The sequence below is a fragment of the Anomaloglossus baeobatrachus genome, chromosome 5, assembly GCF_048569485.1.
Source record: "Anomaloglossus baeobatrachus isolate aAnoBae1 chromosome 5, aAnoBae1.hap1, whole genome shotgun sequence".
Taxonomy (NCBI): domain Eukaryota; kingdom Metazoa; phylum Chordata; class Amphibia; order Anura; family Aromobatidae; genus Anomaloglossus; species Anomaloglossus baeobatrachus.
Genome location: NC_134357.1, coordinates 593695977 through 593767639, shown reverse-complemented (window position 1 = coordinate 593767639; position 71663 = coordinate 593695977). Strand labels below are relative to the sequence as shown.

At 48.0% G+C, this 71663-nt stretch overlaps 2 protein-coding genes across 2 annotated transcripts in view; one reads left to right on the top strand and one right to left on the bottom strand.

Annotated features, from left to right (window-relative positions):
- Positions 1–1752, top strand: part of LOC142312521 (myosin-4) — a 13139-nt gene extending 11387 nt beyond the window's left edge. The window contains exons 34-41 of the mRNA XM_075351488.1: positions 1–80; positions 164–367; positions 455–580; positions 707–877; positions 972–1076; positions 1159–1254; positions 1338–1469; positions 1614–1752. The exon at positions 1–80 is cut by the window's left edge and continues 229 nt beyond it. Of these exons, the coding sequence (XP_075207603.1) occupies positions 1–80; positions 164–367; positions 455–580; positions 707–877; positions 972–1076; positions 1159–1254; positions 1338–1469; positions 1614–1628 (929 nt within the window). The 3' untranslated portion in view covers positions 1629–1752. The remainder of the gene's footprint in view (positions 81–163; positions 368–454; positions 581–706; positions 878–971; positions 1077–1158; positions 1255–1337; positions 1470–1613) is intronic.
- Positions 1753–30903: 29151 nt separating this feature from the next.
- Positions 30904–58163, bottom strand: LOC142310491 (myosin heavy chain, skeletal muscle, adult-like). Its single transcript, XM_075348014.1, has 39 exons — positions 57951–58163; positions 57725–57868; positions 54951–55107; positions 54627–54654; positions 54235–54352; positions 51460–51552; positions 51232–51295; positions 49085–49183; positions 48895–48998; positions 47534–47672; positions 47046–47164; positions 46715–46864; positions 46458–46628; positions 46074–46377; positions 45923–45990; positions 45753–45840; positions 45440–45557; positions 45110–45233; positions 41556–41692; positions 40044–40299; positions 39710–39952; positions 39442–39618; positions 39198–39343; positions 38926–39016; positions 37411–37800; positions 37151–37277; positions 36861–36979; positions 36589–36785; positions 36296–36479; positions 36028–36193; positions 35810–35934; positions 35256–35564; positions 34929–35132; positions 34504–34629; positions 33406–33576; positions 32102–32206; positions 31701–31796; positions 31319–31450; positions 30904–31089 (listed from the first exon to the last, which is right to left on the bottom strand). The coding sequence occupies exons 1-39, from the start codon at positions 58152–58154 to the stop codon at positions 31069–31071; spliced, it is 5814 nt and encodes a 1937-aa protein (XP_075204129.1). The 5' UTR covers positions 58155–58163; the 3' UTR covers positions 30904–31068.
- Positions 58164–71663: the final 13500 nt, after the last annotated feature.

The window sequence follows — 71663 nt, the reverse complement described above, 5'->3', positions numbered from 1 at the left end:
TGGAGATCCAATTGAGCCACGCCAACCGCCAGGCTTCAGAGGCCCAGAAACAACTCAGGAACGTACAGGGACAACTGAAGGTGGGTTGTGTGAAGACATTTTTTGAGGGTTGAGCTATCATAAGCATGCTGACTTGAAATTGAACTGAATGATTTCTCTTTAGGACGCCCAATTGCATCTTGATGATGCCATTAGAGGAAGCGATGATCTGAAGGAACAATTGGCCATTGTGGAAAGGAGAAATAACCTCATGACAGTTGAAATTGAAGAGATGAGGTCTGCCCTGGAACAAACAGAGCGTGGCCGCAAGGTGGCTGAACAGGAGCTACTGGATGTCACTGAACGCGTCCAACTTCTGCACTCCCAGGTTAGATTCTAGTTTAAGGCTTTACAATAATAGGACATCTTCTAATGGAGGCTTCCTTCACTAACATCATAATTCTTCACTGTACAGAACACCAGCCTGATCAACACCAAGAAGAAGCTTGAATCCGATTTATCACAACTGCAAACTGAGGTTGAGGAGGCCGTCCAGGAATCAAGGAATGCAGATGAAAAAGCCAAGAAAGCAATTACTGATGTAAGCGGAATTTCTGATTGAGTCCACAGAAATCAAAGTGAAATTTGTTGTATCATACGAGATTTTTTATTTAAGAATCAGTCAGCAAAAGGTTAAATCTTATTGCTCTCTTCATTATCATCCTAGGCTGCCATGATGGCTGAAGAACTGAAGAAGGAACAAGACACCAGCGCTCACCTTGAAAGAATGAAGAAGAACCTTGAGCAGACAGTGAAGGATCTTCAGCATCGTCTTGATGAGGCTGAGCAGTTGGCAATGAAAGGTGGCAAGAAACAGCTCCAGAAACTTGAAGGCAGAGTAAGAAAATGTTTCTGGCTTTGAAGGCATCTTCAAGAACAATATCATTTATAAATTATGCAGTTTTCACTAATAATATGAACTGGACTTGTAGGTGCGGGAACTTGAGAATGAGCTTGATGCTGAACAGAAGAGAGGCTCAGAGGCCATCAAGGGTGTCCGCAAGTACGAGAGGAGAGCCAAGGAGCTGACATACCAGGTACGTGATATGAAAAAGACCCATATGAAATGAATGTTCTCAGGTTAAAACACAGTTCACATATCTCATTCTTTATTAACAGTCTGAAGAGGACAAGAAGAACGTGTTCAGGCTGCAGGACTTAGTGGACAAACTTCAGTTGAAGGTCAAAGCTTACAAGAGACAGGCAGAGGAATCTGTAAGTCTTTGTAATTTTTGATAATAATAATAATGGGTGACAATATTTCGAGACATCTCCTCAATAACATGTCCATCTTGTAGGAGGAACAAGCCAACGCCCACCTGTCCCGATTCAGGAAGTCACAGCACGAGCTGGAAGAGGCTGAGGAACGTGCTGACATTGCAGAGTCTCAAGTCAACAAGTTGAGAGCCAAGAGCCGTGACATCGGCAAGGTAAGATCCAACAACTCAACATCTCTCTTTCATTTAATGCTTGATCAAGAAAACTTAAAAAAATTAAAATACTGAGAAAAATTAGATACGGCTTCATTTATTTTTTTACTAAAATATTTCTTTTCTTATTTTTTTTATTCACAGAAGGCCGAAGAATAAAGAAGGATCAAATGTGAAATATTTACAAAAGATGTTCATAAAATATGGGCCGGTTTTGTAAATATCGGGTCGGCTTTATAGTGTTGTTCGTCTCTAGATGCTAATAAATTTTCTGCAGACAGTATCTTGGTTTTGTGGATTGTTTTCCTTAAAAATTGGGAATTGGTAGAAGTCAATGTTGGTACAACCGTGAGGCCAATGTCTTCATAAAGCCATGGTACAAATCAACATAAGAAACTTGGTGCTACATCTTATCCTGGCCGGCTCCAGGTTTTGAAGGCCTCAGTGGGCCCCCTGCGCACATAGACAAAGACAAAATCACAAAAATACACAAAAACAGACATAAATCTATACACAGACATATACACTGACACAAATAGACACACATTAGAGATATAGTTAATATGGGGATGTCACCTCCCCGCTTGTCTCCTGTCCAGCTCCTCCCGGGCATGCGGTTGTGCAGGCCGCTGCATGATGGCCATCACTAACAGACATGGCCGCACACAGAGCACACTGACACTGCTGTATATACATCACAGAAGGGGCTGAGGGTAAATACATCCCTGGGGACATAGACAGCACTGGAGGGGGCCATACACATTACTGTGGTCACTGGGGGGGGGCATACACATTACTGGGGGACCCTGGGGGCCTGTGGGATATACACATTATTGGGGAATGCTGGGGGCCTTGTGGCATACACATTATTGGGGAATGCTGCGGGCCTGGGGGGCATACACATTATTGGGGAATCCTGGGGGCCTTGGTGGCATACACATTACTGGGGAATGCTGGGGGCCTGGAGAGCATACACATTACTGGGGGCCTGTGGGGCATACCCATTACTGGGTGACACTGGAGGGCATACAAATTACTGGGGGGTGCTGAGGGGCATACACATTACTGGGGGACCCTGAGGGCATGTGAGATATACACATTACTGGGGAATGCTGGGGGCCTGGGGGACATACACATTACTGGGGGACCCTGGGGGTCTGTGGCATATACACATTACTGGGGAATGCTGGGGTCCTGGGGGGCATACACATTACTGGGGGACCCTGGGGGTCTGTGGGATATACACATTACTGGGGAATGCTGGGGGCTACACACATTACTGGGGGCCTGCGGGCATACATATTACGGGGGGTGCTGGGGACCTGAGGGGCATACACATTACTGGGGGACGCTGGGGCCATACACATTACTGGGGGATACTGGGGACCTGGGGTGCATATGCATTACTGGGGGATCATGGGGACCTGTAGGATATACAAACTCCTGGGGGACGTAGGGGACCTTGGGGGGGCATACACATTACTGGTGGGTGCTGAGGACCTGGGGGACATACATATTACTGGTGGCTGCTGGAGACCTGGGAGGAATGCACATTACTGGGGGACCATGGGGGCCTGTGAAATATACAAACTACTAGGGGACGCTGGGGACCTGGGGGCATACACATTACTAGTGGATGCTGAGCACCTGGGGGGCATACCCATTACTGGGGGACCCTTGGGACCTGTGGGATATACAAACTACTGGTGAATGCTGGGGGCCTGGGGGCATACACATTACTAGGGGACCAATGGGGGCCTGTGGAATATACAAACTACTGGTGAATGCTGGGGGCCTGGGGGCATACACATTACTGGGGGCCTGTGAGGCATACACATTACTGGGTGACACTGGGGGGCATACACATTACTGGGGGTTGCTGGGGACATACACATTACTGGGTGACACTTGGGGGAATACACATTACTGGTGGTTGCTAGGGGCATACACATTACTGGTTGACACTGGGGGGCATACACATTACTGGGGGCCTGTGGGGCATACACATTACTGGGGGGTGATGGGGGGCATACACATTACTGGGGGGTGCTGGGGGGCATACACATTACTAGGGGTTGCTGGGGGCATACACATTACTGGGGGCCTGTGGGGAAGACACATTACTGGGTGACACTGGGGGGCATACACATTACTGGGTGACACTGGGGGGCATACACATTACTGGGGGTTGCTGGGGGCATACACATTACTGAGGGGAGCTTGGGTGCATACACATAAGGGCCCTGGGACACTGGGAGCCTGTGGAGCATTCACATTCTGGTCCTGGGGGCCTGTTTGGCACACAGATACTGGTGCTGGGGCATATGCATGCAGGCGGTAGCCACTCGTTTTCATCTGTGGGACAGGAGTGCATTGCATGCTAGCTGCGCCTACAGATGAATCCCGGCCTACAGCAGTGAACGCTGTGGGAGCGTGCTTGGCCGGATTAAAGTGCCGGCAGCCAGCAAAGTGAGGCTGGTGGCCGGAGCTCTGTCTGAGGTACACAGAAATCTGCCCAGGAGCCGCAGGAAAGAAAGTGACTGACCTGCTCCTGCCAACTGCGAATGAGCCCCCCCCAGCTGTACAGGGCCCTGGCACCTGCCCAGGTGCACCGGGTGCCGGGTGCTGACGCCGACCCTGATCTTATCGGAGAAATCTAATTCTGTCTCCTGCTGGACTTAAATTTCCATACCACATCGGAAGTTGATATTTCCAAATATACTGTGTTTTTATTTTACATAGAACCAGTTTTGAAGTAGCTTTCTATGACACTTGTTGGACTGTGATCAGAATGCCCAAATGGTCATGCAGGGGTGACACCAATCAAATCCTAATACACAGTCCTAGTGCTGCAAATCAGTAGTAAAAGTAATAGGACATCAGTTGGCCATAAAGTAGTCTATCAGTTGACACATTGTATGAGCATTTTACACTATCTCACAGAAACGTCTTTTACCTCACTTTCCAGCATGCATTGGGCTTGCAAATGTTCAATGACTTGCTTGATTTAAACTATATGCCTCCTACTAAGTCTGTATGCAGTATGACAGATGGGAGAGACAAAGATCATCACCCAATTCCTGTAAAGAGACAAAGGTCCACACTCTGTTCTATAAACACATCCCCACATCCTGTAAAGACAAAAAGACCTGCCCACAACCCACAACCTACTTCCTGTACAAAGACAAAGACCTTCCTCAACTTCCTGTAGAAAGACAAAGACCTTCCTCAACTTCCTGTAGAAAGACAAAGACCTTCTTCAACTTTGAGTAGAAAGACAAAGACTTACCTCAACTTCCCATAGAATGACAAAGACCTTCCTCAACTTCCTGTAGAAAGACAAAGACCTTCCTCAACTTCCTGTAGAAAGACAAAGACCTTCCTCAACCTCCTGTAGAAAGACAAAGATCTTCCTCAACTTCCTGTAGAAAGACAAAGACCTTCCTCAACTTACCGTAGAAAAACAAAGACTTTCATCAACTTCTCATATAAAGACAAAGATCTTCCTCAACTTCCTGTAGAAAGACAAAGACCTTCCTCAACTTACCGTAGAAAAACAAAGACTTTCATCAACTTCCCATATAAAGACAAAGAGCTTCCTCAACTTCCTGTAGAAAGACAAAGACCTTCCTAAACTTCCTGTAGAAAGACAAAGACCTTCCACAACTTCCTGTAGAAAGACAAAGACCTTCCACAACTTCCTGTAGAAAGACACAGACCTTCCTCAACTTCCTGTAGAAAGACAAAGACCTTCCTCAACTTCCTGTAGAAAGACAAAGACCTTCCTCAACCTCCTGTAGAAAGACAAAGATCTTCCTCAACTTCCTGTAGAAAGACAAAGACCTTCCTCAACCTACCGTAGAAAAACAAAGACTTTCATCAACTTCCCATATAAAGACAAAGAGCTTCCTCAACTTCCTGTAGAAAGACAAAGACCTTCCTAAACTTCCTGTAGAAAGACAAAGACCTTCCACAACTTCCTGTAGAAAGACAAAGACCTTCCTCAACTTCCTGTAGGAAGACAAAGACCTTCCTCAACTTCCTGTAGAAAGACAAAGACCTTCCACAACTTCCTGTAGAAAGACAAAGAACTTCCTCAACTTCCCATAGAAAGACAAAGACTTTGATCAACTTACCATAGAAAGAACAAAACCTTCGTCAACTTCCTGTAGAAAGACAAAGACCTTCCTCAACTTCCCGTAGAAAGACAGAAATCTTCCTCAACTTCCTGTAGAAAGACAAAGACCTTTCTCAACTTCCTGTAGAAAGACAAAGACCTTCCTTAACTTGTAGTGTTGTGAGAAAGCACACCACTTTAGAGGGTTCCAAACAGAAATTCAGCTGCTGATTGTCATGAATGTTAAAAAGGTCAGCTCTGCTTCATCACCCGTCCCCCCCTTCTATCAAATCCCAAGTGTAAATCCATCATCCTATTACCTCTGTAGTTCTCCCTGTAATATCACAATCCCTACTGTGACAATAGCCATACTGTAGACCAACTGACTGCAGCATCTTGGCTGAACATATGCCCTGGAAAGAACAAAGCAAAAGCAAAACATGATGGATATAGGCAAATCATTCACTGTGCACATGTATGGGATTGGCATTTTTGGAATTAGGATCGATATCTATCAGTTTCAGTGTAAATGTGCAAGTAGGAAAATAGAGTAATCTGGTTAAATTGAAATGCGGCATGGGCATGGCATTCAGAGCTGGACTAGATGGGGTCAAGATTTCACAGCAAAAGGGGAGCCTATGGATAGAAGCAACACGCTTATGAAAAAGTTTTAGAAGGATGTGAAGAATTGTTTTCAAGAAGGTATCAGAGGAAGATGTGAAGCATTTCTCTGATAAACAGGTGGTGTGTAGACAAGAAGACTGCAGTCGTATACAGTGCTCATGTTTAGTATGAATGAACTACTCATTATTACTCAGCACGAATGATCACAGATGATCTGACACACTTGAGTCCTCCGATACCCGTAGATCGTACATACCGGTGAGGAGACCAGCGAGTGGTGACTGGAGATTGAGCGGCCCACTACACAGACTGAAGAATTGCTCGATGGCCAGTCTGGACCTGGACGACCCCCTTCCCATCAGATTGATAGAGGGAAGGTTTCTTTAGCACACCAGGGTCCCTTGATGTCTGTAATGTGTCAGGTTGGTGGAGGTGGAGTAATGGTACCTGAAGCTTTTCTTGGTGCACCCTATCTCCTTTGATACTTGTTGATGGGTGGTTGAACATTAGGACTTACCTATTACTAAACCTTGATACCAGTAGATGGATGACTCCTTCCTGTTTTGTCAGGCTGATGGAGGTGTCTAAAATAGCTCACGCTATCAGATGAGAGGTATTCGCTCCAATGACCCACGCTAACCACTCCTAGAGCCCCACTCCGAGGACCTGTGCTACTTTTGCAGAGAACCTAAGCACCTGCTCTGAGAATCCTACCCTTCAAGGATCAGAGGACACTGCGCTACCCACTTGTAGGAATATAGGATAAACCCTTCCTGTCATACTGGTGGAGGGAAGGTTTTATTGATGCACCTGGGCTCCTCTCATAACTATGGATGGATGACCTCTTCTTGTTGGGTTGGTGAAGGTGCAGGAATGGTGTGAGGAAGGTTGTCTTGGAGCTTCATGTTTACTCCGATATTTACAACAGGACTTACTAACCCTTCATAGCACTTCTTCCTTCCATGGCACCTGTTTTTCTTACGGCATAAGGCCAATCTCAATGCCACAACACACCTGTAGTCATGGATGGCGTCCAAGGGCAAGACAATGTTCCTTGTTTCCAGAGCCCAGCAAAGTCCACAGATCTCAAGACAAGGTAGAATAACCTGTTCAAAGTCGTACTTGTCCGTAAGGGCCTTATTCTTAGAGAACGATTCTATCACATAATGGTATCTATGCCAAAGTGAATTTCTGTGGCTCTGAGAGGCAAAGGAGAACGTTACTAGATGGGTGTCTCTAAACGGGTGGTCATTACGGGTTTAAAATCTCTAATTGAAGCTTTGATTTCTGCTCAAAGACTGAAACATTCTTCCCTCCATCTGTTCCAAAAGTAATTGACTAAATGTTGCCCACATTTCCAGTGGTTCTTATGAAGATCGCAGGTGCACTAGTGAGGAGAAAAGCTGGAGTTAAAATAACTAGAGACTGAAGCAAAAATGAAGGGTTGTGAGTTAATTATGGCAGCTACTTCAGCTCCAGGAGCGACCAACACTCAGAAGTCAGAAGTGCAGAGTTTAACTCGAATAGCGAAGATTTCAGAATGTGCTGAACGACGTCAATGCTGCAATCCCATAATCCACCTATATGGGAAGAACGTTGAGGACTGAACTCCACTCCTTCATGAAGCTTTTCATGTTCCTTCATGAGGCTTTCAATCCATGAAAAGCTTTGATGAGACTTGAAGAGTCCATAGATTCGATTACATCTAGAGCTTTCCTGTTCAAACCAATGACGTTTACTATTTGCTTGACCATCAGAAGTAGAGATGGGTGATCCCGCAGATGTTCAGGCCAGACTTAAAAAAAAAAGTCCGGTGCGGGACTTGACCCAGGACCCCGAATCCCATATAAATCTATGGGGCACGAACTTAAGTGCTATAAAATGGTGGTAGTAAGGGATAGAGGGGTGCAAATGAAAGCAAAATGGGGATTAAAGCAGGACAATTATACTTGCTGAGTTTCCACACAGCTGTCACACTGTTTCTGGGTCAGCTCATTAAACCTTAAGAATATTAGACAGAGCATGTGCACAAAAGAGGATACCGAGGGAACAGAGGATAGGTGAAAAAAATATTTAGGGTTTTTTTTTATGTGTTGTGACACAGTAAAGAGTATTGTGATTAATGGGAGCTATATATCACTCCTAGGATGTGCTTTGCACTGGTGAGCAGCAGTGAAGAGGTTAATCCTGGTCTGGACCTTCTCTGCTAGGTCAGGCTCTGAGGTGACACAGGTGCGTAATTAGCATAAAAAGGCCACCAGAACTTCTGTGTGTGGGTGGTTGGGCTGGAGAGCTGAAGGAGACTGTGTTGGGACACGTATTTCTATGTGGACGGGTATGTCCTGGACTCTTTGCTGGCCTGAATGCCAAGCTGGAATTTCTTTGGACTATCGTTTTGTATTCCTGAACTGAAGTAAGACTGTATATTTATGTTATGTGTCATGTGAATAAAACACTGACCCTTTCTGTACTGTAAACCCGTGTATGCCTCTTACTGCGTCCCTGCCATCGCCTACCAGAGCTGAACCTCTACTGTTTATATGTGAACCATGGCCCAATAGGGGACATTACTACAGGATTGGGCATTAAAAGATGAGGACCAGGATGAGGACATTATTACAAGATGAGGACTAGGCTGGTGAGATTACTTAAGAAGAAGACCAGGATGGGGACATTACTACAAGATGTGGACCAGAATGGGGACATTACTACAAGAGGCAAACTAGGATGAGAACATTATTACAAGATGATGATGATCAGGATGGTGACATTACTTAAGAGGGAGACCAGGATGGGGACATTACTACAAGATGAGGACCAGGATGGGGACATTACTACAAGAGGCAAACTAAGATGAGAACATTAGTTCAAGAGGGTGACCAGGATGAGGACATTACTACAAGATGGAGACCAGGATGTGGACATTATTAGAAGATGAGGACCAGGATGGGGACAGTACTACAAGATGGATACCAGGATGGGAACCAGGATGGGGGACATAGCTACAAAGTGGAGACTGTAATGGGGAACATTTCTCCAAGATGGGGTCCACTATGGGGACATTGAAAAAAAAGGGCTACTGCAAGATTAGGACCAGGAAGCAGACATTACTACAAGAGGCAGACCAGGATGGGGACATTATTATAAGAGGGGGACCAGGGGGACCAGGATGGGGACATTACTACAAGATGAGGACCAGGATGGGGACATTACTACAAGAGGGGGTGACAAGATGGGGACATTGCTACAAGAGGGGGCCAGGATGGTTATATTAGTCAAGAGGGGGACCAGGATGGGGACATTACTATAAGATAGGGACCAGCATGGGAGACATAACCACAAAGTCAATAACCGAATGAGGACATTACAACAAGATGAAGAACAGGATGGGGACATTACTACAAGAGGCGAACCAGGATGAGGACATAACTTCAAGAAGGGGATCAGAATAGGGGGACATTACTGCAAGATAAGGACCAGGATGGGAATAATTCTATAACATGCAAACCAGGATGAGGTTTTACCGCCCCGAGGCTCGGTCGGCTGCCGAGCCGCTCGGATCCGTGTTTGTTTGTAGGGGATTTGAGTTCGTGACGCCACCCACGGGTTGTGGTAAATGGATGGACACCACCACTGCCGTTGACTAGGCTCCCGGGGACGGTGTTGTGCAGCTTGGTGTTGACCCCTCCGTGGGTAGGGGAAATGATGGTCCCGGGGGGCCCGAGGGAGGTGCTGAGGAGGGGGAATGGATGGTACTGGCGTGTCGGTGCGGTACGGCGTGGTGCGCGGCCCAAAGGCACTGTTGTACTCACTATTACAAACATGCTGGAGTCTCTGGTAAACCAAACAAGATGGTGAACGGTGCCCGCAGCCGGCTGCACTTTTCCCCTGTTCAGGTTGGTGGTTTCCGCCTTTCTCCTGCACCTCATTTGTGTAGAAATGACGACTCCTATGCCTGAGCAACGGTAGTCCGCTCCACAGCCTGGTATGAGCCCTTTTTGCCCGCAGACACTGGCCTGTCAGGTCTGTATGCCTGGGCGGTGGCTTTACCCTAATGGTTGGGCTGTTGTCTTCAGTTGGCTCTTAGGTGGGAAAGGGCCTAAAGTCCAGTCCTCAATCAGTTGATTTAACTCAGCCCAGTTGTTTTTGGGCCTCGTACTGGGTCTGAGTACCCCTCCTGGTGCTCCGGTTTCCAATCGGTTCCCCGGTTCGATGCCGGCGGGCCACCGCCCATCCCCGGTCCCTACGGTTCCACCGGCTGTAATTCCAGCTCCTGCAGGCGGCCACCACTGTCTACCTCCTTGCCAGAGGTGACTGGGCCCCAACCCAGACACCTGTTGTAGCCTATGGCAGACCTGGTCACAGGTCTGCCCTTGAACTTCACTCCACTCCACTGTCAAGACTAGACTCGACTAGACTAGACTAGACTACTGCTTTTCCCGCCTCAGGGCCTGTAAACTCCTCGGTGGACGGAGCCAACCTCTGCCCCCCTGGTGTGAACATCAAACCCGTAGGGAGGTGTCAAGGGTTTTTGTGTATTTTGGCTGCTGTCACCTTATTAAGGGGGGGAGGTGTTTGTGTAAGGGCATACTTGTGACAACCTGGCTAGTCCAGAGCGTCACAAGGTCATTATTTCAAGATGAGGACCAAATGGGAACCAACATATAGCTACAAAGTGAGGACAAGATGGGGACATTTTTGCAAGATGGGTCCACTGCAAAAATGGGGACCTGGATGAGGACATTACTGAAAGATTAGCATCGGGATGGGAACATTACTACAAGTTGTTGGCCAGCATTACTATATGGTGCCAATTGTAAGACAAAATTACTGAATGTGGCCAATTGGTGGAAAGAATAGTAGAAACGTAAAAAAAAATATAAATAATGCACTTTGTTGTGCAACGAATGTGGTCCCCCAAATTCAAAGCTTTTCTAAGTGCTGCCCATATACCCAGTCGACTTTGAGACCCCTGCCTTAGCGGGTAAAAATAATCTTTTATAGGATACGTCTAGTAATAGACTTCTATGAATCCTTCTGAAGATATTCCATTTCATTCAATACTAGACTGTGTTGTTGGTAAATGTTAAGCTGAAGCCATCGTAGACTTGCGGGACGTCGTAGAATAATATCTTGGTGGTAGCTGAAGCTTTATACTACAGCCGGTCTCTAATTCCTTTATATTCACGCTGTTGTTGCCAAAATGTTTGTAGTGAGGGACATTGATGACAGTTCAATTTCTGGTATAATGACAGACTAAAATCCCTTCTTGGCCGTTGTGTTGATAGACAATGAAGGTTAGAAGATTCATTAACCGCTCACTAATCCACATAAACAGTTACAAGGGGATAATACCAGAATAACACTGTATGTCCTGTGTGAGGACTGGCACCTCAAGAATAGGAAAAAGAGATATCGGAGATCAAATTCTACTTGCCGTGTAATGAAGAACCTAGAGTTTCCAGGGGCCTTTTGGTTGGAGTGGGTATCGCCTGGTACGGGGGCAGTGGAGCTACCGTTCCCAGTTTGGGATCTCGTGTACTGGGAGCATCTCGCTTTGGCCATTTACCCGGAGTTGCTGTCAGATCGTGGATGGAAGAATAAAAATAATTTCACCGTTAACCTACCTAGGTGATTAATATGTGGCGCCCCAGCAGCTTCAGGCGCCACAAGGTACTGCACTTCACCAGAGGTGCAGTATTTATCTCGGACACAGAGGAGGTTGTCATTGGTAAACCACCAACAACACACCAACCAACACATAACACATGAGCTCTTCCACTGGGACTGGGCTAGGGTAGGTGCTGGGGTGGCCATCACGAGGTATGGGACCTTTTGCCCACTAGTTCACGAACCCGGGAGGCGGGGCACCAACAGAGGAGTTAAGCGGGCTTTACATGCTACGATATCGTTAATGAATTATCATCGGGGTCACGGTGTTTGTGACGCACATCCGGTGTCATTAACAATATCGCAGTGTGTGACACTTATGAGCGACCTTAAACAATCGCAAAGTGGTCAAAATCGTTTGCCACGGAGAGGTCGTCCTGAAACAAAAAATCGTTCTCTGCTTATTAGCGATGTTGTTCCTCGTTCCTGCGGCACCACACATCGCTACATGTGACACCGCAGGAGCGACGAACATCTCCTTACCTGCGTCCACCGGCAATGCGGAAGGAAGGAGGTGGATGTTCCTTCCCGCTCATCTCCGCCCCTCCGCTTCTATTGGACGCCTGCCGTGTGACGTCGCTGTGACGCCGCACGAACCGCCCCCTTAGAAAAGAGGCGGTTCGCCGGCCAGAGCGACATCGCAGGGCAGGTAAGTCCGTGTGACGGGGTTAAGCGAGGTTGTGCGGCACGAGCAGCGATTTGCCCGTATCGCACAACCGACGGGGGCGGGTTCGATCACTTGAGATCTCGTAGCGAGATCGCAGCGTGTAAAGCCAGCTTTAGGAGCCATCTCACACAATAGTCAGTCTGTTCCGGGCGGAGCAAGCGCCAGGTCGCACTCAGGAGGAGAGTAGCAGAGACATGGACATTTCAAGGCTCGTGGTTTGGAGCTGGAGGCTCGACCCGGGTTCTTAGGAAAGAAGGGGGATCACAGGGGATCACAGGGTTCATGGAGAGTGCAGAAGGCACCCATGACCCGTTCCATGGTCCAGGAGCTGGGGTGGAGGGAAACCGTCGAAAGGAGACGCACAGAAGGAAATACCGGCCATGATCTCCGAAATATCCGGGATCGGCTGAGGCCCATCACAGTATGCTCCAATGGCAGTGTGCTTTCAATGAGTAAAGACCTTGAACTGCAGCCTCTGTGTCGTCCCGTTACTGCCGGCGCTTCCAACATCGTGCCCCTTCACCATTGGCGACTACCACCCCTACCATCCTCCCAAGGGCCGAGCTCTACCTGTGGAGAGCTGCAATATCCGAACTGCGTTACCATCCACCCAAGAAGAGAGAGACACTCCACAGCAGCGGCTCCCATATTAGCCGCACACCACAGGTGGCGTCACGAACAACTACCTCCATGATCCCCATCTTTATTGACACCGCCGGGGTCACGGAACCGGGCAAAGCCACTGCGGCGACCCAGGAGAAGAACCGCCTGGTGATGGGTAACCTCCGACCCCGTGAGCGCGTCAGAAACGCGGTCAGTGAGAAATCACTGATGTGTGCGCAGACCCTTTGATTTTAAGAGGTCTGCATATGTCCATGATTCCAGTACGTGTAAAAACAGCAAGATAAGTACCAGAATCACTGACGCGTGAAGGGGGCCTAATAGGCATAACTTTTATTTTTCTGTCCACATGCCAGTGTGACGCCCTGGCCAGGCCAGGTAGTCACAAATAGGGCCCCGTATTACACCTTTCCCTCACAGGTAACACACAGCCAACCATTTACACCTTAGTCACCCCCCCTCAGGGCTTGATAGACACACCAGGGGGTGGAACTAGGCGGTTGGAAGACGCCCACTCAGGAGTCTAGACAGCCTGAGGCGGGAAAGTAAACAGATCAGTTGTAGAGTTCAAAGGGAGTGGAGGTCAGGCCTGTGACAGGGCCTGAGGAAAACTGACAGGTGCCAGGTTGGAGCCCTGGTGCCTGGGACTGAGAGGCAGACGGTTGTCTCGTCTGCAGGAGCCAGGAAGACGGCTCGGTGGAACCGAGGTGGACTGGGACAGGGTTGTAGCCCTCCGGTACCGACCCGGGGAACCGACCCGGAAACCGGAGCACAAAGGGGGCTACTCAGACCCTGAAGCTAGGTCCAGAAACCACTGGGGACTAGCTAATTAACTGATTGAGGCCCGGACTTTAGGTCCTGGCCCACCCAAAGTCCCGACTGAAGACAACAGCCCACCGAGGGGGATAAAAGGCCACCGCCACGGCTCAGAGATCCCACGGGCCAGCATCTGCGGGCAAGGGCTCCTGAGGCAGTCACAAGCCGGGAGTGGACTCCTGGTGTTGCAGGCACAGGCAGTCCACCGTTCTAAAAGGTGCAAGAGAAAGACAGAGACCACCAGCCGGGTGGGGGAACCAGAGCGCAGCCGGCTTCGGGCACCGACCACCATCACCTTGGTTTACCAGAGACTCGTGTGTTTACTAGTAGTGAGTACATCAGCACCCTCCGGTCGCCTATCTCCCTGCACCGTCAAGTCCCAACGGGTCCCGGGGCCACCATGCCTGCCCACGGAGGGGTTAACAACTTGCTGCAAAACATCTCCCACGGGTGCCCCGTAACTGCAGCGGTGGTGTCCAATATCACCACACACTGTGGGTGGCGTCACGAACTCCGTACGGCCCAGCCCGTACATCTACGTCCTACACCCACCATCCCATCACCTCCCCTTTACATTTGAAGTGACCGTGAGGCCCCCGGGTCCGGAGACCCTCGAGCCACCTACCAGAAGGGCCGGATCCGAGCGACTCGGCTGTCGTTGAGTGTGGCGCCCTGGACTAGCCAGGTCGTCACAGGTACTACAACACGCACACCCCCACCCCGAGACAGGCACAACAGCCAAACACAAAATCCTTGTTGCCTCCCTCCAGGGTCTGATCTCCACACCAAGTGGTGCGGAGCCAGGCGGTTGGCCCCGCCCACTGAGGAGTTCACAGGCTTGGAGCCGGGAAAAGGAAGTCAGATGAGTTAGGGAAGTGAAAGTTTGAGGAGTGAAGTAGTGGTGGAGGAGTAAACTGACCGTGTCCGGGTGTGTGGTCCGGGCACTAAGAGCAAGGTTGGCAGACGGTGTTGGCTGTCTGCAAGAGAGGCGAATCAACGCAGAACCGTAGGACCGGGGTCGGGCGGTGGCCCGCCGGTACCGAACCGGGGAGCGAAGTGAAGCCAGCACACACAGGCAGGGCCTGCGGACCACGACCAGGCTTGGAGTTGCTGTCAAAGGTCAAATCCGTTAGTGACCGGAACCCCAGGGGTTTCCTAGCAGCCAAGACCCGATAAAAGGCAACCATCCGACCAGCAAAAGGAAATACAGCTACCGCCAAAGCTAGAATTCCAAGGGCCAGAGCCTGCGGGCAAAAGGGCTCCTCCGGCATGTATACGCTGGGGAGCGGGTTACCGGTGGGAAGCCATCGGAGCCGAACACACATAAAGGTGCAGGGAAAGGCAGCCACCGTCAACTGTCTGGGAGAAGCCACAGCAGCCGGCTTCGGGACCCGTCCATCCAGCCGTTTGGTATACCAGAGACTTTGTGTGCATCTGTTACTGAGTTGTTTCTGCGACCCTGCACCTCGCCAGCCCTGCCTCCCCGTCACAACACCGGGCCCCGGGACCAACAACCCCTACCCACGGAGGGGGAAAACAACATCCCAGCTGCTCCCTACCATCGCTCCCGGGATCCCCGTCATCAGCAGCGGTGGTGCCCACCTTCACCACAACCCGTGGGTGGCGTCACGGACCAAATCCCCAAACCAAACCACCCCTTTCACTCATGGGCGAAGAGCGCCGCTTGAGTCCCCGGATCTGGCCCACCGCGCGAGCCACCAAGCAGCAGCAGCAGCGCCGGACCCGAGCGTTAGCGAGCGCAGCGCCCCACCGCCTGCGACATGAGCACGGGGCAGTACACCTCTGTAAGGGCTTGCTTTTGAAAGACAAGCTGTGGTTTTAATTAATATCACTCATTTTACCATGCAATGTACTACAGAAATAAAACAGAAATAAAACAGAACTAAATTGAGATGAAATAGTGGGGAAAAAAATGCAATTCTACGACAATACGAAACTTGCAAAGATTTTATTTAAGTGGTGAAAAAAAATCGGAAGTTTGCAAAAAAAAAAGAAGTAGTTATGGCCTAATTATTTTTCTCTCTCAGGAGCGCTTGTCAGAGAAAGTACATGTGACTCGTTACCGTGCAGCAGTTCTGCTCAGGGGGCGCTGCGGTGGCGTGGTCTGGCTCCGTGACCCCGGTGGTGTTGTTTAATAAATAGGAAGGGGTTGGTGATAGTCTATTCATGACGCCACCTGTGGAATGTGGCAAGTAAGGTGCCGCCGCTGCGAGATGGGGTTCCCCGGGGCAGATGGTGACGCAGCTCAAATGGTGTAGCTGGTCTCAGGAAAATCTGGGCCCCAGGGTGGATGGGGGTGGTAGTAGTAGTAGTCTATGATGGTGGGCGCAGGCTAATAACGGAGAGACACAGGTATGCAGTCTCAAGGTTTTTACTCACTGTAGCAGGTTCCAGGGTAACATGACATGCCAGTGATTGCCTTTGGAGTGCTGGGGCTTTACTGTGATGGGATCCAGGTGAGTTCGGAGGTCGAGTCCGATGCACCTTTCATAAGTGTCCCTTCCATGGTCGTCTCTGCGCTTGCTTCGCCCTCCTGCCTTGCGCCCTCGCTCACTGAACCCTGTATCAGTGCCCGTGGATCCTGTTGGGGTGGCGAGAAGCTCAATCCCTTGGTCCTTTTGGGTCACCTTCCAGTGAATTTGGATACAGTTATGGCTGCGGTGCTTGAAGTCACCTCAGCTGTTGGTTTTGCTAGCGGAGCCCGTAGGTTCTTCTCCTCTAGCCTAGGGACCAGTTTACCAGATTATGTGTGGAACAAGTCCACGGAAGGTTAGCTCCCATGGTCTCTAGGACCCCTTCTATCTGTACCTGGGCCGAGCTGCACCAGCTCCAGACCACAGGTCATAGCTCCTCCACTGCTCCTCACTCTCCGATTCCACACTTCACACTGTGTTCCCACTCCTAAAGCTCCACCCCCCCCCAACCCTGGCTTCAGGTGTAATCATGCCCTTGCCATGTCTGATCAATTGTTACTGAGCCTGGGTGCTGTGCTTTTGTGTGAATGGGTAATGACCTTTTTCTTACCCAGGATGGAATACCACACCTCTGGAATACCACACCCCACTTTCACCCCATTGAATATTAAAGGGTTAAAAAAATACACATATAGAGGATAGTAAAGCATGGTGTCCCTATGTGTCACGATGTTGTGACGCCCTGGGCAAGCCAGGGGTCACAGGACATCACACCACCACACCCTACACCCCACTTAGGAACACCAAGCTACCAAAATCCTTGTTGCCTTCCTCCAGGGGCTGGTGTCCACACCAGGGGGTGTGCCAGGCGGTTGGCTCCGCCCACCGAGGAGTACACAGCCCTGGAGGCGGGAGGAACCAGGAGTTTTAGCTCAGGCAGAGCTGGAGTGAGGAACAGAGTTTCAGTTTAGGAGAGTGAAGAGTAAACAGTGGAGTGAGGAAGGAGTAGTGAAGCTAAAGAGAGAAGCTGAAGTGACAGTAGTAAAGCCTGAAGTTGGTCCGGCTGTGTGCCCGGACAGTGACAGCAAGGTCAGCAGACGGCAGTGATAGTCCGCAGGGGTGACTGCTCGGAGGTTGCTGGAAGGACCGCGGACGGGTAGTGGCCCGGCGGTCTGGAGAAGTATACGAAGAACAGTCAGCACCAGGGCAGGGGCCTTTCGGATCCCGGCAAGGCTAGGAGTCGCCATAATTTGCCAAATCCGTCAGTGAAGGGGACGTCTGTCTCCAAACAACCAAGTCCCGATTGAAAGCAACAGTCCGACCGTTACGGAGAGACACCGCCACTGCCAGGGCACCAGTTTCTCAGGGCCAGCGCCTGCGGGCAAAGTAAGGCTCCTCCGGCCCATATCCAAGCCGGGGAGCGGGTTACCGGTGGGAACCCATCGCAGACATCATCAACTTAGGTGCAGGACAGAGGGACCGTCACCGTCACCTACTGGGGAAAGCAAGTGCAGCCGTCCGTGGGAACCGTCTTTCCAGCCGTGTGTTTTACCGAGAACTGTGTCATCGTCTCAGGCTGAGTGAGTACCACAGTGCCGCAAGGCACAGCGCTGCCCCCGCGTCCCTGCACCCCACCAAGCCCTGCATCACCCACCTAATCACTGGGCCCCGGGATCACCAACCCCTACCCACGGAGGGGCAACACAACAACTGGCTGCTCCATACCATCCTTCCCGGGATCCCCATACAGAGCAGCGGTGGTGTCAACAAATCACCACAACCGTGGGTGGCGTCACGGACAATAACCAATCCCCACACCCAAAACCCCCTTTCACTCACGGGCGAGGAGCGACGCTAGAGTCCCCGGGATCCGGCCCATCGCTCGAGCCACTGAGCAGAAGCAGGCCGCAGCAGCCGCGGCAGCCGGACCCGAGCAGTGGGAGAGCGCGGCGTCCCCTCCTCCGCCCGCGACAACTTGGCGTCACGAACAGGATCTTACCGCTCTGCCGTTGGGTAGAGGTGCGCCTTGTAACCGCCGGAGGTATCCGGCTGAAAAATTTCAGAAGTCGCCATCTTTGGCGCGAAAAATTCCCGCTCGAGCGTCTTCTCGAGTAGCAGAGGCGCGAAGGCCAAAACCCCGCCCCGATAGAGGAGGGGCCGGAAAGAAGCTAAGGGGGACGCGATGGCGGCTGGCTGCATGTGAACGCAGCTATAAAAGCAGGGACGCCAGGACCCTGCGGCCATTTATTGGTTCCTGGAAGAGGCCGCAGCTAAAGATGCTGAGTCCGACCAACAACACCGTGGTCCCCGCGCCCGGCATGGCGGCGTGGGTGGAAGTCCGGACCGCCCAGCTAAGCAGCCGTCTGCAGGTCCGCATGCAGCTCCTCCTGGAGGAGTGGGAGGCCGACATGGTGGAAGTGGTGGCTGCTATGCGGAGATGCAAGGTGGAGGAAGATTTGGAGGAACGGGTAAGAGACCCACGTCCCTGTATTCCCGAGGGATCGGCCGCTGCGGCTGAGGGGCCCGGCCTACACCCGTTCACCCTGCTGCCTCTCCCGCTACCCGTGTTAGCTGCTGCTGCCCCGCCACTAGGCCCGCTACCACCACCACCGGTAGCGGTACCCTGCCAATCCGCCCCGGCGGACCGACCTGCAGCAGAAGCTCATGACCACCCTGAACCGCTTCTATGGAAGAAGCCAAAGGCTGAGCCCGTCAGCAAAGATGCACCGGAGGCACGGCGGGGATGCAGCTGCCAGGAGGCAGAGGAGGCCATGTCACAGCGGGGTCCCTCATTACTGAAGGTGCCGGTCGTAGCCGACACGGAGGGACTCTGGCTGGGTCCGTCCCCCGCACACGCTGAACCGGAGCAAACAGAAAGTACTCCCGGCTGGGAGCGGCGGCAACAGCAGCTGCGCAGGGAGATCGATGCCCGAGAGGGGTGTAGAGCGGATGTGCATGCCCGCATGAATATGGAAGAAGATCGCCTGCAGCGAGCTACCATTGGGGTCCAGAGCGGTGCACCATGTGAAGGTGGCACTAGAGCCCCACGAGTGAGAATGGACTGTTAAGCTGCCTCAAGGTCAGCGGAGTACCGCTGCACCGTCCCCGTTGGGACCACCACTGAGTTTGTGTTTGAAAGTTTAAAAATGATAATGATTACCGTGAAAGTCACCTGATTCTACTGTGATTGTGAGAAACCCGGCCGTTGCCGGCACCGTTGTCCCCGTGGGGCCCGTTTAAAAAGTTCCATGAGGAACTGCTCATGGACAAGCCCGTGAACTTGCAGGGCAACCACAGACGCTAGTGGCTTGTAAATAAGTTGTTTTACCGTTACCGTTTCCGCATTGCCGCCTCCGGAGAGGCAGGTTGGAGGGAGGGCCCTCAACAGAGCAGGCTGGGGCCCAGCCACCACAGGAACCGGTGGCTACCCTCTGGAGTGAAAGGACAGATCCCGCTCGGGTAACTTGTGCTGGACTTGGGTCAAGGGGTGCTGTCTGGGTTTTAGGGGCAGCATCAGGGCCAGGTTGCTTGGGTGGGAGAGAGCGGAGACCGTAACCGTAAACCGTTTTGCAACGTTTAAGAAATGTGCCTCCCGTTGTGGGATGATGTTATGATTTATATGTTACCGTTTACCTTTTTATATATTTTCCAGAAAATAAAACCGGTGTTGGACGGGCAGCCCGCGGACCGTCTGCATTTTGCTAAGGGGGAATGTGACGCCAGGGGTCACAGGACATCACACCACCACACCCTACACCCCAGTTAGGAACACCAAGCTACCAAAATCCTTGTTGCCTTCCTCCAGGGGCTGGTGTCCACACCAAGGGGTGGGCCAGGTGGTTGGCTCCGCCCACCGAGGAGTACACAGCCCTGGAGGCGGGAAGAACCAGGAGTTTTAGCTCAGGCAGAGCTGGAGTGAGGAACAGAGTTTCAGTTTAGGAGAGTGAAGAGTAAACAGTGGAGTGAGGAAGGAGTAGTGAAGCTAAAGAGAGAAGCTGAAGTGACAGTAGTAAAGCCTGAAGTTGGTCCGGCTGTGTGCCCGGACAGTGACAGCAAGGTCAGCAGACGGCAGTGATAGTCCGCAGGGGTGACTGCTCGGAGGTTGCTGGAAGGACCGCGGACGGGTAGTGGCCCGGCGGTCTGGAGCAGTATACAAAGAACAGTCAGCACCAGGGGAGAGACCTTTCAGATCCCGGCAAGGCTAGGAGTCGCCATAATTTGCCAAATCCGTCAGTGAAGGGGACGTCTGTCTCCAAACAACCAAGTCCCGATTGAAGGCAACAGTCCGACCGTTACGGAGAGACACCGCCACCGCCAGGGCACCAGTTTCTCAGGGCCAGCGCCTGCGGGCAAAGTAGGGCTCCTCCAGCCCATATCCAAGCCGGGGAGCGGGTTACCGGTGGGAACCCATCGCAACCATCATCAACTTAGGTGCAGGACAGAGGGACCGTCACCCTCACCTACTGGGGAAAGCAAGTGCAGCCGTCCGTGGGAACCGTCTTTCCAGCCGTGTGTTTTACCGAGAACTGTGTCATCGTCTCAGGCTGAGTGAGTACCACAGTGCCGCAAGACACAGCGCTGCCCCCGCGTCCCTGCACCCCTCCAAGCCCTGCATCACCCACCTAATCACTGGGCCCCGGGATCACCAACCCCTACCCACGGAGGGGCAACACAACAACTGGCTGCTCCATACCATCCTTCCCGGGATCCCCATACAGAGCAGCGGTGGTGTCAACAAATCACCACAACCGTGGGTGGCGTCACGGACAATAACCAATCCCCACACCCAAAACCCCCTTTCACTCACGGGCGAGGAGCGCCGCTAGAGTCCCCGGGATCCGGCCCATCGCTCGAGCCACCGAGCAGCAGCAGGCCGCAGCAGCCGCGGCAGCCGGACCCGAGCAGTGGGAGAGCGCGGCGTCCCCTCCTCCTCCCGCGACAATGTGACTATAGGTATCCTGCCTGGTATGAGAAGACTCCTGGCGAGCGGCACAACACAGAAAGAACATCAGGGTAGCAATAATGGAAGGCCCTGGCGCTGGGGAGAAGAGAGTGGGGTCACCACCTAACACTCACCTGAGACTGATCCCTGCACTCCCTAACATCCCTACTTGGTTCCTTCCCCCAAGTGCGCCATCACGTGCCTAGGTCCTCGCTGGCCCTGAACACACCTTGAACGCTACTTTAACCACTGCAAAAAGACAACACGAGGAAGGTAAGACAAATGGGTGAGGAAAGACACAATAAGAAGCACTCCTAGGTTTCTTCACCAGGAACTTTGTCGCTGCAATAATAACGACACCATAGATATGCAGAAACAAGCTCCTTCAAGATGGACAGCATAGGTATGAGCTATAGCCAGCATAGGGAGGAGTGAGGAGCTGATATTTATAGCAGAAGGGAGTGGCTGCAGCTGAGGGTACAACTTCCTATTAGATCACTGATAGAGGTGAACCTTAACCCCTTTAGTACCGGATGGAATTAAATAAGCTCCAATTCAGGGTAAACAACAATCAAGGACTGAGAAATATTCCGCATTCACACATACACATATATATATACAGTACAGACCAAATGTTTGGACACACCTTCTCATTCAAAGAGTTTTCTTTTTTTCATGACTGAAAATTGTAGATTCACATTGAAGGCATCAAAACTATGAATTAACAGATGTGGAATGAAATACGTAACAAAAAAGTGTGAAACAACTGAAAATATGTCTTATATTCTAGGTTCTTCACAGTAGCCACCTTTTGCTTTGATTACTGCTTTGCACACTCTTGGCATTCTCTTGATGAGCTTCAAGAGGTAGTCACCGGAAATGGTCTTCCAACAGTCTTGAAGGAGTTCCCAGAGATGCTTAGCACTTGTTGGCCCTTTTGCCTTCACTCTGTGGTCCAGCTCACCCCAAACCATCTCGATTGGGTTCCGGTCTGGTGACTGTGGAGGCCAGGTCATCTGGCGTAGCATCCCATCACTCTCCTTCTTAATCAAATAGCCCTTACACAGCCTGGAGGTGTGTTTGAAGTCATTGTCCTGTTGAAAAATAAATGATGGTTCAACTAAACGTAAACCGGATGGAATAGCATGCTGCTGCAAGATGCTGTGGTAGCCATGCTGGTTCTGTATGCCTTCAATTTTGAATACATTCCCAACAGTGTCACCAGCAAAGCACCCCCACACCATCACACCTCCTCCTCCATGCTTCACGGTGGGAACCAGCCATGTAGAGTCCATCCGTTCACCTTTTCTACAAAGACACGGTGGTAGGATCCAAAGATCTCAAATTTGGACTCATCAGACCAAAGCACAGATTTCCACTGGTCTAATGTCCATTCCTTGTGTTCTTTAGCCCAAACAAGTCTCTTCTGCTTGTTGCCTGTCCTTAGCAGTGCTTTCCTAGCAGCTATTTTACCATGAAGGCTTCTGCACAAAGTCTCCTCTTAACAGTTGTTCTAGAGATGTGTCTGCTGCTAGAACTCTGTGTGGCATTGACCTGGTCTCTAATCTGAGCTGCTGTTAACCTGCGATTTCTGAGGCTGGTGACTCTGATAAACTTATCCTCCGCAGTAGAGGTGACTCTTGGTCTTCCTTTCCTGGGGCGGTCCTCATATGAGCCAGTTTCTTTGTTGTGTTTGATGGTTTTTGCCACTGCACTTGGGGACACATTATAAGTTTTCCTAATGATGGCCACTCGTTTTTCTTTACTTGGCTGCTCTCTTCGTGCCATAATACAAATTCTAACAGTCTATTCAGTAGGACTATCAGCTGTGTATCCACCAGACTTCTGCACAACACAACTGATGGTCCCAACCCCATTTATAAGGCAAGAAATCCCACTTATTAAACCTGACAGGGCGCACCTGTGAAGTGAAAACCATTTCCGGTGACTACCTCTTGAAGCTCATCAAGAGAATGCCAAGAGTGTGCAAAGCAGTAATTAAAGCAAAAGGAGGCTACTGTGAAGAACCTAGAATATAAGACATATTTTCAGTTGTCTCACACTTTTTTGTTAAGTATTTCATTCCACATGTGATAATTCATAGTTTTGATGCCTTCAATGTGAATATACAATTCTCAGAGTCATGAAAATAAAACTCTTTGGATGAGAAGGTGTGTCCAAACATTTGGTCTGTACTGTATATATATATATATCTATATATATAATTGCCTTATTCTGTCTGTCTGTCTGTCTGTCTGTCTATCTGTCTGTCTGTCTGTCTGTCTGTCATGCTCCGAAATTGTGTCCTTACGGTGACACAAAGCTGATTGGCCGCTGGGCTCGCCATGGCCCCGCCCCCCCACACGGATTGGCCTCTCGCCCCGGCTCTCTGCAGGCCCCGCCCCCCTCACGCAATGCACGCTCGCTGTGGCCCAACTGACACGGGGCTCCGATTCCCAGGTGAGTACACACACATCAGATCACACTCACTCTCACACACACCTCACACATCACATCCACACATCACAACATGCTGGGATATCGCTTGCTTCTACACCGGCTCCGTCAGGATCCCGGCAGCGCCAGACATAACCTTGCGATGCTGGGATCTTAACGGAGGCCGTGAAAGCTGGTAACCATTATACACATCGGGCAACTAAGGTCCCTTAGTTACCCGATGTGTATCATAGTTACCAGTGTACACCGGCTCACACTCACTCTCACACACACCTCACACACACATCACATCGCATCCACACATCAAGGTCCTGCAGCTGCGGAACATACAGACACATAACAGCACACACACACACACACAAATCAGATCACACTCACACACACCTCACACATCACATCGCATCCAAATACTCACAACATCCTGGGATATCGCTTGCTTCTCGGCGGCGATATTGTGCTGTGAGCTTCCAGGACCTGACGGAGGATCACATGGCCAGAAGCATGTGATATCCCCGGATGTTGTGAGTATCAGCGCGTATGTGCAATATCGTCAGTGTCTGTGTGTGTGAGTGTATGCGATCGGGTGTGTGTGAGTGGATGCGATCGGTTGTGTGGGTGAGTGGATGCGATCGGGTGTGGGTGAGTGTCGGCAGAGGAGCACGGCGTGCTGGACGAGGCTGGGAGCAGAGAGGCTGATCTTGGGGAAGGCTGGGAGGGGGAGGCTGATGCTGAGGGAGGCTGGAAGGAGAGAGGCTGAGCAAACGTGCTCCATCCGCCATACTGCGCACTCCCCATCGTGCTGCATCCCCCATGCTGCGCACTCCCAAACGTGGTCCATCCGCCATGCTGCGCACTCCCAAACGTGGTCCATCCGCCATGCTGCGCACTCCCAAACGTGGTCCATCCGCCATGCTGCGCACTCCCAAACGTGGTCCATCCGCCATGCTGCGCACTCCCAAACGTGGTCCATCCGCCATGCTGCGCACTCCCAAACGTGCTCCATCCGCCATACTGCGCACTCCCAAACGTGCTCCATCCGCCATACTGCGCACTCCCCATCGTGCACCATCCGGCATGCTGCGCACTCCCAAGCGGATGGAGCATGATGGGGGGTGCGCAGCATGGCGGATGGAGCACGTTTGGGAGTGCGCAGCATGGCGGATGGAGCACGTTTGGGAGTGCGCAGCATGACGGATGGAGCACGTTTGGGAGTGCGCAGCATGCCGGATGGTGCACGATGGGGAGTGCGCAGTATGGCGGATGGAGCACGTTTGGGAGTGCGCAGTATGGCGGATGGAGCACGTTTGGGAGTGCGCAGCATGGCGGATGGAGCACGTTTGGGAGTGCGCAGCATGGCGGATGGACCACGTTTGGGAGTGCGCAGCATGGCGGATGGAGCACGTTTGGGAGTGCGCAGCATGGCGGATGGAGCACGTTTGGGAGTGCGCAGCATGGCGGATGGAGCACGTTTGGGAGTGCGCAGCATGGCGGATGGAGCATGTTTGGGAGTGCGCAGCATGCCGGATGGTGCACGATGGGGAGTGCGCAGTATGGCGGATGGAGCACGTTTGGGAGTGCGCAGCATGGCGGATGGACCACGTTTGGGAGTGCGCAGCATGGCGGATGGACCACGTTTGGGAGTGCGCAGCATGGCGGATGGAGCACGTTTGGGAGTGCGCAGCATGGCGGATGGAGCACGTTTGGGAGTGCGCAGCATGGCGGGTGGAGCACGTTTGGGAGTGCGCAGCATGGCGGATGGAGCATGATAGGGGGTGCGCAGCATGGCGGATGGAGCACGTTTGGGAGTGTGCAGCATGGCGGATAGAGCACGATGGGGAGTGCGCAGCATGGCGGATGGAGCACGTTTGGGAGTGCGCAGCATGGGGGATGCAGCACGATGGGGAGTGCGCAGTATGGCGGATGGAGCACGTTTGGGAGTGCGCAGCATGGCGGATGGACCACGTTTGGGAGTGCGCAGCATGGCGGATGGAGCACGTTTGGGAGTGCGCAGCATGGGGGATGGAGCACGATGGGAGGTGCACACCTCCCCCCAACACACACACACACGCGCACTGCACAACACACACACACTAGGAATCACAAACAACGCCCTACACAGACACCCACACACACAGACAACGCTGCACACACAAATATATGCACATACTGCACAACACACACATTGCTCAAAACATACCTCCCCCCAAAACACACCACACCCACACAAACCGCACAACACACACACACACACAACGCTACAGACACACAGCGCTCCACAAACAACGCAACACACGCAACACACATACAACACCGCTCTCACCCCCCGCGACACTCAGAACATGTACAGCGCCCTACACAAACACTTGGTAACTACACACAACAACATCTATATATATATATAACAAAAATCATACATGAACTACACAATACATAAATTCTAGAAACCCGATGCGTAGAATCGGGCCACCTTCTAGTATATATATATATATATATATATATATATATATATATATATATATAACTGGGTATAGATTTAGGACTCTAGTCTTTTTTGCAGATGTCCCTAGGAGACTTCGAGCTGTTTACATTCCTTCTTCCCGCAAGGAGATAATTCCAGGATCCGCTCCGGGCCGTATCCTCACTTGACTTGGCTTATATTTCCCGTTCACTAGGTCAGGTTACAGCTATATACACTCACGACGACGCTAATCAGGAATGCACTAAAAATTCTGGAACCTCCGTGGTCTCTTACATGAATTCACCAAAGTGATCATTTTTGTCCAACGAGGATCGGCTGCTTTTTTTTTTTTTTTTTATGAAACCATTTTGTAATATCCCACAATAAGATATGCACAACAGCAAAGCCTTTATGTGAATTGTCACCATGTAATGCTTCTGTAAAACATCTACAGTCTATGGAATCCACAGTCTCTGGAGTCTTCCCTCTTCGCACGTCAGCTTCTTCCTGACCGATGGTTTCGCCTGTTGGCTTCTTCAAGGGGCAACACCAACGAAGAGGGGAGATTCCATATAATGTGCATTCCATGGACTGTAGATCTTAACCTTATAACAACTACAGTCTATAGAATCCACAGTATCTGGAGTCTTCCCTCTTTGCACCCGAGCTTCTTTCTGACCCTCAGTTTCGCCTGTTGGCTTCTTCAAGGGACAACACCAACGAAATAGGAAGATTCCAGATAATGTGGATTCTATAGACTGCAGATGTTATAAGGTTAACATCTCCAGTCTATGGAATCCAAATTATCTGAAATCTTCACTCTTCATTGGTATTGCCCCATGAAGAAGTCAACAGGTGAAACACGATGACTTGTTTCCTGGGAATTTGAGCCTTAATGTGGCTATATTGACGGGAAAATAAAAAAAAGTTATGGCTCTTGAAAGTAGGAGAGGGAAAAAACAATAAACAGCAAATCACTGGACACTGAAGGGGTTAATAGGGGAAAAAATGACAAACAAAATGGAGGATGCTATCTCCCAAGTTACCTCAGATAAAATGGAAGATGATCTCTCTCTGTTTCCGTCACATAAAATGGGGAACACACTGTCATTCTGTTTGCCTCAGATAAATTGCAGGATATTCTTTCATTATCTCTCACTTTCCTTCAAAAAAATGGATGACGCTCTGTCCTTCTGTCATTTTACCTCAGGAAAAGTGCACACCATTTTATATCTTTCAGTTTACCTCAGACGTAATGGAAACACTTGTGCTCTCAATGCTGGGAGAAATAACATGGATCTTGTTGTCCAAAGATGCCTGTAACAAAATGGAGGACACCATCTTCTAATTACCTCAGAGAAAATGTTGCACACTCTCCTTTTCCAACTATGGCAGATAAAATGGAGGATGATTTCTCTGTCTTTCACTTTAGCTCAGATAAAATGGAGGACGCTATCTCTGTCTTTCACTTTACCTCAGATAAAATGGCAAATGCTGATTTTGTCTTTCACTTTACCTCAGATAAAATGGAGGACGCTTTCTCTGTCTTTCACGTTACCTCAGATAAAATGGAGGACGCTTTCTCTGTCTTTCACATTACCTCAGATAAAATTGAGGACGCTCTTTTTTCTGTTTGCCTCAGGAAAAAATTGATGTTTTCTCTCTACTTTGGTCAGCAAACTCCATTTTACCTCAGGTAATGGAAAACTCTTTTGACACTGGAAATGGCGAACCTTCTACAATCTTGTAACAAAGTGGAGGCTGGCCTACCCTTCCGTTACCTCAGATGTAATGGCGGCCGCTCTCACACGTCGTCATCCTCAGGTTTTCTGTGAGGAGGAATATTCTGTGTCACTGACAGGACGTCCCTCCCAAGATGAGGTCTTCACCGGTCAGACATGGCCGACACAGGCAGATTTAGGTCCTTATTACGGTATGTATCTCTATTGTCACAAAGGAGCTGAATATATGACTAAGATCTCTGTTTGCTGTAAAGGAACAGGAAGGAACCATTAACTCCTTTCCGACCGGGAGATTTTCCATTTTTACACTTTGTTTTTTTTCCACCCCTTCTTTGGAGAGACATAATGTTTTAATTTTTCCTTCAATATTGCCAAATGCGGGCTTGGTTTTTGCAGGCAGATGGCGCTAAATCCACCAGTCTGCAGTCGCTCTACGTGTCTGTGCAGCCCCGTGCTCGGCGGGAGCCGAGCTGCTCGGGTCTGGACCTTCAGTGGGTGGCTCGAGAGTCTCCAGACCCAGGGGTCCACGGTCACTCCGATTTAAAAGGGGCTGGCGGTTCGGGGACGTAGGTGTATGGCTGGAGCCATGTTTAAGTTTGTGACGCCACCCACGGGTTGTGGTGAAGGTGGACACCACCGCTGCAGTTACGGGGCACCCGTGGGAGGTCTTGTGCAGCAAGATGTTAACCCCTCCGTGCGTAGGGATGGTGGCCCCGGGACCCGTTGGGGGGTAGTTGGGCGGTGCAGGGAGATGTGCGGCTGGAGGGCACTGTTGTACTCACGATTAGTAACACACACAAGTCTCTTGTAAACCAAGGTGATTGTGGTCGCTGCCCGCAGCCGGCTGCAGTCTGCTCCCCCACCCGGTTGGTGGTCTCTGCCTTTCTCCTGCACCTGTTTGTGTGATGATGGACTACCTGAACTTGCAATACAGGAGTCTGCTCCCCGGCTTGTGATTGTCGGAGGAACCCTTTGCCCGCAGACGCTGGCCCGTGGGATCTCTCTGCCGTGGCGGTGGCTTTCTATCCCCCTCGTTGGGCTGTTGTCTTCAATCGGGACTTTGGGTGGGAAAGGACCTATAGTCCTGGCCGCAATCAGTTAATTAGCTAGCCCCCAGTGGCTTCTGGGCCTACCTTCAGGGTCTGAGTGCCCCCCTCTGTGCTCTAGTTTCCAGTCGGTTCCCCGGGTCGGTACCGGCGAGCCACTACCCTGTCCCGGTCGACCACTGTTCCACTGAGCCGTCTTCCCGGCTCCTGCAGGCAGGGCCTCCGTATGCCTCCTAGCCAAAGGTATCCAGGCTCCAACCCTGGCACCTGTCAGTTAGCTGCAGACCTGTTACGCAGGCCTGCTTCCACTTTGCTTCACCTCCAAAGTTCATCCCGCCTCAGGCTCTCTGAACTCCTCAGTGGGCGTGGCCAACCGCCTGGCTCTGCCCCCTGGTGTGTCCATCAAGCCCTGAGAGGGGTGACTAGGGTTTTAATGGTTGGCTGCTGTCACCTTGTTAGGGGACTGGTGTTGTGCGGGGCTCTACCTGTGACTACCTGGGCGTCACATGTAACTATGTGACTGCAGACCTGTGAATACTCACATCACACACACTGTGTCAGCCGCGAATGGCGGTCACATGTTATAACACGGGAGACAGAGTATACAATCCGAAGCACAGCCAGAGCGGTATGTGGAATGCCAATGAGAGGTATGTGGAGCGCCGGGAAGAAGCATGTGGAGCACTGGGAAGAAGCATGTGGAGCGCCAGGAAAAAGCATGTGGCGTGCCGGGAAGAAGCATGTGGAGCGCCAGGAAAAAGCATGTGGCGTGCCGGGAAGAAGCATGTGGAGCGCTGGGAAGAAGCATGAGAAGCACCGGGAAAAAGCATGTGGGGTGCCGGGAAGAAGCATGTGGAGCGCCAGGAAAAAGCATGTGGCGTGCCGGGAAGAAGCATGTGGAGCGCTGGGAAGAAGCATGAGAAGCACCGGGAAAAAGCATGTGGAGTGCCGGGAAGAAACATGTGGAGCTCCAGGAAGAAGCATGAGGAGCTCCAGGAAGAAGCATGAGGAGCACCGGGAAAAAGCATGTTGAGTTTCGGGAAGAAGCATATGGAGTGCCGGGAAGAAGCATATGGAGTGCCGGGAAGAAGCATGAGGAGCACCGGGAAAAAGCATGTGGAGTTTCGGGAAGAAGCATATGGAGTGCCGGGAAGAAGCATATGGAGTGCCGGGAAGAAGCATATGGAGTGCCGGGAAGAAGCATGAGGAGCACCGGGAAAAAGCATGTTGAGTTTCGGGAAGAAGCATATGGAGTGCCGGGAAGAAGCATGAGGAGCACCGGGAAAAAGCATGTGGAGCGCCAAAGAGATGCACAGAGAGGGCCAGGGAGAGCCATGCTATATAGAGAGGAAAAGTATGTGAAGGGCCCAGGGGAGGTACGCAGAGCAGTGAGAAGAGGTAAAAGGAGGGCCTCGGAGAAGTACGCAGATGGCTCAGGAGAGGTACACGGCCAAAGAGACAGCCATCCGACCACCCACAACTCCATCCACAGAGACAGCCACGTGGCCACCCACAACTCCATCCACAGAGACAGCCACATGGCCACCCACAACTCCATCCACAGAGACAGCCACATGGCCACCCACAACTCCATCCACAGAGACAGCCACATGGCCACCCACAACTCCATGCCACATTGACAGTCACGTGGCCACCCAAAACATCTGCTGGAGTCCATTCGACCAGCCAGGAAGGCAAACTGACCACATGGACGGTGAGCCAGCCTACACCTGTGTATCTGTTACATTTTCTCTACCCCCTGGAAATTAAAAATCCAGTTTTTTATTCAATGACACAAACAGAAGCAAAACAAGACAGAAAACACATGAAATGGGCAAAACTATTTATTATCTACATCACGAAGAACACTGCGTGATCCTGACCACAAGGTGGCGCTGCCATCATCCACACCCGGCAGAGCAGAGGAGGCGCTGCCATCATCCACACCCGGCAGAGCGGAGGAGGCGCCGCCATCATCCACACCCGGCAGAGCGGAGGCTTCATTCACACATCGCCTTCCTTCACCTGCAGAACAGAAGAAACTGTCACCGATCCTGAAAATCCATCACCCGCCAAAAAGAAACTGTCAGGAGGAAGGGTCATCATAATGCCTCTACTCTCCCTATATGTGTATTACTCTCTGTTATCATCCAATAATGGGGTAGGAGGCTGTAGGACAGGTGAGTACAATCTATTACTCCCTGTTATCAGCCATTACTGATAAGCCGACCTGCTGAATGGTCATCTTTGTTACCTTTCCGATGTCGCGGTTCTTTGCCCGTATCTTGTTGAGCTGGGATTCGGCGATGTCCGCTCGCTCCTCCGCCTCGTCCAGCTCGTGCTGAAGTTTCCGCAGCTTTGAGAGATGGACGTTGTTTTGTCCTTCCTATAAACAAAGGCGAACACGTGACGACTCGTGAATGTGGGTCGTGCCCGTGTGTCCACCATAACCTTTAAGTCAATTTGGTTACGGCCTTTGCTTAAAAAACCATCAATATATCTAAATGTCACTGTCCGTGATCGGTGGCGGTATTTATGTTGTATAAGTAGCGGTAATTGGCGTTACAGGCACATGCCGGCTGTGCAACCTCCGCACCCGCACTATGCCTCTGAAGGTGGAGAGGTGGAATACGCACCGATTCCTCCGTCTGTCTCTTGTACGACTTCACCTTAGCTTGTAGCTTGTCGACCAGGTCTTGAAGCCTCAGGGCATTTTTCTTGTCTTCTTCTGACTGTAAGAAATAAAGGTTTATCTTTATTATGCTCCAGAGCTGCACTCACAATTCAGCATTCTCTGCATGTCAGTATCAGTCAATAGTTTACTTTGGTAATCTGCTCTCTTACATTAGGCTTTGCCCAGGTAAAACTAACAACTGCTGCATTATTTGAGCTTATTTATACTCCAGAGCTGGACTCACAATTCTGCTAGTTTGTGAATGGACATCCATGACCACTACGGAGCAGTTAATGCATATACTGTAATATTGCCTAAGGCATGATAATGTCCACGCTGGTGATCTGCGCCTTAGTTCCTCACCTGATAGGCCACTTCCTTCAGTTTCCGCTCCACTTTTCGATACGTCTTTGTGTTCTCGGCGCTTTGTTTCTGTTCAGCTTCCAGTTCATTTTCCAGTTCCCGGATCTGAGATAATTTAAAAATGAATTATTCACAAATTCGACTACGTTCCCATTTCCGTTTTCCACGTTCCTCAGTTATGCAAACAGAAACAGAGTGACCTCATCGATTTGTTGGGGGCTCGTCTGGGATCCATTTGGTGTCTGATTTTTGTAACGGTAGTGTCACGCTGGGATCGAGATAACACAAACGGAAAACCATAAACAGGGAATATGGTTCTTAACACCTTCATCATCAATTCAAACAAACACCTCAGCTTCTTCAGAGACAAGCTCCTTAAAAGTGGTCAGTAAAGAAGATCTATCACTGGCATGGAGTGAAGCCAGGAGTGGGTAAATATAGTGGAAGGGAGTGTTGATAAGATGCTACAACTGTGATTATGGCTATGAGTAATCTCAGCCAGAAGGGATATGGTTCTTAACCCCTTCAGCATCAATTGAAACGAACACCTCAGCTTCTCCAGAGATAGAATCCTTCAAAGTGGTCAGTAAAGAAAATAAAACACTGGCATGGAGTGAAGCCAGGAGTGGGTAAATATAGCAGAAGGGAGTGGTGATAAGATGCTACAAATGTGATTATGGCTATGAGTAATCTCAGCCAGAAGGGATATGGTTCTTAACCACCCCTTCAGCATCAATTGAAACGAACACCTCAGCTTCTCCAGAGATAGGATCCATCAAAGTGGTCAGTAAAAAAAATATATCACCGGCATGGAGTGAAGCCAGGAGTGGGTAAATATAGCAGAAGGGAGTGGTGATAAGATACTACAACTGTGATTATGGCTATGAGTAATCTCAGCTAGAAAGGAAAAGGTCCTTAACTTTTTCAGCATCGAATGAAAGTAAATCCACTCCAATACTCTGTGGACTTCACAAAGGATCTGTGATCAATTAAGCTTTGAGACCTGATCCCAGATCCTGAATCATAATTTTTTTATTCACTTTATGCAAAACGAGCCAGCTGGTACATTGCTGGTTTGTAGAGGGTTAAGAAAGGGCTGAAAAATAAATTATATTCACCCCAACCCGGTTCTTGGCAGAGCTCCCTCAGGCCGCATCTTTCCTTTCTTACCAAGTGCCCAATGGCCTCTTCCTACATGTTTAGTCTTCACTGGGGCTTCAGAGGACAGTAGGCTCCTTGACATTATGACACGCGATGACATGCGATGCCTGCATCGGAAAGGAAAGCACTATGGTGGTTCTCACCCTGGCCTCCAGTTTCTGAAGTTGTTTCTTGCCTCCCTTCAATGCCAGTTGTTCAGCTTCATCGAGCCGATGCTGAAGATCCTTCACTGTCTGCTCGAGGTTCTTCTTCATTCTTTCCAAGTGGGCGCTGGTGTCTTGTTCCTTTTTCAGTTCTTCTGCCATCATGGCTGCCTAGTAGAGATAGAACGGGTTACATTATGTCAGGTTATTGTATATGAAAGCAGACGGAATTCATCAGGAACCTCCTGTTATGAGCGTAATACCACATACGTGGAAAATATAAACGATAGTCTAGCTTAATACTACTACACTTGACCCGTCCAGTTCTTGTACAGACTAGAAGTCCCAGCTGTGCAGTTCCTAAAGGCACCTGTGCAGACTGAAACAACCCAAACTAGATGAGCAGATGACCACTTGGACCTTTCCTTCCTAAGCAGCCTTCGAGGTTTCCACATAGCTTCTTACGAATCCAAGGAAGGTGTAGAGTAAAAAAATAAGGAAAACCAAAAGGAATAATTTGCCTAAAACACTTGGCAAACAGGCTGTAATTCCAAGTAGGTCCACTTCAGGGAGAAATGAAAGACTGGAGAAGTTTTAAATAGTTACACCCGCTGGTTGAGTAGGCAGACTGAATTACAGCATTGGAAACACCTGTTGACAGAAAGGCAATGAACACAAACAAAGTGTTCAGAACCAGGACAACGACCGAACCTGACTTGTACACAGTGGAGAGGGAAACTGACCACAGCACAGATCAAATCTGAGGCATGATACCTCCATGTCTATAAAACCAACCAAACACTGTTGGCTTGGCACGGGAGAAGCCTCAAGAGAGCGGTGGTTGGCATCAATTTTTGGAGGTGCAGTGAGCACATGCCTATGCAGAGTACAGCACTTGAGATGAGGGGATCATTGGCAGCTGTGCTCTGCATAGCTATGATGACAAAGCTCTCACTGGTACAACAAAGAGAGCTTTGACATCTCAGCTGCAAACAAAAATAAGCGAATGCCCGACTATTAATGAACTCCGTGAATAACGTACGATTTATAGTTCCCAAATTTGACAGGACAATAGTGATAAAATAAAACATTTCTTACATCCGTGATTGCCTTCTTAGCTTTTTCTTCTGCATTTCGTAATTCTTGGATGGCGTCTTCAACTTCAGACTGGAGCTGAGTTGCTTCGCTTTCCAGCTTCTTCTTGGCATTGAGTAGACCAGTGTTCTAAATATTGAAAAGGCAGAAATCGGTGTTAGAAAGACAAAAAAAAACCCAAAACCTTTAGGAAGTTGAATTCAGATTCAGGATATTTGTTCGAATTCGGTCGAGAGACCCGATTTAGATTAAAATGTTTTTGATGTAAATTGAAAGTGCCGGCCCTAAAGGGTTCAGCAAAAAGGTGGCAGCCCAGCCACACGTATTGTATTATATTGAGATAACACCAAAGGAACCTGTCTACTATGGAGAACTACGGTCATAAAGCCCATGTTGTACCCTACTGACATTGATTGATAATTCATTACTTGACTGTGTAGCAGCTGAACCCTCTCAGTCACATCCAGAAGTTCTTGTTCGGCCACTTTTCGAACTTTCTCGGTCTGCTCTAGCGCCGTCTGTAGCTCCTCAATTTCTGTCTGCTGCAAGAGATTTCGTCGATCTGACACACCCAAGTTCTCTCTCAGTTCCTCATTGGTATGAGTCAAATCGTCCACTTGTACTTGGGTTTCCTGGTTAAAAAAAAAAATAATAGCAATTGTTTTCAGAAATCAAGAGAAGGTGGAAAAGCAACCAGTTGGTTCCAATTTCAGATGGAACCAACATTGAAGTTTGATGGAGTTACGGATACAGACCTTCAGCTGAGTTTGTAAGTTCTTCAGCTGTTTCTGGCTCTCGGCCACCACCCGGTTGGCATGACCGAGCTGCATTTCCATTTCATTCATGTCTCCTTCCATTTTCTTTTTAGCTCTTAGGGCATCATTTCTGCTCCTTATTTCAGACTCAAGGGTCGAATTCAAGGCATCTATGGTCCTCTGACCACTCCGTTTCAGCTGGTCCATTTCTTCATCCTTCTCCGTGGCTTTCCTTTCCATCTCGGACTTCACTTGGTTGACCTCCATTTGGACACGAATGATTTTTGCTTCTTCGTGCTCAAGACTTCCCTAAAGAAAGAACCTTTTTCATTTAGTTACAAGAGGATCTATTTTGATAAAAACCCATATGCAAAACATTGTTTGGATTAGTCTTTTATTTTCATTGTTTGGATTTTTTAAGATTGTTGTGGCCTAAGAATATCTTCTTTTGGTGGCCCTTTTTATTCAAGTCCAAATTAATGTCAAACAACTCCAAAATTGACCACTTTTAAGGTCCTACATAAGATAGATCATCAATTTCTTATAGGAGATACCTCAGCCTCCTCCAAAGCGGAGAGCAGGTCGGCCTTCTCCTGCACCACCTGCTTTCTGTTTTTTTCCACCTCACTGGCATTTTTCGATGTCTCGCTAATTTGATCCGTCAGGTCAGATATTTCCTCTGCAACAATTTAAAAACCATTAAGTTACATAACATGCTGGACATTTCCATGAGACTTTTCACCCATCCTTGTAAAGCAAAGCAGTAACTTACGCTGGAGTATTTTGTTTTCGCGTTTGGTGGTCTCAAGCTGATCCAAGGAGACTTCGTAAGCGTTATTCAACTTAAAAAGTTCTGTGCTCAGACTCCTCGATTCTTTTAGAGAGAGCTCCAGCTCAGCCTGGTATTCTTCACACTTTTGTTTCCAATCCCCAACCACCTACAAGACCAGGATCCATGAATCGGTTGAAGAAACTTTTTCTGTAAAAGTTAGACTTGTCTATATTAAGACCTACAGTATCAGGTAAGTAGATGTAGCTACCTTGTCAAAGTTCCTTTGCTTCTTATCAAGAGCAGCTGCCGCTGAATTCGACCTCTCCACGTCCATCATTAAATCATCCACTTCCATCTGTAGTCTCTGCTTCGTTTTCTCCAGAGAAGAACACTTGGAGTTCAGAGCCTCGAAGTGCTCCTCGGTGTCCTGAAGTCTCTGTGCTAGTTTCTTCCTATCACGTTATTGATGAAACAATCCAACACGTTTGCATCCAAAATATCATAAACACTCTAGGTTTAGTGGAGCAGAGCAGAACATGGATAGGTAAAGTCATAACTCACTTGGCTTCTTCCAGTTCCTCGGTTCGTTGAATGGCATCCGTCTCATATTTAGTCCTCCACGTTGCCACGTCATTGTTGGCTTTGGACAACATCCTCTGAAGTTCTGTTTTGGCCTCTTGTTCCTCATCGAATTGCTCACGAAGAAGATCACAGTCATGACGAGCCGATTGGAGAGAATGGGCAAGGGCGTTTTTAGCCTGAAATAAATGTTGCCGTCAGAGTCTCATATTTTGGCTTCTCAGAAATATTTGTATTGAGCAAAGTTATCTTACCTTGGTCTCTTCTTCGAAGAGCCTTCTAAAGTCTTCCATCTGTTGAGTAAAGGCCGTTTTGCCTCTGCTTAACTGTGAAATCAAAGCTTCTTTTTCTTCCACCAAATGTGATAACGACCCTACGATACAAGTCTGAACATTAGAGCCAACATTTCCATGTTTTTGAACGTATTTGAAGATGATTCATAAAAAAATCATTGTGCCATAAGAGAATCAAATTTCATCCTACCGTTCCGAGACGACTTATTCGGATACTTTCCTGAACACGTAAACAATTAAACTGTACGCACCATGTTCATTCTGTAGGCGAGCCTTTTGAGTGGTGAGGTCATTGATAAGCCGGATGTTGTCTTCATGCTGAATCTTCATTTCGGAGACTTGATCCTCCAAAAGCCGGCACGTCTTTTCTAAATTAGTCTAGAAGTTCATTTTAGGATACATATAATAAAAAAAAACAAATTCACCAATAGTGTAGCCATTTTTGTTGACCTGGTAGGTTTAACCTAAAATTCAGTAATTCAGAAAAGTTAGTTTGAAGTTGAGTTCTCACCTTGGACTTGGAGATGGACTCCATGTTTCCTGCCAGATCATCGGATTCCAACTTGAGTTCAGTCTTCTCTTTCTCAAGTTTTTGTTTTATCCTTTGGAGGTTTTCAATTTGTTCCGCGAGTTCAGCCATGCCGTCGGCCTGTTTTTTCCTCAGGGTGGCCACAACAGACTCATGTTGTAGGTTAGCTTCTTCTAGATCTCGACGCAGTTTGTGGAAATCTGCCTCCCTCTTCTTGTTCATTTCGATCTGAACGGCGCTCGCTCCTCCAGCTTCTTCTAGTCTTTCGCTGATGTCTTCTAACTCTCTAGACAATTCTGTCCTCTGCTTCTCTGCCTTTGCCCGAACTGCCCGTTCTGCTTCGATTTCTTCATGTAGCTCTTCATTACTTGCCTGTGGCAAAATGAAACGCACAAATTCTAATTAAAGCTTTGATGAACTGGTCTAGTATCTTTATCCAGGGGTTTTGCATAAGGGTACGCTTTATCATTTTACCCTTAGGCAAATCTTCAAGGTAAATCCAGAGTAAATATGCAATGTCTATGATCAGGGCAGGCAGACTCGGGCGTCAACCAACAGTAGTTCATAGGCAGGCTAGCAAGAGTTAATTTCTGCTAGTCTGCTAGTTAGTCTCCTTTGTTCACATGTTGTGGAGGAGCCAATCACAGATGCTCCCCTCCTCTATATGTTGTCAAGATCCATCCTTCTATGCCAGCTATAGTTTATCTAAGCTGGTCTGGTGAGGTGTTGTGATCCAGACTATCTCGAGGTTGTAGTACTTGTTGCTGTGTGTGGTTGTGGTGTTAACCTTTATTATCTTTTTTATTGCTACCTTTCTGCTCTCGCTTTTCTCCTGCATCATTGTTTGTTGCTGTGTGTAGTTGTGGTGTTAACCCTTGTTATCTTTTTTTGTTGCTACCTTCCTGCTCTTTCTTTTCTCCTGAATCTCTCATTGTTTATTTCTGTGAGTATGCAGCATGTCAGAGTTTTGGTTTTCCCCTGTATATCTTTATTTGTGTTTCCATCTCACTCCTGCCCATTCCTAGCCCTGGTGGGAGGGAGGAATCAGATTATTTCTGGTCAGGAGCATAGCCAGGCATGAGACTCAAGCTTCTCTACCATTAGTGGTGACCCTAAGTTAGGAATAGCCTTGGGTCCCCTAGAGTGAGAGACAGCATTGGAGCCCCTGTCCCTAGCTCTTCTACAGCCACACTGTGACAAGACCTTGAAGACAAAGAACACTATGTGATAAAATGTAGAAATAGATGGTTTTATAACAATTTATGGTCCAGGTGATCCAAGAAGGGTGTTTAAAAACCCATTTAACATAGTGGAAATTATATATTAGAGGGGGATCCCCAATTCAGAATCATTATTGTTGACTCTTTTTCTGGAGGACCCATCCTGTCTTTCTTCACTAAGACAAACCATTAACATAAATAAGCATTGTGGCTTGGTTCGAAAATTGGACACCATGTTGGAGAACCTACAAAGCACAACTCTTTTCTATGACGATACCTGCAGTTCCTTAATTTTTTTCTGCAGTTGAGCGTTGACCATCTGTTCATCTTCAATTCTCTTCTGTATCTCAACAACTTCAAAATCTTTTCTGGAGTAAAATGAAGACACATCCCAATTAGAGATGACCCCAAAATTTCATCCAAATGTCCAATGAAGATCTGGATCTTATGACCTGTGATTCTCCAATGCATATGCCTCCACCAACCAAGGAAAGAGCCACCGTGCCCACAGACCAAGGTTGAACCAGACGATTAAGTAGTTTCTCTTACTTTTTTAGTTTATCCTCAGAGTTGCCTTTATCGTTTTCTAGGTCCATTATGGTATCTTGGCTCATCTTCAGATCCCCCTCCAGTTTTCTTTTGTTTCTCTCCAGGTCAGCCCGTAGTTTCTTCTCCTGCTCAAGAGCTAATTCCAGCTGAAATACAAATATTGATAAATCAAATGTAACGTCGGAGTTTAAGACAATTCGATTCTCCAAAACTTCCTTAAATTTATGACTTGGGAATAACATACGTCATCTACTTGTTGCTCCAGTTTTATCTTCAGTTTTGTAAGACTGTTGACTTTATCTTCTTCGGCCTGAAGGTCATCAAGGGTTTGTTGATGAGCTTCTTGGATGGCTCTCTTTTCTTTGCTTATCTTGACAATGCTCTCATCTAAGGCCGCCATCTCTTCCGTCAAATTTTTCACCTAATAAGAAAATAAAAACTATAACTACTGCCCCCATCTACAAAAATATATTCCCTATAAAGCAGGAATGTGATGACATAATATTACACACCTTATTTTCGGTGGCATGTTTCTCCTTCTCCACTTTGGCCAATGTCAGCTCCAGGTCATCGAGGTCTTTCTTCAGTTCTCTGGTCTCATCTTCCAGCTTCCTCTTTTTGGCTGTGAGGTCAGAATTCATTTCCTCTTCATCTTCCATTCTGTCCATCATTTCTTTCACTTTTGCCTCCAGCTGGATCTTAGTCTTTATAAGTTCATCACATCTTTCCTCCGCGTCGGCCAAATTCTGATTTTCCTGTTTTAGAAATGACAAAAAAAGAGTCTTGAAGACCATGATAAAGCTTTGATCCTTGGATATATTTTTGGCCAGGGTAATGCAGACGTACCGAATGAGTTTGGAGTAAGAGGTCATTCTTCTCTTGAGTAAGATACACCATTTTCTGCTCCACCTCCTTCCTCCGAGCTTCTGACTTGGCCAGTTCCTCCTTGATCTTCTCTATTTCTTCCTTCAAGTTCTGCATTTCCTTTTCTGTCTCCGCACTCTTTAGGAGAGGCTTGATTTTAAAGAACAATTTCATCCATGGCCAATGCTTGACGTTCATGAAGGACCGGACATTGTACTGGATAGTTGCGATGGCATCTCTGTTGTGAACAGAGCAGGAGCACATGTTATGATATATATTGAGACCCCACCATTCTGAGATCAGGGCACTGAAGACCACCATCTAAGTCCAGGTCAAGTGGGAACAACTCTGCTTCCATTCTCTTCATGGGTACCAGAGATTGCCAAGAATGGATGGAGCAGAGATGTTCCTGCTTGCCCCAGGGGTCAAACGCCCAATGATCAATAAGTTGTCCTCTACTTTTACTTTTCTTCTTCAGACAATCATTTGTCTAGATGTCCCAAACAGTCTGAAGAGGCTCAATTAGAAAAAAATGATTTTATCCTCATCCTCTGCAGTCAAAACATTGCATTGTACACTTACTTTCTCTGATTAAGACCCTGAAGACTGGTGGCACATCAAGAAGTATGATTGTATGGAGAAAAAAAGGTGACACTGCCATGAGTCCTGTGTCTGGGTGCAGTAAAGCCTCCTTAGACCACTCGAGTGTGGGGGCTTCTCACCCATGGGGGGCCAACTCACAATATGTGGGGGTTTCTTATCCATGGAGAGGGTCACTCACAATGTATGGGGGCTTCTCATCCATGGAGAGGGTCACTCACAATGTGTGGGGGATTCTCATCCATGGAGGTGCTCACTCAATGTGTTGAGGCTTCTCTTCCATGGAGGGCATCACTCACAATGTTTGGAGGCTTCTCTTCCACGGAGGGGGATCACTCAGAGTGTGTGGGGGCTTCTCATCCATGGAGGGGGGTAACTCATAATGTGTGGGGTCTTCTCATACATGGAGGGAGTCACACACAATCTGTGGAGGCTTCTCATCCATGGAGGGGGCTCACTCACAATGTGTGGGGGCTTCTCATCCTTGGAGGGGCTCACTCACAATGTGTGGGGGCTTCTCATCCATGGAGGGGGTCACTCACAATGTGTGGAGGCTTCTCATCCATGGAGGGGCTAACTGACAATATGTGAGGGCTTCTCATCCATGGAAATGCTACTCACAATATGAGGAGGCTGTTCATTCATGGAGGGGTTCGCTCACTATGTGTGGGGGCTTCTCATCCATGGAGGGGGTCACTCACAATGTGTGGGGGCTTCTCATCTATAGAGAGGGTTACTCAGTGTGTGGGAGTTTCTCATCCATGGAGGGGCTAACTGACAAAATGTGGGGGATTCTCATTCATGGAGGGGCTCACACACAATGTGTGGGGGCTTCTCATCTATGTAACACACTAGGTGGCAGCAATATCACTGGAAATTGTAAGAAAACCTGACCTTCTTTGCATCATCTTCTTGAACTCCTCTCTCATGAGGAATCCTCTGCAGATGGCCTGGGTGCGTGTGATCAGCTGCGCCAGACGCTCATCTCTCATTTCTTCCAAAACACCAAGAAGTCCGGCTTTGAAGAAGACCTAGGACGAAAGATTTCAGGCTCATTCAGTCCTTTCCTTTTACTGCTCATCAGAGGACTAAAAAAAAAAATGTGGAAACCTAGTCCTGCTCACACAGCTGACTATTTGTTATAATGTGATCTAATCTACACAGAAGCAGCACCACGTCCACAAGAAGAACTTGAGAACCTGGTGTGTAATAAACTGCACATCATTCATGATCTCTTTACCTCCAGCAATCTATCCTTTCTAGGCATCACCGAAACATGGCTGACACCATCCAACTCTGCCTCCCCAGCTGCACTATGCTACGGTGGCCTGCACTTCTCCCACACTCCTCGCCCTGGCAATAGACAAGGTGGAGGAGTGGGCCTCCTTCTTTCTAACAACTACAACTTCACCATAATCCCACCTCTACCCTCCCTCGACCTGCCTTCCTTTGAAGTGCACTCTGTCCGAATCTATTCTCCCTCCAACCTCCAAGTGGCTGTCATATACAGACCCCCGGGCGCAACCACTGCCTTCCTCGACCACTTCTCTGCCTGGCTTCTACACTTTCTCTCTGCTGACATTCCCACCATCATCATGGGTGACTTCAACATCCCCACTGACACTCGCCAACAAGCTGCTTCCAAACTTCTCTCCCTTGCTTCGTCTTTTGGCTTAACTCAGTGGTCCACCTCTGCCACCCACAAAGATGGAAACACACTAGACCTCATCTTCACCCGCCTCTGTCCCCTTTCTGACTTCACAACTTCCCCCCTCCCCCTATCTGACCACCATCTTCTGACCTTTTCAGCCCTGTCCTCCTCACCTACCCCCCCTGTCCAGCACCTAGCACATCCCCGCAGAAACCTTGCACACCTCAACATGCACACCCTCGCCGACTCTATCCTCCCACTGTCCTCCATATCGTCCCTCCACGACACAGACAGCGCCACCACTTTCTACAACACCACCCTCACATCAGCCATTGATTCAGTCGCTCCCCTTGTGCATGGCAGAGTGAGACGAATCAATAGACAGCCCTGGCACAACAGCCTCACTAAAAAACTTAGGCAAAGGTCTAGGGCTGCAGAGCGGCGGTGGAAGAAAACGCACTCCCAGGAAGACTTCACCACATTCAAAAATGCAATTCACACATTTCGTTCAGTCCTCACCTCCGCTAAACACGATTACTTCAGAAACCTCATATCCTCTCTAACACACAACCCCAAACAGTTATTCAACACTTTCAACTCCCTCCTTCGCCCACCACTGCCCCCTCCAACCTCCCTCATTTCTGCAGAAGACTTTGCCACCTATTTCCAAGAAAAAATCGACCTAATAAGGCAAGTCTTCTCTGCCCAGCCACCACAACCCCTTCATGTAGCTGACCACTGCCCCTCCCCCATAAACTTCCTCCCCACCATCACCGAAGGAGAGCTTGCACGTCTGCTCTCAAAAGCGCACCTCACCACCTGCGCACTTGACCCCATGCCATCCCACCTCCTTCCCAACCTCACCACCATCCTTATTCCAGCCTTAACCCATCTCTTCAACCTATCTTTAACGACTGGAACCTTCCCCTCTGCCTTTAAACATGCAACAGTCACACCTATCCTAAAGAAACCTTCCCTCGATCCAACCTCTACTACCAGCTACCGCCCCATATCACTACTCCCACTTGCCTCAAAACTCCTGGAACAGCATGTCCATGCTGAACTTTCCTCCCACCTCTCCTCTAACGCTCTCTTTGACAACCTACAGTCCGGCTTCCGTCCACATCACTCCACCGAAACTGCCCTGACTAAAATCACAAATGACTTGCTTACTGCCAAAGCGAACAAGCACTTCTCTATACTCCTACTCCTAGACCTGTCCTCAGCCTTCGATACCGTTGACCACTCCCTCCTATTACAGACCCTCTCTTCCCTTGGTGTCAGAGACCTCGCCCTCTCTTGGATCTCTTCATACCTCTCAAATCGCACTTTTAGTGTCTCCCACTCCCACACAACCTCTTCATCCCACCATCTCTCTGTTGGCGTCCCTCAAGGCTCTGTCCTAGGACCCCTACTTTTCTCTATCTACACATTTGGCCTGGGACAACTCATAAAGTCCCATGGCTTCCAATACCACCTATATGCCGACGACACCCAGATCTACCTCTCTGGCCCAGATGCCACATCTCTGCTGTCCAAAATCCCGAAATGTCTATCTGCTATATCCTCCTTCTTCTCCTCTCGCTTCCTAAAGCTCAATGTGGCCAAAACTGAACTAATCATCTTTCCTCCGTCTCACCTACACTCTCCACCTAATCTATCTATTACAATAAATAACACCACGCTCTCGCCAGTACCCAAAGTTCGCTGCCTCGGAGTGACCTTTGACTCTGCCTTATCCTTCATACCACACATCCAATCCCTCACCACCTCCTGCCGTCTTCAACTCAAAAATATTTCCAGAATCCGCCCTTTCCTCAATTTGCAATCAACTAAAATGCTAGTGCATGCCCTCATAATCTCCCGCCTCGACTACTGTAACATCCTCCTCTGTGGCCTCCCTGCCAACACGCTTGCCCCTCTCCAGTCCATCCTTAACTCTGCTGCCCGACTGATCCACCTCTCTCCTCAATACCACCCCGCTTCTCCTCTCTGCATGTCCCTCCACTGGCTTCCAATCTTCCACCGTATCCAATTCAAACTTCTAACACTGACCTACAAAGCTGTGCATAATCTTTCCCCTCCGTACATCTCCGAACTACTCTCCCACTACACTCCAACACGTCACCTCCGGTCCTCCCAAGATCTCCTCCTCTCCTCCTCTCTCATTCGCTCCTCACACAACCGACTCCAAGACTTCTCCCGAGCATCCCCAGTCTCCTGGAACTCGCTGCCTCAACACGTCAGACTATCCCCTACCCTTGCAAACTTCAAACGGAACCTGAAAACGCACCTGTTCCGAAATGCCTACAATCTACAATGAACTCGCTGCCGCCCGACCACCGTGCGGAGCTGCCGCCCGACCACCGTGCGGAGCTGCCGCCCGACCACCGTGCGGAGCTGCCGCCCGACCACCGTGCGGAGCTGCCGCCCGACCACCGTGCGGAGCTGCCGCCCGACCACCGTGCGGAGCTGCCGCCCGACCACCGTGCGGAGCTGCCGCCCGACCACCGTGCGGAGCTGCCGCCTGACCTACACCCCACCTATTGTCTCCTCCCCATAATCCTATAGAATGTAAGCCCGCAAGGGTAGGGCCCTCTTCCCTCTGTACTAGTCTGTCTACTGTAACTTGTATACGTATTTTGTATGTAACCCCCTTCTCATGTACAGCACCATGGAATTAATGGTGCTCTATAAATAAATAATAATAATAATAATAACCTGAAATGCAAAGCTTACCAAAAAATTTCTAGAAAATTGGAAGACATCTTTAATCCACGTATTGGATCATACAAACCTTTGTGTGGCCAAATTTATACTGTGTCTGATCAATATCAATGGAACCGAGCAGCTTCTCGCAGGCTTTCTTGCTATCGATAAATTGCCCATCAGGAATGGCGCTGGCGTTCAGGACCTTATACCTGGCATGAAATTAAGAATATTTTTTATTAACATGTTTTTTTCTACAATGGGCCCCATAACAGTAGCTGTGCCTCCTTAGTTGGAGACTTGATTCCTACTGCTGAAAAATGACCATGATCTGATGATCTACACAGGGATGAGACCAGTTTTTGAGGTCTTACACCTGGGATGTTCACTTCTGGGTAGACTTTTCTTTTGTTTTTACCGTTGCTTAAAGTCTCCATAGTGAATTCTGCTTGGGAAACCTTTTCGACAAATTCGAATTCCTTCCAGTACTCCGTTACACCGCAACTGGTGGATGACGAGGTGGTTGTCCATCTCCCCTAAAGAGATAAAGGTGGAATTGAAGGACTTGAACAATAAAATACATGGACATTTGTTGAGATGGTTTCAAAGAAAATTGGGACTTTTAATCCTTGTTCCTCAACTTCTGTGGTATAGGAAGACTTGTGATGAGGAGGATATTGAATGGGATTTATGGTCCCCGCCACCCATCTCACTCATTATATAAATTGTACCTGGAGTTTTAGACTCATTAGGGATTAAACACCGGACGAAGTGTGGGTGAGTGGTCTTCAAGTTGGCCATCAGTTTGTTCAGATTTTCCTGTGATTTACAAAGAATATCAACTTTAATATCTTAAGCAAGATGAGATATCTCTCCTTGGAATATAGCTGGGTGGACATACCCGAAATAATGCAGACACTGTCTGGAAGGAGGAGCCCTTCTTCTTGCTCCCGCCTTTACTGCTGGCAGCTGGACAGAAACAAAGTATTTGTGGAAGAACGTTAATTAAATGATTACAATGGAAAGTTTTGAGAAACCAACCAAAAATGTACCTGCTTCTGAAGAGGAAAAGGCGGAGAAGAGATTGGCGAGAAGCTTGACAGACGACTTCTGGTACAGTCCCACCACTGTCTCGTTCAACGGATCCTTGTTCTTCTCCAGCCATCCGGAGATGTTATAATCTACTGTACCGGCGTAATGCACCAGGGAAAAGTGAGCTTCTCCTTTTCCTTTTCCCGGTTTTTGGAAATTCGGTGACTTTCCAAGGTGTTGATCATAGAGTTTGTTCTTGAAAGTGGTATCTGAAGCTTTGGGAAACATACACTCCTCTTCGAGGATTGAGAAGATTCCCATCGGCTAAGGGAGTAGAGATAGTTACCTTTTGTCAATGCTAGTCTAGTCCAGGTTGAATTTTAGGAAACTTTGGACAGATGTACCTTCTCAATAAGCTGGATGCCGGAGGCCAAGTCCATGCCGAAGTCGATGAACTCCCATTCGATCCCTTCCTTCTTGTACTCCTCTTGTTCCAGGACAAACATGTGGTGGTTGAAGAACTGCTGCAACTTCTCATTAGTGAAGTTGATGCAAAGTTGTTCAAAAGTGTTGAACTATCCAAAAACAAGGGGGAAAATGATAATCATAAGGCTGTAAAAAACCTTTCACAATATTACTAATTCTAAAGTTCTCCACTTACGTCAAAGATCTCGAATCCGGCAATATCCAAGACCCCAATGAAATACTGCCGGGATTGCTTCATATCCAGCTGCTGGTTGATACGAGTGACCATCCATAAGAAGAGTTTCTCATAAACTGACCTGGCAAGAGCTCCGATTGAGTTGTAGACCTAGGGAAAGGGAAATGTTGTAGATCCATCAGTGTTTAATTTGCTTAATTTCCAAGATCTACCAAAAGCCAGCCACAAATTCAAGATTTATTGAGTTGGACATGGATGGTTGACCGATTAAAAATTAGACTTCGGTACATTGTTATTCTGGAACTCGTAAGAATCTGACCATTATTCTTACCTGCTGCACATTTTGGCTTTTTGTCACAAACTCGTTTCCGACTTTAACCCTTGGGTTGCAGAGAGATTTGACCAGATCTGAGGAATTAAGACCCATCAAGTAAGCTGCTTTATCTGCATCTGCAATGAAAAATACAGGTGGCTCAATATCGGTGGACAAAATGGCAAATTAAAAAAGTTGTCTTGTCCATACATCTAAAGTGGCAGTTGTTTGAAATCTATATATCAATATCACATAATGGGGGTGTTGTGGTAAGAGGCCTACATACACTTACTCTAAAATGTTAAGTAACAGAAACCTGGACCTAGACCGAGCACATGTTAGAACTTGGTGGAAGCTCTGAAACTTTGTTGACCTGATTGGGTAGATTACTTCTTCTTCTCATTACCAGTTCATCATATCACATTATGGTCCCTTTGGTTCAAATATTTACCTTTTTCTTGGACCAAGCCTGTAATTGGTCTTTAGCTACCCAATAACCCTCTTACCTTCAGTCCCATCAGGCTCTGCTTGCTCCTCACGGGGTTTCTGCTTGAACTTTAGGTTGCCATAGTGCATGACAGCGCCGGTCAACTTATAGATCCCCATTTTCTCTTCTTGGTTAAAGCCTAGGATGTCTATGGCTTCCTAAGAGGACAACACAAATAAATAGAAGATGTATGGAGGTATCCTATAGCTATGGACCAATGATGGTGAAATTGGCCATCCTTGTTGAAGGGATTAATGATGTTTGGGCAATTTCTTTCTCACTAGTAGAGTCTCTTATAGTGAACACATCATTATTAGTGATGAGTGAACATGCTCGGGTCCTCGGTACTCGTAACGAGCAGTTGGTGCTTGGATGGGCGTGTCTCGAGTACTCGAGTATAATGGAAGTCAATTGGGACTTGAGCATTTTTCTAGAAGATTTCCTGGAAAAATGCTCAAGTACCTGATTGAGTTTCATTATACTCGGGTACTCGAGTCATGCTGTCACACCCGGGTAACTGGACGAGGTGGAAGTGAATCCACTGGACCAAGGTACTGTTCACCGACACGGAGGAGCAGACCTGGGTGGCCACCGAGTCTTCACTACTACAAGGTGGCTGCAGGTATATTTGATGGTAAGTGTCTGCCAGGAGGCAGCCCAAGGGGATCTCGATACCTCAGCAGCTGGTGCCACAGGATGTAAACCTGGAACCGGGGGAAGATGAAGCAGAGTCTGGTGTGGTCCAAGACTGGCTGTAACAATCAGGCGGTAGATGTTTGCAGGAAAGGGAGGTAGACAGACAAACACAAGCGGAAACACAGGTAGTCTGGGATGGAAGCAGAGACAAAGTCACAACTAATACGAAGTGTGGGATAGCACGGGGGACCTGACAAGTAGCATGGGCAGACTAGGCTATGGGAACATGTTGAACAGGCACCTCCCAATGGAGGAAGGTGCCTTAAGTACCCAGTACCTGCAAAGGTCATAAGAGAAGGAAGTGGAAAGTAGGAAGTGCTTATAGAACATCCGGGTTGGTTGGTGCTGACCCTTAAAGAAAGAGGAGGGAGTACGGCCGCACCCTAGTGTGCATGCGTGGACCTCGGGACCCAAATGCCAGAGCAGGAAGCATGGAGGAGGCGAGGGTGCCATCGGGAGTACAGGGAGAATTGGAGGCTGCAAGGCTGGGAAGGAGGCACAGGGACCGGAGCGGTGAGTGGGAGGGTGACGTTGGCGCTCTCGGCCTGGGAGCATCAATGGCGTGATACACGCGCCCATCCGAACATCCAACTGCTCATTACAAGTACCAAGCATTGTAGTGCTTGCTCATCACTAGTCATCATTAAAAATTCTCCCAATTCTCCCCTGTTCTTCCATACTCACATCTGTCGCCATGAGTTCCGCTTCATCATCTATACTCTTCACAGAGATTTCCCCCATACTTGTGTACTGGTAATCATATGGATTGGTTGTAATCAGCAACATTTCTGGGGGGAAAAAGTAGCGTATGTAATGTGGAGTTACAATGCGAGTACCAATGAAAAATGAACCCATCACGAAGCAGTGAACCGACCTACAATCTCCGGCTTCTTGTTGGACTGGATCTGGTAAAATATATGGTAGCTGCGCTCATTGGGGAGCTGGAAGGTCACTCGCGACTTCTCCAGCAAATCTGCCATGAATCAGAAGAATACACTAAATATATATGTAGAATAAAACTATACAACAGAGGTACTGAAAAGTTATACATCTATATATCTATTTTATTTTTATATATATATATATATATATATATATATATATATATATATATATATATATATATATATATATATATACACACAGTATATATATTTGTATATATATTGTTTTATTATTCCTAAAAAAATCTGTAAAAGTGCCGGCCACGAGGAGACCTTCTTTTCTGTAATGTGTAGCCCACCGCCTATTGTCAAATGTCAACAACCTCTAGCAGCAGAGACATTGAGATGACAATAAATGGGGGGGGGGGGTCTTTGTCTCCCAATGGGAAATGAAGGGGTCTTTGTCTATCTACAGGAGGTGGTGGGCAACTGTTTAGCTACAGGAAGTGGTGGGTAACTGTTAATCTACAGGAAGTGGTGGCAACTGTTTATCTACAGGAAGTGGTGGACAACTGTTTATCTACAAGAAGTGCTGGACAACTGTTTATCTACAGGAAGTGGTGGACAACTGTTTATCTACAGGAGGTGGTGGACAACTGTTTATCTACAGGAAATGGTGGACAACTGTTTATCTACAGGAAGTGGTGGACAACTGTTTATCTACAGGAAGTGGTGGACAACTGTTTATCTACAGGAAGTGGTGGACAACTGTTTATCTACAGGAAGTGGTGGACAACTGTTTATCTACAGGAAGTGGTGGACAACTGTTTATCTACAGGAAGTGGTGGACAACTGTTTATCTACAAGAAGTGGTGGACAACTGTTTATCTACAGGAAGTGGTGGACAACTGTTTATCTACAGGAAGTGGTGGACAACTGTTTATCTACAGGAAGTGGTGGACAACTGTTTATCTACAGGAAGTGGTGGACAACTGTTTATCTACAGGAAGTGGTGGACAACTGTTTATCTACAGGAAGTGGTGGACAACTGTTTATCTACAGTAAGTGGTGGACAACTGTTTATCTACAGGAAGTGGTGGACAACTGTTTATCTACAGGAAGTGGTGGACAACTGTTTATCTACAGGAAGTGGTGGACAACTGTTTATCTACAGGAAGTGGTGGACAACTGTTTATCTACAGGAAGTGGTGGGTAACTGTTTATCTACAGGAAGTGGTGGACAACTGTTTGTCTATCTACAGGAAGTGGTGGGCAACTGTTTGTCTATCTACAGGGAGTGGTGGGCAACTGTTTGTCTGTCTACAGGGAGTGGTGGGCAAGTCTTTGTCTCATTACATGAAATAAGGAGCACGTCTTAATCTCTCTACATTAAGTGAGGTGAGTCGTTGTCTCTCATTGATAAGTAAAGGTCAGGAACTCTACAGGAAGTGGAGATGGTTCTTTGTCTCTTTACAGGAAGTGAGGGCAGATCTTTTTCTCCTTACAGGAAGTGGGTGAAGTCTTTGTCTCTTTACAGGAAGTAGAGGTGGACCTTTGTTTCATAACAGGAAGTGAGGTGGGTTATTGTCTCTTTACAAGTGGTGTATGGGGGGTTTCTTTGTGTCCTCCTCTCCTTTCTGTCAAAGCTCACAAAAAGTCTAACAATCAGCTCAAGGCAGTCAAGCTATGTAATAATGGCAGTAGTGAGGGAACTTCCTGTACATATAAGACTGGTAGGATGACGTGAAAAGAAGTGGACAGACCATGAAAATTGGGACAGTTCCTGTATATACTATATGACAATTCTACCATTTTTTGAGAAGCAATGCCACGACACTTCAGACAGATGCTGCAGCACAGTGTGAACAGGGCTTGATCCAATACCAATATTTATTAAAAAAAAATGTACAAAAGCAAAGTAAATAATAAAAACACAAAAACAAATATTAAAAGTTATAACACAAAAATGATAAAACCAGTTCGATTGGTTCAAAATCGACCAGTATTAAAAAAATTCAAATACCATCAATTATTTCTATAATAATATAATGAATATTAAAACGCCTAATAAATGATCATAATAATACAAGAAATATTATTGTAAAATCTAATATTAATAAAATCCGCCGTGTCTCACATGTTTCGATATCCGCTGAGGACAGCTTCCCGGTGGCTCCAAAGTGAATTCGGATGAATTTTCCCTGCATTGGAAATGATTAATATTATAGATGGCGGTAGAAAGTGAACAATCCCTTTAAATCTGTATTTTTAGGTGAATTTTTTTATTTTATTTTTTTTAGGTGTTGTTTTTCCATTTATTTATATATTTCCTGATTAAATTGTAGAAGATCTGGTGGAAACTTACAAAGCGAGAAGAATTGTCATTCCTGACGGTCTTGGCGTTACCAAAGGCCTCCAGAAGAGGGTTAGCCTGGATGATTTGATCCTCCAGGGTCCCCTACAGAAAAACAGGGGAAAAAAGTAAGGTTTACAATAAAGTGTCACTTTATGAGGTTATATCTCTGGAGCTTTAGCGGTAACTAGAGAAAATGCACCATACAGTTTGCTGTGAATACGCTGATACCCCACATGTGGTGGAAATCTACTGTTTGGGCGCACGGCAGGGCTCAGAAGAGAAGGAACGCCATTTGACTTTTTTGGAATTGTTAGCAGATGCCATGTTGCATTTTGAGACCCTCAAGGTACCTAAACAGTGGAGCTCCCCCACAAGTGACCCTATTTTGGAAACTAGACCCGTCAATGAATTTATTTGAATAGTTGGTGAGCACCTTCAACCCCCGGTGGCTTCAAAGAATTTTAGAACGTTGAGCTGTGAAAATGAAAACATACATTTTTTTCCACAAACTTGTTGCTTTTGCCCCAAATTTTTCATTTTCACAAGGGTAAGAGGAGATAATGGACCATACAATTTTTTTGTGCAATTTCAACTGAGTATGCAAATACCACATATATGGAAATCTACTGTTTGGGCGCACCACAGGGCTCGGAAGGGAAGGAGCGCTATTTGACTCTTTGGACACAAAATTGTCTGGAATCATTAGTGGATGCCATGTCTTATTTGGAGAGCCCTTGAGGTGCCAGAAGAGCAGAAACCCCCACAAATGATCCCATTTTACAAACTACACCCCTCAATTAATTCATCATGGGGTGCAGTAAGCATGTCGACACCACATGTGCCTCACAGAATTTTATACCATTGGTTGGTGAAGAAAAAATAATACTAATATTTTGTTTTAGCCCCCAAATTTTACATTTTCATGCAGGTAAATGGGTTAAAAATGGCAGAAAAAAAATTGTCACTCAATTTCTGCAAAATATGGCAATACCCCATATGTGGTACAGTACCACTAAGCCACAAGGTAAAACTCTGGCGAGAAGGAGCACCATTTGACTTTAGGAGCACAGATTTTCCTAGAATAGTTTGCAGACTCCATTTGCAGAGCCCCTAAGTTCCAGAAGATCAGAAACCCCCTCAAGTGCCCACATTTTGGAAATGACTCCCATCTGGGAATTTATTTACACAGGTGTAGTGATGATTTTCACTCCGTGGGTGTTTTCCAGAAGCAAGCAGCAGTGGATGTTGCTGAGTGGAAATGGCACTTCTCCCATTGTAGTGCTGGTACATTGTAGTGCCCAGTACATTGTAGTGCTCGTAATTTTGCCAAGCTTGAGCTTCTGGAGACACACACCCCTTAAATTAATCGGTCTTCCTCACTACGGTAATGCCAACCTTATGGATGTTAACTGTGGTTTAGGCACATTGTTCAGACAGGAGGAGGGCATTTTAATTTGGGAGCACATATTTTGAGGGATTTCTTTTTCGGGGAGCTATAGTGCTTTTCCAGAGCCTTTGTGCTACCAGTAATGTGGAAGCTCCCTTAATTCCCATTGACAGATGACAGACCTGAGTGGGGACTGGTGTTTTTTCTGAATTGACTTGAAGCTTTTATTAGGAACATTTAAGATAACATTTTGGATCTGTCACAAGCCATTGGGTTTTGTCTATTGCTCGGTTGTTTGTTTTCCCCGAGTCCTTGCCGGTGGGCGGAGCTTGTTTGGTGCCTCGTTCCGGTAATCACCTTGCTTTATCTTTGGGCTGCTTCCACCAGAACTTTGCCAGTGATGGCTCCTTTGCTCTGCAGTGGTGCGGTTCTGGTTTCCGTGAGTTTGTTCTGATCCTCGTCCCGCTATCCTGTCGCCTCTCCCTGTCCATCTTGTCTGTTCTCCCTGACTTCCTGACCTTCTGCTTGTTCTGTTCCCTCAGTCCCGCTTCCCCCGTTTTGTACTTACGTTCCCCTTTTTGACTTCTGACCCCGGGTTGCTCTCTGACTATGGTTCTGCTCCCCATTTGTATCTGACGTTACCTCCCGACTACCGACCTTAGGCTTCCTCGTGACTTCAGCTCCTCTTCCTCCATTGCACTGACGTGACCTCCCGGTTCTGACTCTCGGCGTGTACGATCATTCTGCTACCTCCCTGTCTAGATACTGGTGACATCTAGTGGGCAGATGCTGCATTACATCTAGGAGCTCTACATCTCTCCCGTGTACCTGCGCCCCCTGTAGGTGGCATTACAGGATCACATTTATCCTGTGCTCTATGCTGAGCACTTACATCAATGTTTCTATCTAAATTTCAGAATGATGGAATTCAAATGACCCCCCGTGGGATCCTTTTCAATATAATGAGGCAGCAGAGTAACTTCGGACTCTGTTCAGCAGAGTCTGTCTTTCCAGGCATGTTGCCGACCGCGCTTATAGGGACACTTACAAAGATGGACAGCACCGGATCATAGTGAGATGGAGTCCAAAGTGACTCTTCCTCATTACAGAGGGGTTAAACAGTGTGACAGTTTTATAGATCGTGTTGTTCCAGACACAGCAACACTAAATATGTGTATTTTGTTTTAGTTTTAACATAAATATATGTATTTGTTGGTGTAATATTGTTTTTCATTTTTATTATTTATTTTGGGATTTTTTAAAAAAAATATTTTTCAATTTTTCTTTCATTTTTTATCTTTTATTACTCTGATCACTGGTGTAATGCATGAATTTTGGTCTAAAAATATTTTTTGCGATTATTTTTTTAATAAAATTTTTGTAGAAATGAATCAGACCTGCATCTTGCTTGCGGAGGATTCTTTATTTTTCCCGGAATCCGCAGTAGTTGCAATTGTTGCAAAGTACTGGATGACCCGTTTCGTGTTCACAGTCTTCCCGGCACCAGATTCTCCACTGAATTAAAAAAAAAAAAAGAAAATACAATAAAAAAATAAAATTAGAAGGAAAATAAACAAATAAAATATATCTAAAAAGCAAAACAAAAACTCTACATCAGAATCCAAAAATTTCCATTACAAAAACTCTAAAAAATTTAAAATGTATTTATTTATAAATAAATTTATTTAAAAAAAAATATTTACACCTATATGTTGTAATATTGTAAACTTTTTTTGTTTTTTTATGTGGTTATAAAATATACAACAAAAGAGTAAAAAATAATTCTCACGTGATGAGGATCGACTGGTTCTCTCGATCTGGACAAGAAAGACAAAAAAAAAAAATCAAAATTAATCTCCTATCTCCGATAGTGAGTCTTCTTGGAGACCAAGTTTGAGGCATCTACCAGGGACCTGTACACCCTCGATTCCCACATTACGGCACCATTTTATGAATATGTTCTTCAAAGGAGACAATGCTGAGGATTACTCTATAATACATCACCCAACTGAGGAAAATTGGAAGACTACAGAAGCTCGATGTGGCATGATATTAAAGAGTTGGAGAGCTGGGATGTGCCCATAATTTGTTACCATAGGTTTTATTGTCTCACCAGTCAACATGAATTGATAGGCGTTATCGGAAATGGAGAAGATGTGTGGTGGGGTCTCCATGCGCTTCTTGCCACGGTAGGCATTGACCACCTCGGGGTTGTACACCGGCAGCCACTTGTAGGGGTTCACAGTGACACAGAACAATCCAGAATATGTCTAGAATCAAAGAAAGACACATCAACATGGTATTAGTAAGTGATCTTCTACTAGACCAAAAGCAACCTTCGTTGTATTCTTGGCCGACTACTAGGAGACCCTACTCTTTAGAGATAATTATGGGAAACTAAGAAAAACGATGGATGATAGAGACCATGACAAATAATGAACAAGTCAAAAAAGAACCGAAGGAACCAAGAGAAACTCAAGTCCTAATTTTGGTAGAAGCCAAGTCCTGAAGAACATGACAATAAGTTTAAATTGGAGAGCTGGAGAATTATCTGACATGTCTAAATTTTCCAAGATGTTTGTTGTTATGAAAATATATTACATAGAGCACATCATAACGTTCCTTGAGGGTGATGAGGATTGATGGTTGGTTGAGATGCATGAGTAGTGCCATGTCTTCAATCTTATCAATTTTCGCTGGAGTTCTCAGGAAAACATCGTCATCCAAATTAAATAAATATCCAGTTGTGGTCACAATATGGACAAAAGATGTTGGTAATGTAGATGTTAGTGAAGACCATGTGAGGGTTGACTTCCTGTCCTCTGGATCACCATGCCATCTTCTCTTTTTCCTACCTGACTGTAGATGTCCAAGATCTCTTTCTACTAGTCCAAAGTGAAAGTTTATTGTATTTTCGTCTGACTACCAGAAGACCCTACTATCTGAAGATAATTATGGGAATCTAAGAAGAGAAACAATAGACAATAGGATTCATTGAGACCAGGAAAAATAAGTCAAAAAGGAACCAGAGAACCAAGAGACACTCAAGTCATAATTTTAGTAGAACCTATCCTGAAGGTCATTGGGGGCGGGTCAAAGTTTTACCTACCAAGATGTTGGTGGGCATGAAAATATCTTACATAGATCATCCAGGTGGCATAACGTTCCTTGACATTGAAGAAAACCAATGGCTCATTGAGGTGCGTAAGAAGCGCCATGTCTTCAGTCTTACCAAACTTTGGGGGTTTCTCGGGAAAACATTGTCATCCAAGTTCAATAAATTTCCAGTTTCCAGTTGTGGGGACATTCTGGACAGAAGATGTTGGTGATGTAGATGTTAATGAAGACCTCGTAGGGCTGGAGTTCCCATCCTCTGGATCACCAGTACATCTTGTTTTTTTCCTACGAGACTAGATGTTCATGATGTCCTTTTACTAGAACAAAGTGAACCTTCGTTGTGTTCTTGGCCAACAACTAGAAGACCCCACTCTTTGGAGATAATTATTGGAAACTATGAAGAGAAACTAAAGAGATAATCTTCTGTGGAAGTCCTTGGGCTGGGAAAAAGTTTTACCAACCAAGATGTTGATGGTCAAAAAAATATCTTACATAGATCATCCAGGCACCGTAACGTTCCTTGAAGTTGAAGAGAACTGATGGCTCGTTGAGGAGCATCAGTAGCTCCATGTCTTAATTTTTCTTGGGAAAACATCGTCATCCAAGTTCAATACATTTCCAGTTGTGGGCACAATCTGGACAGAAGATGTTGGTAATGTAGATGTTTGTGAAGACTTTGTAGGGATTGAGTTCTTCTGGATCACCAGAACATCTTGTTTTTTTCCTACATGTCTGTAAATGTTCATGATGTTCTTCTACTAGACCAAAGTGAACCTTTGTTGTATTCTTGCCCGACTACCAGAAGACCCTACTCTTTGGAGAAACTAAGAGGAAAACTAAGAATAGAATCTTCTGTGGAAGTCCTTGGGGGTGGGATAAAATTTTGCCAACATGTTGGTGGTCAAGAAAATATCTTACATAGATCATCCAGGCGGCGTAACGTTCCTTGAAGTTGAAGAGAACTGATGGCTCGTTGAGGAGCATCAGTAGCTCCATGTCTTAATTTTTCTTGGGAAAACATCGTCATCCAAGTTCAATACATTTCCAGTTGTGGGCACAATCTGGACAGAAGATGTTGGTAATGTAGATGTTTGTGAAGACTTTGTAGGGATTGAGTTCTTCTGGATCACCAGAACATCTTGTTTTTTTCCTACATGTCTGTAAATGTTCATGATGTTCTTCTACTAGACCAAAGTGAACCTTTGTTGTATTCTTGCCCGACTACCAGAAGACCCTACTCTTTGGAGAAACTAAGAGGAAAACTAAGAATAGAATCTTCTGTGGAAGTCCTTGGGGGTGGGATAAAATTTTGCCAACATGTTGGTGGTCAAGAAAATATCTTACATAGATCATCCAGGCGGCGTAACGTTCCTTGAAGTTGAAGAGAACTGATGGCTCGTTGAGGAGCATCAGTAGCTCCATGTCTTAATTTTTCTTGGGAAAACATCGTCATCCAAGTTCAATACATTTCCAGTTGTGGGCACAATCTGGACAGAAGATGTTGGTAATGTAGATGTTTGTGAAGACTTTGTAGGGATTGAGTTCTTCTGGATCACCAGAACATCTTGTTTTTTTCCTACATGTCTGTAAATGTTCATGATGTTCTTCTACTAGACCAAAGTGAACCTTTGTTGTATTCTTGCCCGACTACCAGAAGACCCTACTCTTTGGAGAAACTAAGAGGAAAACTAAGAATAGAATCTTCTGTGGAAGTCCTTGGGGGTGGGATAAAATTTTGCCAACATGTTGGTGGTCAAGAAAATATCTTACATAGATCATCCAGGCGGCGTAACGTTCCTTGAGGTTGAAGAGAACCGATGGCTCGTTGAGGTGCGTGAGTAGCGCCATGTCTTCAATCTTATCAAACTTCGGGGGGTTTCTTGGGTAAATGTCATCATCCTTCACGGTGACAACCTGTGAAAAATAATAGTAGTTAAATTGTCGCAAATCCCATATTCAGCCTTGTATAGAGCAAGAAAATCCTTCCATAACCTACACTTCCCGAGTCCGTCTTCACGGTGGCGCTCTTCCCCTCTTTACTCTGAACCACCCCCTTCACGTAGAGCTCCTTACTGTCCGCGACATACACAAACGTCTTTGCGTCGAACGGTTGATTTTGGGCCTCGAGCCGCTCTTTTTCAGACTTGCGCAGGTATTGTGCGGCTTCCCCAAAAATCATCATATCGCGATCTCCGCTCATGGCTGCAAATTTTCTAAAAAAACAACAAAAAATGAATATAGTTTCAGCGATACATTGAAGACTGACACAGGGGAGCTGAAGAGGGGTGAAAGTGGGGACGTGCTGCAAAAAGCCACCATAGAACCTTTGTGAGATTCACAAATGTTACGAAATGTCATGGTAATGGCGCGATCGGCGGTACATAGCGAAGAATTGCCGATTAATTAACAATACAAATACTATGAGTGGGGTATGATAGGTTCGTTCATCGCATGAGAAGCCCCCGCATAGAACTACATAAACAGCCAGATCACATAACCGGCCTCTGCTGCCAGCCAGATGCCCGGAAAGCTGATGATAAGCTCTATATTAATGCATGGAGCGCATTGTGCGCCGACGCATCAAAGTCTTACAGGAAAAATTCTAATTGCACGGCTCCAGTTACAGGATGGCAGCAATGGAAAGTGTAGAGCATCAGGGTGAGAGTGGCTGGAGATACGGGGCAGCAAACTAGGCACATTCATCACAACCTAGACCAGCAGGTATGGGCATGTGAATCCCTGCACCCTCTAGCCCATCAGGGATAATAACACTTCCCATAGGTCATCAGGTGTTGTCTTATAATTCACATTATAAACATCACGTCCAATGTTATGAAGACGTGAGAGCACTTCTAAGTGTGGCGCCCCTGAGGCTTCAGTCGCCACAGGATACTGCACCTCATTTAAGGTGCGGTACTCATCCTGGATCCAGAGGAGGTCGGTTCCGGTTCCACAACACACAAACTCAAACACACCAAGAGGTTGGCCTCCCAACTGGGGACTGGATAGGGTTGGGTCTTAAGGCAGTCACTAAACATGGGGGCTGCCACCCACTATTGACAGGGAACCGGGGGAGGAGCAGCCACCAGGGGGAGTTAGGAGCAACACAACAGTTAGAGGTCTGCAGCAGGAGAGGAAAGGAGCAGTCGGGTTTTACCAGTGGCTCTGGTGGGACGCAGGAGTCCATACAGTCGCCGAGGGGAGAGGTTCATTGCTCCCTCGGAACCGGCGCAGAGCAGGGTGCAGAATCCTAGGGTGGAACAAACTTTAAGTTGTATCACCAGAATCTGCAGGCCAGGGTGATTGTACATCCCTCTGGCCACCACAGTTTCCTGGAGCACAGTGCTACATAGGGTACAGAGTCGTGATCTAAGTCAGGCCCACCACGGAGCCGCGGCACCTGCATACGGGACAGGAGTTCACTTTTCAAGAACTTGGGTCACCAAGTAGCTTTAGGCCACGGGGGTCCATCTCTAAAGGCGCAAGGAGGAAGGGCCCACTGTCTACTGTACCGCTTCTGACCTCCAATGGATCCGGGATTGACTGGAGCCCAGCACGGCGGTGACCAGTACTCTCGGAGTGGCAACCGGGACTATGAGTAAAGAAACCTTGAAACTGCAGAGACTGTTTCCAACTGTCCTTGCCGTCTCCATCGACCTGAGCTTCAGCGCCAATGGCCACTACTTCCCTCATCATCCTCCCTGGGACCCACTCCACCTGTGGGGAGCAGAAACATCTTAGCTGCTACAACCATCCACCCCGGAGGACAGCGACAGCAGCAGTGGCTAATCCCTGGCCGCATACCGCAGCTAGCGTCACGAGACAAACCTCCACCATCATCCTTCCCCCTCTTTTTATTGTACACCTCTGGGCCATGAAACTGGGCAGGGCCACCCGTGACATCCCCAGACCCAACATCAGCAGCCCGGCGACGAGTAGAGTATAGCCCCTGTGACCCCCCTCCTGCATACCTGCTAATGGAGCCCATGGTCCAGCTCCTGGAGCGGCTCCGGGTTGCTGCCGTCGACCATCCCCCTAGAGACGATCAGTGGAATTATCGTTGGGAATGGGGTGGTGGGGAATTCCTCCCTTCCTGAGTGGCACCCCCGCAGGTCTCGGCCTCTGGTGTCGCAAAAGCCCCTCCAGGGACCCTTTATTGCGTGAAAAGGCAAAACATGCCCCAGCCTCTGAGGAATTCAGGTGAGCAGCTGTGCCAAGTGGCGGTTAGCAGGCTCTCGCTTGAGAAGGGTGAAAGGCCCGTGGTGACCTTGTCATCGGTTAACATCTGTGCAGTGGCCAGGCGCTCCAGTGTTGCTCCTATTAGGCCCCCAAGACGGTTTCTGCAGTGGATCCATGTGGCGCCCTGGCCTAGCAAGGTCGTCACAGATAACACTCAAACACCCCCACCCCCCATTAGACAGGGACACTAGCCAAACAAAAACCCTTGTTGCCTCCCTCCAGTGTCTGATGTCCACACCAGATGGGGTGGAGCCAAGCGGTTGGCCCCACCCACCGAGGAGTTCACAGGCCTGGAGGCGGGAAAAATGACAGTTTAGTGTTGGAGTTTGAGGAGTGAGGAGTAAAACACTTGGGTGTCTGGGTTTGTGGCCCAGGCACTAACAGCAAGGTTGGCAGACGGTGGTGGCCGTCTGCAGGAGTGGTGGAGCAACGTGGAACCGTAGGACCGGGGTCGGGCGATGGCCCGCCGGTACCGACCGGGGAGCGAAGTTAAGCCAGCACACACAGGCAGAGCCATCGGACCCCGACCAGGCTTGGAGCCGCCGTCAATAGTCAGATCCGAATGTGACTGGAACCCCAGGGGTTTCACAACAGCAAAAGTCCCGATGGAAGGCAACTGCCCACACCGAGAGGGTATACAGCTACCGCCTAAGGCTAGAGACCCAAGGGCCAGTGCCTGCGGGCAAACGGGCTCCTCCGGTACCCATACACCGGGGAGCGGACTACCGTTGGGAATCCATAGTAGTCAGAAGGAGAACATCAAGGTGCAGGGAAAGACAGCCGCCATCACCTGTCCGGGGAGAGACACTGCAGCCGGCTGCGGGACCCGTCCATCCAGCCGTTTGGTTTACTGAGGACTTTGTACCTTTCTTGCTGAGTGAGTACACCCGTGCCATCCGGCACCGCGCCGCGCTGTCCCTGCAACCCTGCACCTCACCGACCCTGCCTCCCCGTCACATCATCGGGCCCCGGGACCACCGACCCCTACCCACGGAAGTGGGAAAACAACATCCCAGCTGCTCCCTACCATCGCTCCCGGGATCCCCGTCACCAGCAGCGATGGTGCCCATCTTCACCACGACCCGTGGGTGGCGTCACGGACTAAATCCTCCAAACCAACCACCCCTTTCACTCACGAGTGAGGAGCGCCGCTCGAGTCCCCGGATCCGGCCCACCGCTCGAGCCACCGAGCAGCAGCAGCCACAGCAACGCTGGACCCGAGCATTGGCGAGAACGCAGCAGCGGCGGCGTCCTCCCTGCCCGCGACATCCACCAACGACCCGAACCAGTCGGAGGGACACCATCAGCACATGTGATGCTCTGGTAGTGTGGCCCAGACCTGCATTTCCAAGGGATGTGACAGCGACCCAAGCAGTGTGGGGAGAGGACGGAGCCCAGACCTGAGGGTAGACCCTTTGGCCTGAGGGGTCCTTCAGCCCTCCAACCCAAGATGTTCGTTCCAGGGAGCCAGGACTGAGGAACCCCATCGGGAAAAACAGAAAAGGCGAAAATCGGGATGTGAGATTTCCGGCTGGTGGGGTCACAACCCTCGTGCAACCCAGGGAGTATGTGTCTATGTCCTGTTTGTCTCCACGTTATGTTAGGGGACGGCATAGATGCAGTGTTAGGTTGGCACCAGGTTCTGGTGGGTTCCCTTCATGCTCAGGCGAAGGGCTGGTGGAGCTTTTGGGTAATGTTAGGGATTTATTGACCCATATTGAGGGTGCAAATGAGACACCAGCATATTTGGCGGCTTGGGCTTGTACACCAGCTAATCTTGCGAGTGATGTCCTGGGTAGTGTCAATCACAGAACTGGAACTAGGGTTCCTCCCCTGGTGACGGTGCAGACGGAGAAGGCTACGGAGTACAGCATTTATTTAGATGACAGACCACGTGGCGAGGTTTACGTCTGTTTTGAGGGTCCTCTCGGTGCTCATCTTAAGAAGGGAGAGGGAAAATATTTGTAAGGACGAATGCGTCAAGATTTTTTCCCTCCTTCCACTGGAGAAGCTAAATTTGGACAAAAGTAAGAAGGATGATAGTTTCAAAAGGGTCAAGCCCAAGCCTGCATCAAAGAATACCCAAGGGGCAATTGCCGGTGAGGCTAACCGCGATGCCCCTGTATCTAAATAGGTACCCTGATCAGGAAAAGGACTGGGTTTGATGATTTCATATCAACATATCAGCACGCGGCAGTCATTTCCGAAAAGTTGGTGAAGGAAGTGGCTCTGGGTAGAATTTCGGGTCCATTTCGGGTTCCTCCCTTTCCTGACCTTGTAATTTCGCTTTTGCGCCTAAGAAGGAGCTGAATAAATTCTGGCTGATTCACCATCTTTCTTACCCTCATGGCAGGTCGGTTAATGATGTAATAGCCCCCGAGTTGTGTTCGGTGGTCTATACGTCATTTGATGAGGCTACAAACTGGTTAAAAGATGCGGTAGAGGTGCGCTGATGGCGAAGACTGATATTGAATTGGCCTCCAGGTCACTGCCGGTTCATCTGGATGCTCAGTTGTTCTTAGGAGGGGGCGTTTTTAATAGATCGGTGCTTGCCCATGGGGTGTTCGATATCTTGCGCATTTTTGAAGCCTTTAGGTCCTTTTTGGAATGGGTGGTTAGAGACATATTGGGCTTGGACTCCCTCTAAAGGGTACTTTACACGCTGCAATATCGGTACCGATATCGCTAGCAATCGTTTCCGCCCCCGTCGGTTGTGATTCATGGGCAAATCGCTACCCGTGGCGCACAACATCGCTAACACCCGTCACACGGACTTACCTTCCCTGCGATGTCGCTCTGGCCGTCGATCAGCCTCCTTTCTAAGGGGGCGGTTCGTGCGGCGTCACACCGACGTCACACGGCAGCCGTCCAATAGCAGTGGAGGGGCGGAGATGAGTGGCCGGAACATCCCGCCCACTTCCTTCCTCATTGCCGGTGGAGGCAGGTAAGGAGATGTTCGTCGTTCCTGCGGTGTCACACATAGCGATGTGCGCTGCCGCAGAAACGACGAACAACATCGTACCTGCAGCAGCAACGATATTTGAAAAAGGAGCAACGTGTCAATGAGCAACGATTTTTCACATTTTTGCGTTCATTGATCGTTGTTCACTGTGGATAATGACACAATCTTACCAGCTTCCGCCAGCATCTTCACAAGGTCTTCTGCTTTTGTTGTGTCACTGTGGATAATGACACAATCTTACCAGCTTCCGCCAGCATCTTCACAAGGTCTTCTGCTTTTGTTGTGTCACTGTGGATAATGACACAATCTTACCAGCTTCCGCCAGCATCTTCACAAGGTCTTCTGCTTTTGTTGTGTCACTGTGGATAATGACACAATCTTACCAGCTTCCGCCAGCATCTTCCCAAGGTCTTTTGCTTTTGTTGTGTCACTGTGGATAATGACACAATCTTACCAGCTTCCGCCAGCATCTTCACAAGGTCTTTTGCTTTTGTTCTTGGGTTCATCTGCACATGTCTGACCACAGCACGTTCATCTCTGGTACACAGAGCCCGTCTCCTTCCTGACCGGTATAATGGCTGGACATTACCATCTTGTTTGTACTTGCGTATAATTGTTTGTACAGATGAACGAGGCTCCTTCAGGTATCTAGAAATTGCATCCGAGGATGAACCAGACTCTCTTCCTGAGATCTTGGCTGATTTCTTGTGACTTTCCCATGATGCTGCACAAAAGAAGCCGTGTGTTTCAGGTGTGCATTAAAATACATCCACAGGTGTGTCTGTAATTAGCTCAGATGTTTCCAATAAACCTATCAGAAGCTTCCAAAGACATGACATCATCATATGGGCGGGCCAATATTGTTTAAAGGCACAGTACTCTTAAAATATAAAAATGCCTGAAAACATTCTCTCTCTCTCATTATTCCGGCATGTGGCTGTATCTATGTATTCAGACGGAAGTTCTCAAATCCAATAGTAAATGTTTCTATAGAGAAGGACGCCTGTGATGACGATGGGAGCCGTGCAGGACGATGACTACTGCAGCGGATGATGTTACATTTTTAAGCTGATAAATTAATTTATAAATCCCGTCTGAAGGGACGTTCCTCTTTACTCTCCGGGACTCGAGCAGCTGCCGGCTCCGATTACCTCCGAGTCAATGATATTCGCTGCCAAAGTGGAATTAAAACTGATACCGGCATTTCAATATCCAAGACGGCTCCAGAAGGCACCAAAGAATCTGACAAGATGTCCGACACTTGGGAAAGAACATCCTGATATTTGCTTAAAACAAATCAGATAAATAACTCTAAGATGTAGAAGAATAATGTCCGGATTTATCTCCCGCACTTCATGTATTAACGCGGCAGAGCAAAACTACACAGAGATGATAGGGGCGGTATTATAGCAGGTATATTATTATACATAGGGGCAGTATTATAGCAGTTATATCTCCATAATGTGCCTAGATGGGTCCTTCCCCCGGTGAACCGTCACATGCCTGGGCTCTCACTTGCCCTTAACTCATCCTGATTAGTGAAGGCCAGTGAGACGCTAGCCTCGCCACTGCAATAAGACAACACGAGGAAAGACAACAAATAGCACTCCTCCGCTTCTCCAGCAGGAAACGTCTCAGCTGCAACAGAAGCGAACACCTCAGCTTCTCCAGCAGGAAACTTCTCAGCTGCAACAGAAGCGAACACCTCAGCTTCTCCAGCAGGAAACTTCTCAGCTGCAACAGAAGCGAACACCTCAGCTTCTCCAGCAGGACACTTCTCAGCTGCAACAGAAGCGAACACCTCAGCTTCTCCAGCAGGAAACTTCTCAGCTGCAACAGAAGCGAACACCTCAGCTTCTCCAGCAGGAAACTTCTCAGCTGCAACAGAAGCGAACACCTCAGCTTCTCCAGCAGGAAACTTCTCAGCTGCAACAGAAGCGAACACCTCAGCTTCTCCAGCAGGAAACTTCTCAGCTGCAACAGAAGCGAACACCTCAGCTTCTCCAGCAGGACACTTCTCAGCTGCAACAGAAGCGAACACCTCAGCTTCTCCAGCAGGAAACTTCTCAGCTGCAACAGAAGCGAACACCTCAGCTTCTCCAGCAGGACACTTCTCAGCTGCAACAGAAGCGAACACCTCAGCTTCTCCAGCAGGAGACTTCTCAGCTGCAACAGAAGCGAACACCTCAGCTTCTCCAGCAGGAAACTTCTCAGCTGCAACAGAAGCGAACACCTCAGCTTCTCCAGCAGGAAACTTCTCAGCTGCAACAGAAGCGAACACCTCAGCTTCTCCAGCAGGACACTTCTCAGCTGCAAAAGAAGCGAACACCTCAGCTTCTCCAGCAGGAAACTTCTCAGCTGCAACAGAAGCGAACACCTCAGCTTCTCCAGCAGGAAACTTCTCAGCTGCAACAGAAGCGAACACCTCAGCTTCTCCAGCAGGAAACTTCTCAGCTGCAACAGAAGCGAACACCTCAGCTTCTCCAGCAGGAAACTTCTCAGCTGCAACAGAAGCGAACACCTCAGCTTCTCCAGCAGGAAACTTCTCAGCTGCAACAGAAGCGAACACCTCAGCTTCTCCAGCAGGAAACTTCTCAGCTGCAACAGAAGCGAACACCTCAGCTTCTCCAGAGACTGGCTCCTTCAAAGTGGGCAGTATAGAATGAGCTATAGCCAACATAGGGAGGAGTGAGGAGTGGATATTTGTAGCAGAAGGGAGCAGCTGCAGCTGAGGTTACACCTAACTGTTAGAGCACTGCAGGATAGAAAGAAACCTTAACCCTTTCATCACCGGATTGAAATAAATAAGCTCCTATTCAGGGTAAATTATCAACGGGTACTAAAGAGGATCTGGCATCCACAATGCGCCTTGACCTTCTGATCACATCAGGCCATGACACACTCGTGACAGAGGCATGATAGAGACAGTATTACAGGACTTATATTCTTGTGCATACAATGGCATGCTAAAGTTTGGGCACCCCTGGTCACAATTACTGTTATTGTGAACAGTTCAGCAAATTGCAGATGAAGTCATATCTAAAAGGCATAAAGTTAAAGATGACACATTTCATTTGTATTTTCGGTAAAAAATATATATATTTTCATCTTTTACATTTTAAAATTGACAAGAAAGAACAGTAGGCTGATGCAAAAGTTTGTGCACCCTGCATGGTTAGTACCTAGTAGCGCCCCCTTTGGCAGGTAACACAACTTGTAAATGGTTTTTGTAGCAGCCAAGAGTCTTTCAATTCTTCCTGGCTCGTCTTGCATGCACTGCTCTTCCTTGGATGCGTCTTCCAGTTCTGTGAGACTCCTGGCTCGTCTTGCATGCTCTGCTCTTCAGTGGAGACGTCTTCCAGTTCTGTGAGATTCCTGGCTCGTCTTGCATGCTCTGCTCTTCATTGGAGACGTCTTCCAGTTCTGTGAGATTCCTGGCTCGTCTTGCATGCACTGCTCTTCCTTGGAGATGTCTTCCAGTTCTGTGAGATTCCTGGCTCATCTTGCATGCTCTGCTCTTCCTTGGAGACGTCTTCCAGTTCTGTGAGGTTCCTGGCTCGTCTTGCATGCTCTGCTCTTCATTGGAGACGTCTTCCAGTTCTGTGAGATTCCTGGCTCGTCTTGCATGCTCTGCTCTTCATTGGAGACGTCTTCCAGTTCTGTGAGATTCCGGGCTCGTCTTCCATGCACTGCTCTTCATTGGAGACGTCTTCCAGTTCTGTGAGATTCCTGGCTCGTCTTGCATGCACTGCTCTTCCTTGGATGCGTCTTCCAGTTCTGTGAGACTCCTGGCTCGTCTTGCATGCTCTGCTCTTCAGTGGAGACGTCTTCCAGTTCTGTGAGATTCCTGGCTCGTCTTGCATGCTCTGCTCTTCATTGGAGACGTCTTCCAGTTCTGTGAGATTCCGGGCTCGTCTTCCATGCACTGCTCTTCATTGGAGACGTCTTCCAGTTCTGTGAGATTCCTGGCTCGTCTTGCATGCACTGCTCTTCCTTGGATGCGTCTTCCAGTTCTGTGAGACTCCTGGCTCGTCTTGCATGCTCTGCTCTTCAGTGGAGACGTCTTCCAGTTCTGTGAGATTCCTGGCTCGTCTTGCATGCTCTGCTCTTCATTGGAGACGTCTTCCAGTTCTGTGAGATTCCTGGCTCGTCTTGCATGCTCTGCTCTTCATTGGAGACGTCTTCCAGTTCTGTGAGATTCCGGGCTCGTCTTCCATGCACTGCTCTTCATTGGAGACGTCTTCCAGTTCTGTGAGATTCCTGGCTCGTCTTGCATGCACTGCTCTTCCTTGGAGACGTCTTCCAGTTCTGTGAGATTCCTGGCTCGTCTTGCATGCTCTGCTCTTCCTTGGAGACATCTTGCAGTTCTGTGAGATATCTGGGTCGTCTTGCATGCTCTGCTCTTCCTTGGAGACATCTTGCAGTTCTGTGAGATATCTGGGTCGTCTTGCATGCACTGCTCTTCCTTGGAGACATCTTCCAGTTCTGTGAGATATCTGGGTCATCTTGCATGCACTGCTCTTCCTTGGAGACGTCTTCCAGTTCTGTGAGATTCCTGGCTCGTCTTGCATGCACTGCTCTTCCTTGGAGACGTCTTCCAGTTCTGTGAGATATCTGGGTCGCCTTGCATGCACTGCTCTTCCTTGGAGACATCTTCCAGTTCTGTGAGATATCTGGGTCGTCTTGCATGCACTGCTCTTCCTTGGAGACGTCTTCCAGTTCTGTGAGATATCTGGGTCGTCTTGCATGCACTGCTCTTCCTTGGAGACGTCTTCCAGTTCTGTGAGATATCTGGGTCGCCTTGCATGCATTGCTCTTCCTTGGAGACGTCTTCCAGTTCTGTGAGATTCCTGGCTCATCTTGCATGCACTGCTCTTCCTTGGAGACGCCTTACAGTTTTGTGAGATTCCTGGCTTGTCTTCCAGTTCTGTGAAATTCCTGGCTTGTCTTCCAGTTCTGTGAGATTCCTGGCTTGCCGTGAATGCACTGCTCTTCCTTGGAGACCTCTTCTAGTTCTGTGAGATTCCTGAGTCGTCTTGCATGCACTGCTCTTCCTTGAAGACTTCTTGCAGTTCTGTGAGATTCCTGGCTCGTCTTGCATGCTCTGCTCTTCCTTGGAGATTTCTTCCAGTTCTGTGAGATTCCTGGCTTGTCTTGCATGCTCTGCTCTTCCTTGGAGATGTCTTCTAGTTCTGTGAGATTCCTGGCTTGTCTTGTATGCTCTGCTCTTCCTTGGAGACGTCTTCCAGTTCTGTGAGATTCCTGTCTCATCTTGCATGCACTGCTCTTCCTTGGAGACGCCTTACAGTTTTGTGAGATTCCTGGCTTGTCTTCCAGTTCTGTGAAATTCCTGGCTTGTCTTCCAGTTCTGTGAGATTCCTGGCTTGCCATGAATGCACTGCTCTTCCTTGGAGACCTCTTCTAGTTCTGTGAGATTCCTGAGTCGTCTTGCATGCACTGCTCTTCCTTGAAGACTTCTTGCAGTTCTGTGAGATTCCTGGCTCGTCTTGCATGCTCTGCTCTTCCTTGGAGATGTCTTCTAGTTCTGTGAGATTCCTGGCTTGTCTTGTATGCTCTGCTCTTCCTTGGAGATGTCTTCCAGTTCTGTGAGATTCCTGGCTCATCTTGCATGCACTGCTCTTCCTTGGAGATGCCTTACAGTTTTGTGAGATTCCTGGCTTGTCTTCCAGTTCTGTGAAATTCCTGGCTTGTCTTCCAGTTCTGTGAGATTCCTGGCTTGCCATGAATGCACTGCTCTTCCTTGGAGACCTCTTCTAGTTCTGTGAGATTCCTGAGTCGTCTTGCATGCACTGCTCTTCCTTGAAGACTTCTTCCAGTTCTGTGAGATATCTGGCTCGTCTTGCATGCACTGCTCTTCCTTGGAGATGTCTTCAGTTCTGTGAGATTCCTGGGTCATCTTGCATGCTCTGCTCTTCCTTGTAGACGTCTTCTAGTTCTGTGAGATTCCTGGCTCGTCTTGCATGCTCTTCTCTTCCTTGGAGACATCTTCCAGTTCTGTGAGATATCTGGGTCGTCTTGCATGCACTGCTCTTCCTTGGAGACATCTTCCAGTTCTGTGAGATATCTGGGTCGTCTTGCATGCACTGCTCTTCCTTGGAGACGTCTTCCAGTTCTGTGAGATATCTGGGTCGCCTTGCATGCACTGCTCTTCCTTGGAGACATCTTCCAGTTCTGTGAGATATCTGGGTCGCCTTGCATGCACTGCTCTTCCTTGGAGACATCTTCCAGTTCTGTGAGATATCTGGGTCGCCTTGCATGCACTGCTCTTCCTTGGAGACATCTTCCAGTTCTGTAACATTCCTGGCTCGTCTTGCATGCTCTGCTCTTGTGAGGTCTAGCCACAGATTTTCAATGATGTTCAGATCAGGGGACTGTGAGGCCATTGTAAAACCTTCAACTTGCGCCTTTTATCGTCGTCTATTGTGGATTTTGACGTGTGTTTAGGATCATTCTCAATTTCTAGAAGCTATCCTCATTTTTCCTCTTTTCTCTGCTTTTCTCCTTGTTCCAACTTTAGTTTTCTACAGATGGTGTTATATTTGCATCTTGAATTTGTTGGTTTTTCTTTGAATCCCTTCTTCTCTCTACCCATGAAATGTTCCCTGTACCATTGGCTGCAACACAACCCAAAAGCATGATTCATCCACCCCCATGCTTAATGGTTGGCAAGAAGTTCTTTTCCTGAATTTCTGTGCCTTTTTTCGCCACACAAACCTTTGATCACTGTGGCCATAGAGTTCTATATTAACCTCCTCGTTCTACAGGATTTGTTTCCAAAATGCATCAGGCTTGTATAGATGTTCGTTTCCAGACTTCTGAATTTTATGGTGAGGACGCAGGAGAGGTTGTCTTCTGATGACTCTTCCATAAAGGCCATATTGTGCACCTGTCTCTGAAAAGTAGTACAATGTATCACAATTCCAGAGTCTGCTAAATCTTCCTAAAGGTCTTTTGCAGTCATGCAGGGGTTCTGATTTGCCTCTCTAGCAATCCTACCAGCAGCTCTCACAGAAATGTTGCTTGCTCTTTCAGATCTTATCTTGTCCTTCACTGTTCCTGGTCATGGCCAGGAAAATGCTTTGCTATCTTCTTCTTCTTCGTCTTCTCCTGCTCTGTGAGCCTCCACCATCTTCATTTTCAGAGTGCTAGGCAGCTGCTTAGAAGAACCGGGTTTTTATAAAGCTGTGAAAGTTGCATCATTGGTTGTTCTTAACGATGATGGTGAACAAGCCATAACCCTAACAAGCAATTTAAGTTATCTAAGCTCAAAGATCTCCAAGGGTGTCCAAACTTTTGAAGTAAATGGCTTCAATCAGGAGCATTCCATCCACACACGTCAACGACAAAGGCTTCTGAAGGCGTCGGATGGGAATCTGGAAACGCTCCACCACAGCTTGCTTAATAAACCTTCCCACAGAAGCAGAGTCCAGATGAATGTTTCAGAGGACTCTATTCCTCTATATGATATGGACACAGACAAGGCCAACAGAGAACCTTACTGAGCCAAGGTAAGAGGGTTCTGCTCTCAAGACAGGCCTGGATAAAGTGCACTGATCCTCCATAGTTGAAGCACAACCCCATGGCTCGGTGATGACCTCTTCCGTTTTCAGACATCTTGATATCATCCTCTTGCAGGAGTTCGGGAACTGGTGCGGAAGCTGGAACTTGAGAAACCAATGGGCTCTGGAAGGCTTGGGCCAGACGTGTAGATCTTCTTTTGCGGGCGACTTCCTTGGCTCATTTCTGGGAACCTACGATCGACTCGTGTGGCTAAGGAGATAAGATCATCCAGAGAAACGGGAATGTCACGAACAGCCACTTTGTCCTTGATTCTCCTGGATAAACCTGCCCAAAAGGTGGACCCCAGAGCCTGATTATGCCATCCAAGTTCCGAAGAGAGAGTACGGAATTGAACCGCATGTTGACCCACAGTCTGGACTCCTTTGGCGCAACTGAAGAAGAGAAGACACAACAGACACAACACGGCCTGGCTCATCAAAGACTCTTCAAAAGGCCTTCAGGAATTCCAGAATGTCCGCGGTAGATAGGTAATTTCTTTCCCACAGAGGAATGACCCAAGCGAGAGCTTCCTCACCAAAGTGCGATATCAGGAATGCCACTTTAGACCGGTCTGAAGAAACCTGGTGGGCCAGCAGTTCAAATTCCAGGGTGAACTGGTTGATGAAACCTCGGCATTGTTTGGGGTCACCATCAAAGCGAAGTGGGACAGACAAACGAGGTACAGATACAAGCGGAGCAAGAGCTTGGGCCTTCAGGTGGACACTCACAGACCATAAATGGGGTGGAATTTTAATTTGCTGTTCCCAGCTCTGTAACATCTCGGTATATTTCTGACAGAGGCGGATGGCCGGAGAAAGCGGAGTCCATGATCTGATCAAACTATAATGATCGCCGCCAGAGATGGTGAAGCTTTGAGATGAAGTGGACCCACTGGACCACAGGAGGACCCCGGGCTTGACTAAACAC

Excerpts from the sequence above, each read along its gene's own strand:
- LOC142310491 (XM_075348014.1), bottom strand. The coding sequence starts at position 58,154 with ATGAGCGGAGATCGCGATATGATGATTTTTGGGGAAGCCGCACAATAC. Across the intron at positions 49,184-51,231 it reads CTCAGCGGATATCGAAACAT|ATTTGCTGGAGAAGTCGCGA; the intron begins GTGAGACACGGC and ends GATTCATGGCAG. Across the intron at positions 35,133-35,255 it reads ACTTACAAACTCAGCTGAAG|GAAACCCAAGTACAAGTGGA; the intron begins GTCTGTATCCGT and ends TTTTTTAACCAG.